We start from the raw sequence: 69,752 nt of genomic DNA on the forward strand, positions 1-69,752 counted from the left end.
TAATTAAGCACTAATCTAGTTGTTACTGTGAAGGTATTTCGTAGATGTGATTAAAGCTCCTAATCAGTTGACTTTAAGTAAGGGTGATGATCCTGAATAATCTGACTGGGCCTGATTTAATCAGGTGAAAGGCCAGAAGAAGAAATTCTACCTGTGGACAGCAGTTCAGCCCATACCCAAGACTTCCAACCTGCCCTTCCAGAAAGGCTGTCCTACAGATTTAGGACTTGCCCAGCTAGCTCCACATTACATAAGCCAATTCCTTGCCATACACCTGTTAACATATATCTTCTGCTGGTTCTATTTATCTGATTGAACTCAAATTAATATACCCTCTAATAAACTTCTTTTGTTTCTCTCTTAATGTAGTTTCTGCTGCTTATTACAAAGTAACAGAACCTCACATATAGTACAATGTTAATAATGTTTCCATAACTCCTCCCATAGAAGCTTCTCAGCATGGAGAAAGTCAGGCATAGACTCTTCCCTCCATCAGATATGGGCTCCACGTTTACCAAGGCCTCCTTCTTCCTGATCTGGAGGCCCCATTAGGATTAGCAAGAGGCTGTATCGTCAGCCGGTTCTGGGGTTCCTGCCTCTGTGCCCTGCTAATCAGGCTCAGGATTTGTCAGCAGCCCTGAAATATTCATGAACAACTGTTTCAATGATTATAACAGCTGCACAAATAGAGAGGAGGCCCACAGGGGAGTCAGGGAGGAAGGAGAGCTGGAGTTTTCATGTCATCTTCTCCTCTGTTCTCAATCCCATCAGACAAAGGAAGACTTTGGGAAATCCCAAAGAACTCAAGCCAGATAGTGCCAGGCTTCAGCACAGAAGCCACAAGAGCCCAAAAGCCAGAGCATCAGCTTCCCCTAGAGGGCTTGGTTAATCTCTGTTAAAACACAGATTGCTGGGCCCCATCACAGAGAATATGATTTAGTAGGTCTGGGGTAGGGCCCAGGATTTTGCATTTTTAATAAGTTCCCAGGCAATGCTGATGCATCAGGTCTGGGAACCATATTGGTCTACAATATTAAGGCAACAACTCAAAAAAAAGAGAAACATATAGACAGTCTGTGCCTTATTTGCCTGAAGAAAGCCCACTTGAGTCTTATGCTTATGAGTTTCTTCTCTGAGCCTCAGGGTTTGCACAGAACTGCTGGAGATACCTGGTTACCCTGGGATGTGGTCAGAGGCTCCCAAGTCATTAGGTTGAGAATGGTTTTGAGCAAGACTCACCTCAATGTCCCCAGATTCCAGTCACTCCTATAAGATCTTATTCCACTACTGTCTAGCTGTGCATCTTAGAGAATGAATGACTAAATCTCCTTGTCCCTCAGTTTCCTTATCTACAAAATGGGGATAACAATAGTAACTGTTTCATGGACTGTTGTAAGAACTCCGTGAGATGGCATGGATAAAGAGGTGCTAGGCCTCCCATTGGCTGAATCCAAGGGCAAGGGAGCCAGAGGTGCAGTCCACAGGAGTTCACTTCCTAGAGCACAGAGCAGGAAGAGTGGGGCAGAGAGTGGATAGATTGGGACAGTGGCAAACGGAGAATCAAGAACATTCGATGCTTGATCAATGTCTACTGTTATTCGTTATTGGTAGGGTGAACATATATCCCAGCTTTCTGGGACAATTCCAATTTATGGCTGTTGTACATTTTCACTCTCAAAGGTATTTCACATCTCAAAGGGGTTTATATAGATATTCTAAAATCCAATCATTTAAAAGATAAAGTCTACAGTCATTGTAGTTATTAGCCATTATCAAAGTATGTGAGAATCTGATCTGCAGTGGAGAGTTCCAAAGAAATAATTTTGGTCCTTTGAACACAACATGCTCAATCCAGTGTTAGGTTTATTGATGCAGGTGGAGCACTCAATTGGCGAACATATACATATAAGGACATAATGTAGAAAAGTGCACATTTATGCTTTATGTGCTTTTATGTATTTATAGGATGCGTTAGTAAGTATGTTTATTGTTTTTAAGTATTCAAGCCATGTCACTTTCTAAAATAATCAGCTTAGCTGGGCCAAGAACACAGAGAAAAGCTGTTTTTTAAGAAAAACTCAGCATCTCTCTGAAATTGTTCTGCAAAAGCCCCTAACCCAGGGAAAAGGGCAGCAGGTGCACCAGGCCCATGTGTGAGAAATTCTCCAAGGAGACTTTGAGGAGCCAAGACAGAGTTAAGTCCTTGTCTCCAAAGAAACTACTGCGCATCTCCTATCCACTTGCTTTATCTGTTTAGCAAACTCACCCTACATCTTACCTCCTCTTTGCACCTGACATCTAGGAGGATCTTTGAAATTTATTTTCTCCTTTTAGGCTGCTGTATTTTTAATGTCTGAGTGAAAGAACAAAGGAAGGCGAACACCAGACAAGATCGTTTCATTCCTCCATGAGCTGTTTGGAGCCTGGCTCAAGCTCAGCTACCATAAATGTTTTAAAATTCTGTCTTTGCAAGGGAACAAGTACTGGTGTAGTCATCCACGCCAAAGTCAGGGCTCTGTTTCTGCCTTTCCTTTGGTGGCATAAAAGGCACCCCCTGCATCAGTCATTAACAATCTATTAACACAAGCAGTCCAGAGAAGATTTCCCTGTCTGGTCAACCATAATGGAAGAAATTCCTGCTGCCCAGCTGGCCATACCATGATCAGCTTATGCAGGCTGTTTTCAGCTTAGAAAAAGGCCTGCTGATTCCTCTTTCATCTCTCTCTGAGTAACAGATACCTGGCCGGCCTGTTTTCCTCCTCCTTCACTGCAAAATTATCCACCTGCTTCCTCGGCTTCTGGTATTAAGAGCTGCTCACACAAGCACTGACAATATTGATTGTGTCCAAGTGGCATGTGGGGCTCTAAGATGTCGACTCGGCATGCAGGCCAGAACTCAGGGCTGTTTCATCCACCCACGTCAGAATAAGGAGGGTCTTGAGGGGTCTTGAGGAAGTAGTGTCTGCCTGGTGTTTCTGACTCTCAAATTTAATTGGTTTTGATTTGAAGCAAAGCCAATCAACATGATGATTTTTAGCTAGTCAATCAGAATCTGGTTTTTTAAAAAGCCCATGTGCCTTCAAAAATACATTTTGGAAGTTTGCAAATCTAGAGAATTGTATTCTAGTCTTTACTTTTTTCCTTTGTGATAAATTATATATAACATAAATGTTATCATTTTAACCATTTTTAAGCAGAAAGCTAGTAGCATTAAGTACATATATAATGCTGTACAACCGTCACCACCATATATCTCCAGAACTTTTTAAATCTTCTCTAACTGAAACTATACTTATTAAATAATAATTCACTATTTTCCCCTCCCCACATTCTCTGGCAATCACTTTCTACTTCTTATTCTTCTTCTTTTTTTTTTTTTTCTTTAAGATGAAGTTTCACTCTGCCGCCCAGGCTGGAGTGCAGTGGCTCAATCTCAGCTCACTGCAGCTTCCGCCTCCTGGGTTCAAGCAATTCTCCTGCTTCAGCTTCCTGAGTAGCTAGAACTACAGTCACCTGCCACCATTCCTGGCTAATTTTTGTGTTTTTAATAGAGACAAGGTTTCACCATGTTGACCAGGCTGGTTTCAAATTCCTGACCTCAAGTGATCTGCCTACCTCAGCCTCCCAAAGTGCTGGAATTACAGGCGTGAGTCACCGCACCCAGCAACTTCTTGTCTCCATGAATTTGACTACTCTACGAAGCTCGTATAAGTGGAATTGTGCAGTATTTCTTCTTTCGCATCTGGTTTATTTCACTTAGCATAATGTCCTCAAGGCTCAAGGCTCATGTTGCAGCATGTAACAGAACTTCATCCTTTTTTAAGGCTGAATAATGTTTCCTTCTATGTAGATATCATACTTTGTTTATCCATTCATTCATCAACAGATATTTGGGTTGTTTCCACCTTTTGGTTATTGTGAATAATGCTGCTATGAACACTGTTGTACAAATATCTGCTTGGGTTTCTGCTTTCAGTTCTTTGAGGTATATGCCCAGAAGTGGAATTGCTGGATTATATGGTAATTCTATGTTTAAATTTTTGAGGAAATGCCATAGTGTTTTCCACAGCAGCTGCATGATTTCACATTCCCACCTGCAGTGCACAAGGGTTCTAACTTCTCCACATCCTTCCCAACACTATCTTTTTTTAATAATAGTCATCCTAATATGTGTGAGGTGATACTGGGATTTTGATTTACGCTTTCCTAATGTCCTCAAGATTCATTCATGTTGCAGCATGTATTAGAATTTCCTTCCTTTTAAGGCCTAAAAGCATCCCATTGTATGTCTATACCTCATGTTGTTTATCTGTTCATCTGTTGATGAACTCTTGGGTTGCTTCCACCTGTTGGCTCCTAAAGGTCTACGTGGGTTCTCCATTTAACATGGATATCATAAGCACTTTCTATGTGCTAAGCACCATGCTGGGATAATGCAGACCTAAGCAAACTGCTCCACACTTTGATCCTTGTAGTTGGGGAGAAAAGACATGCATTAATCAAATAAGCGTGGAGATAGCTATACAATTACACATTGTGATAAGTGCTATGTAAGAAAAGAACAGATTCCTGTAAGTTATGTCAAGGAAACAGAAGAAAATCTCTACCTGTCAATTTACAAGCTCCTGAAAAGCCAATTTTGTCTGTCATTTATTCATTCAACCAACAGACATTTGATGTAAGTCTCCTATGTACAAGGCCCTAGACAGAATAGATGGGAGAGGAAGCCTCTGGCGGGGGGAGAGGTATCAAAAATTGGTAAGACAGAGCTCCTGCCCTCTACAAGTTCATAGTCTTATTAGGGAAGCAGAGAAGTAAATGGGTGAATGCCAGTACAGTGGCTGGTGATATAGCAAAGGTGTGTCAGTCAAATAGTCTGAGTATTTAAAACAGAAGGAATTGAATACAGGGAATTGGCTACCAATGATAGAGGACATAAGCCAAACATGGGGTTGTGAGGCAGCCAAGATGGTAACAATAGCAAGATAAGCTGCACCCCTGAGCTGCAGAGATAAAGGAGGGGTAGACATGGGAGGTGAGGACCAGGGGACAGCAGAAAATAAAGGACTAATGGCAGGTCTATCCTGTGGGAACTGGAGCCACAGAGAAAACAGCTGCTGCTGCGAATTCCATCAGAGGCAGAGAGAAAGTGGGAAACACCCTGGCTTCTCTCTTCCTCTCACCCTTCAGGTCCCAGCAGTACTTCCCCTTGGTTGAATGCAGCTGGAGGCCAGCTGACCCAGCTCTGGGAAATGTAATGTGTAGGTTGCAGCCTCCTCCCTCTCCTGCAGGGGAAGGATGAGAAGTGGATCCTCAGCACAACAGGTCTGAACAAAATTCCGGAAAACCTTGAAGCATGGGAGCGTAGCCCAAGAAGAGGAGGAAGAAGAGCACTGCAGACAAGGAACAATAAGAGGAATGGTTGAGGTGTAGGAAACACACTTCTCCCAGCCACATCACCAGGACATCTAGTTTTGCCAAGCAGGTTATTCTTGGCACACGTCCCCATCACAGCTATGTGCACTCATGCATGCACACACATAACACACACACACCCCACTACCGTCACCACCACCACTATCGCACAGGGCCCCAGTCTCTCTAGAATATGCTCCCCAATCACTGTCTTCCCTCTATGTAACTCTGAAGTCTCTGTAGTCCTCACTGAGCTCACCCATGCTCACTCCTTGTATAGGTCAGAATGCCCAAGTAGACAAGGCACTTGGACCTTCTAGTCCTGCATAGAGGCCTGGGGCTTCGTCCCAGGGCACCCTGAAGTGCCAAGCATTAACACTTTAGTTGCTGGATCTAGAGGAGTTTCAAGGAGTCCCAAGGGAGGTGATAAGAAAGCTAGGGCAGCAGAGGCACTCAGGGGATATGGAGGGTGGAATAGTGTGTCCCCTCCACCCCACAACAGCATTCATATCTACCTACAACCTCAAAAAGGTGCCCATATTTAGAAAAAGAGTCTTTGCAGATGTAAGCAGTTAAGGACTTCAAGATGCAATCATCCTGGATTTCAGGTGGGCCTAAAGAGAAGGTAGAGCGAGAACCACAGACAAGAAGGCTGTAGAAAGACAGAGGCAGAGGTTGGAGTGATGCTGTTGCAAGCCGAGGAACACCAGGGCCACCAGAAGCCTGAAGAGATGAGGAAGGATCCTCCTCCCAAAGCCTGCAGAGGGAGCAAGGTGTCAACTGCTGATACCTTGATTTTGGACTTCTACCCTCCAGAGCAGTGAGAGAATACTGATATGATTTGGCTGTGTCCCCACCCAAATCTCATCTTGAATTGTAGCTCCCATAATCCCCACATGTTGTGGGAGGGACCTGGTGGGAGATAATTGAATCATGGGGCTGGTTTCCCCCTACTGTTCTCGTGGTAGTAAATAAGTCTCATGAGATCTGATGATTTTATAAAGGGTTTCCCCTTTCACTTTGATCTCATTTGCTCTTGTCTGCCACCATGTGAGACATCCCTTTGCTCTTCCTTCATCTTTCTCCATAATTGTGAGGCCTCCCCAGCCACGTGGAACTGTGAATCCATTAAACCTCTTTCCTTTATAAATTACCCAATCTTGGGTATTTTTTATAGCAGCATGAGAACCAACAAATACAAACACATTTCTATTGTTTTAAATCCCCTAGACTGTGGTTGTTATAGGAGCTCTGGCAAATGATATAGGAGGGCTTTTTACCAACCAGGATTTCCATATTTAACAACTCACACAGCAGAATTGCAGCATATCAGTGCAGACCTGGTCCAATCTCTTTGTATTCCAGGTGAGAAACAGAACCTCAGAATTAACTCTGGGTTGCAGATGGAGTTAGATCTAAAAGCCAGGACTTCTGCTACTCCGTTCCACATTCTTTTCCCTTTATTCCCTGCCTAAGGGAAAGGAACTGAGAGGGAGGGAGGGGGCATATGTTCCTGCTCTGTCCCAGCTCTTCTCCCAGCTCCCTTCTCTCCTGCCTACCCCTGTAGGTTGCTTGTTTGTGCTTCTCCAGTCACCTTAGGCCACCCTGCCTTGTCTGGCTGCTAGAACCTTTGTCAAAACCCATATTTAGTTGCTGCAGGCTCCTTGCCTAGTGTCTCTGAAGTTAACGATGGAATCTTTGAAAATGGCATTAGAAGCAAAATATAAGCAGCAGAAGACATGAAACTACCTCAAGCCCATCTGTTCAAGCACGATCCACCTCAGAGCTCCCATTTCCCATGTAAAACAGAAGATATGATTTATAATTTATATCTCACAGGTACAATCCTGATTGAAGCAAACCACTTTGATGAAATGTTGGTTTCATGCTAGTGGAACACCATTCCAAATCAGAGAATATTTAGAACTCTAACTCCTCTGCTGCTGCTTTGAAGTAGAAAGATTTGTATTTTATGTGCTTTTCTGGGAAAAAAAAATATGTACACTTTAACAGGCATGTGGTGAAAATATGAAAGCATTTAAGTGTGAATCAGCACCAAAATGTAATTAGTACACTAAGCACTGAAAATATTTATAGACTCATATCTCGTGTTGAAGACATGATTCCAATAATTCTCAGAAAATTGCAAAATTCGGACTTTGTTTTCTTGGAACTAACTTAATTTATTTGAAATCTACAACACATGAAGAACAAAATCAAAGATTACCAGCTTTCCATCCCTTCAACTAATGATCTAATAAAGTTGTTGTGAGTATGTGCTGTATGTGTATGTATGCATATGCCTTTGATTTGTTGAGAAAGAGACAGAGGGAGAGAGAAATAGAGAGCAAATAAATTGGGTTTTGGAAGACAGTTCCTCCCATTTTTATGGGAATGACAAAATATCTGTTACAATATGATTAAAACACCAATCAAGTTAAATCTCTTGATTATTTCCTTCAGTGACAAAACTAGCCAATTCATTGAAACCATAAACAATAACTGGTGTTCATTGAACCTCTCTGTGGTAGGCACCCATCCAGAGGCTGTGGAGATTGTGATAAGCAAGAGAGACGGCTCTTACTCTTATGAAATATGCTTCCCAGTGAAGGGTTAGAAAATAAACAAATAAATATATAGAAAGCCTTTATAAAAACCATAATAAACAATCTTTTAAAGCAGGCTGAGGAAATAGAGAGAAAGGCTAGGGGTATTACTTCAATAAAGAAGACCTGTCTGAAGAGGTAGCATTTGAGCCTGAATGAGGAGGGGGAGAAAATCATGCCAAGACCTGGAGGAAGAGCATTCCGGGCAGAGGAAACAGCCAGTGCAGATGGCCTGAGGTTGGAATAAGCTTGTGTTGGAAGAGCAAGACTGCTGTCATGAGTAGAGAGGGATAAATAAGGTGGAGATGAAGATGTAGTCAGGGAGATGGGCAGAGCCAGATCCTGCAGGGTACAACAGGGATGCCTTACAAGTGTCATTCTGCATTAAGTCCAGCCACTGCAGGTCAATTTGGCAACCGTGTTTTAAGTTGTACGACAACCAAGGCTCAGCAGGTATTAGGCACTGCAGGAGAAGGAAAGACAGACTTGCAATGACTATGGAATAAGGAAGCATGTGAAAAACATCACAAGAAAGTTACACACAGAGGACTTTGACTTTGACCTGAATTAGCCTAAGTTTAGCTGGATATTTGGGTAGACAGAAGTGGAGGAAGGATTTGAAATTCATTCGTTTGTTCATTCATTCATTCATTCATTCATTTGATCAATCAATATTTACTGAGTGCCAGCATTATGAGATTAGGCTGTGGGAGTACACCGCTGAACAAAAACAAAACAAGGTCTCTGCCCTCCATCAATAATACAAACAAATGCTATACAGTTTTCATTGCAGTGAGAATTATGCAAGAGAGACTCATGTTGGGCTTGCCAAGGGCTATCAGAGAGACTTCTTGAAGAAGGTGTGACTGACTAGGAGCTGAAGGATGATCAGATTTTACCTGGAGGAAGGGTGTTGGGAGTGGGGAGCTTTCCAGGTAGAGAGGATGGCAAGTACAAAGACCCTGTGATTCAAGACTCAGAGGAGACTGATGGGAATCATGGCCTGAGATGTGGCTGACAGAGGGGTACCAGGGTCCAGCCATGGTGAACACTATAGACTGCAGGAAAGACTTGGGTCTGAGTTTGTTTTTTTGTTTCTTGAGATGGAGTTTTGCTCTTGTTGCCTAGGCTGGAGTACAGTGGCACAGTCTCGGCTCACTGCAGCCTCCGCCTTCCCTGGCTCAAGCAATTCTCCTGCCTCAGCCTCCCGAGTAGCTGGGATTACAGGCGCCTGCCACCGTCTCCAGATAATTTTTTGTATTTTTACCGGAGACAGGGTTTCACCATGTTGGCCAGGCTGGTCTCAAACTCCTGGCCTCAGGTGATCCACCCCCCTCAGCCTCCCAAAGTGCTGGGATTACAGGCATGAACCACCGCGCCTAGCCGGGTCTGAGTTTTAAGAGTAACAGAAAGTCAATGAAAGGGGTTGACTTGAGGTGAGTAGGTTTCATTTTGCAATGAAATAAGATTTGCAAACTGAAAAATTCACTCTTCTTGGAGGATGCAGGGCAGATGTGAGAAAGAAACAAGAGTGAGTTTAGGGAAATCAGACGAGAGCTTCTGCAGAAGTCTAGTCAAGGAGAAGAAGCTGCTGGTGGTGGGGGTGAAAATGGAGGGAGAGAAAAGTAGTGGTGGTCTAGAGATATTTAGGAAGACTGTGATGGGTCCCAGGCTGCTGGTAGGTGTGGCCATGTGACTTGTTTCAGCCAATGAAGTGTGAGCAGAAGTGACGTGCAAATTCCAGGCGGAAGCTTTAAGAGTCAGTGAGCGAATGATTCACATCGCTCTCTTATGCCATCTGTCATTGTTCCAAATGGTGGCTACTTATTCAGCCTGGGTCTCCTGTGCAGGGGATACCTGGAACAGAGTCCCAGCTGGCCCACTGGACATGCAGCATGAGTCAGAAATAAACTTCTCACATCGTTAGTTCCTGAGACTGTGGGAGTGTTTGTTTCTGCAGTGTAAGCTAGCCGATCCTGCCCAAACAAGAAATAAAATGAACGTAACTGGGGGGAATTAAAATGGAAATGACAATTATTCTGAGAGCTCTCCAGTGCTTATTTTTAGATTGTTTTCAAGCACAACTCAGCACTCCAAGCAAGCCCCTTGCTCCTTGTCCCCTCCAAATTCAGTCTGATGTGATTCAGTGTGACACAAAGGAAAGTGAATCTATCTTCAGCAAATGTGGCCTTTAATGGTAGCAAAGTGCTTTGAAGATGAAAAGTTCTCTGCAAGTGCTAAGCATTATTATTCTGTATCAGATGTCAGTATGCACTTAAAAAAAGATTAAATTAAAGTGCCTTGCCATTGTTTTACGATACAAGCATCAGACATTTTCAAAAGGGTCAAGTCATGACAGGAATATTTAACTCCTAGGAGTAGAAAGTAATTGGAGTGAGCTGGAGGATGATCCAGGACGGAACGATAGGGTGTTCACTTAGCAATAGGATTTGTGGGCAAGAGTGGCCACAAGGGAACAATGGAGTTAGCATGCTTATTTAAAGAACCCAAGAGTACAGACCCTTTGTAGGGGACTGGTTGAAAGGTGCAGAGGCTCCCGTGTCTGTGTATGAACAGGTGAGGCTGAGACAACCCACTGTGGAAACAAAGAGGCATGGATGAAGGCAGACAGCCTCCCACTCCAACACACACACATATGCATGTGCACACGCACGTGCACACACACACACACACACCCTTGGTTGCTGATGTTTCCTATGCACCAGTATCTCAGATAAAAGAGTCTAGAGCTGGGAAGCTGGGCTGGAAGATAGCAAGCTATCCAAGTCAGCCCCATCACCCCCATTTTATGTTTGTTATCGAACTTTTGTAGTCATTCGGTGCTGGACATGTTTACCACAAAAGAGGAAGAAGATGAGGAGGAAAAGGACAATATGGAGAAGGGAGAGAAGGCATGCTGGATACTATCTGGTGGCTGGGATAGGGACAACAGGCAAATCTCCTGAGGTGTCATGTAAGTAATCCAGCCCTAGGCTTTCACCATTAGAGGGTGTCGGGGGAAAACTTGCAATTTCAGTCATGCTACTACTTAGATGTACAAAGGAAACGTAGCTCTTTTATTTTCTGTAAGTGATCTTACCATCTACACATGCCTCTTGCCAGTGGCAATGTGTGTTGGGTGATGGGTTCAGAAGTGGATATTTTAAGCTTGTTCATTAAAGATGACTCAGTTTCTTCAGTTGGAACCATCTCCTCCCAGTTAAAATTGTCCTTTGCAGTCCTTGTGTTTATGACAGTGAGAGAGAACTCTCATCCACACTGTGCCCTCTAAGTGCTCCCTGGAGCCTGCTGGAGAGTGGTTGCTCCACTTTGCTCCCAAGGTTAATCCCACCTGGGTATTCCAGGTGATGCTCTTGCTCACATGGGGACTGTGGCCTTGGCATGTGCTCCCTAGGTGGGCAGTCAGAACACCTCTGGCACGTTGCCTGCTTCCCCTACAAATTTGTGTCCTTCATTTTCTTCTCCCCTGCTGCCAGGACAGGAAGTGGCTTCCCACCTCCTCTTCTCATTTGGCTTGGGCTTCTCCTACCCCATATCATATTCCTTCTCAAGGTGGCATTCACCCTTCATTCACCCTTCATTGGAGCAATAATGGTGGAATGACTGTAGGGAACATGATTTATAGAATGAAAACCACAAGCATTTAATATCTTTAAAATATTTTCCCCATTACAAGAGGTGCGTTCCTTTAGCCTAAGGTTTATTTTGTCTCATAAAATGCAGATATGCTTAGGAGATGTAAAGCAAAAGCTGTCCTTTCTAAAACACTGTTGGATGATTTAAGTTGCTTGGTGGCTGCATCAACCCCAAGACTGCACAACCCAGGCCCATTCATTCATTCCCTAACCATTCATAAGCAACCATTCATTGCACTCATCTATATGCCAGCATGGTCCTAGGAACCAGAGATCATAAACTACTGAGAGGGAGAGAAAATGATAAGAATAAGTAATTAACGACTGCTGTGAAAAGTGCCACACTGGAAAAGCCAGGATGCTCTGAGAATGAATGACACAAATAAAGGGATCAGGGAAGCTACCTGAGCAGGTGACAAGTGGCAGGCAAAGACAAAAAGGAGTTAACTGAGAGAAGAGCTATGGAGGTGCAGTGTGCTGGAGAGGAGAGGTTTCACAGCCAACAGGGCAGCATGTGCACTGGCCTTGAAGTAGAAAGGAGCTCCGAGGGTCCTTTTCAAGGTGACCTCTAAAAGGGAATGGAGGGAGGATCCTGGAGGAGAGAGGAAGGGAAGGGCACAGGGAAAGGAGGAGTTGAACCAGGCCAGGGCAGTGGCAATCAAAAGTCACCTCAAGAAATTGATGAGTAAAATCATGAGCCACTTTTGCAAAGCTCATTGTAGAAACCCCACAGATGTTTAAGCCTCATGCTCACCATTTCCAAATAGAATTTTTATCTCATGCTGCTTCTACCAATTCCATTTGTTTTCCAGGTTCTCTCCTGACTTTCTGGAGGAGGACTGGCTTGAAGGAACCCTCACCTCTGCAGGGATGTAGCGCCTGCTGTGTGAACCAGCTGCAGGGCGAGGTGCACGACAGGGAACTAGCCATGGTCCTTACCTTCCAGGAGCCCTGTTCTGGCAGATCACAGCAATGGGAACTGTCAAGCTTCAACCCTCCTGCCAACATCCTGGTCACCCTTCTTCTGGGGACACAAATCCCAAACCTCAGAGGCTTTTTTGTGCTCCTTCTTCCTTAATCCCCATAGCTAACCTGCTACCAAGTTCTCCAATCCTACCTGCAAAATATTTCTAGGGTCTATCTACTTCTCTTCAGCCTGTTCCAACTCTTATCAAAGTAACTCTTCAACTTGCAATTCAAAGTAATTCTTCAACTTGGTAACTGTAATAACTTCTTCACTGATGACCTCAAATTCACTCCAATTCCCCCTTCATGAGGGCGGCCAGAGTGATTTCTTCCAATGGCAAATGTGATTATGCCATTCTCTACTCACTTCTGAGATTTCCTTGCTCTTAGGAGAAGGAAAAGAGGGTCTCGGCCCAGCCCACAAGACATTCATTGTAAGATCCAGTCATTCATTGTGAGATCCAGCCATTCATTGCCCACCACTCCAGTCCTCATGCTCCCACCAGGCTTGGCCTCGCTCTCCACCTTCTCACCACACTGGCCTTTCCAGAGCTCCCTGAAGGGGCTGAGCTCCCACCTGCCTAACACCCAGACCTGCACTCCACCGTCCCTTCCTCGGGGCAACTTCCCAGAATGCCAGACCACGTCAATTCTCCCTATCATCCCCCCATCATCCTTCCAAGGAGTGGTCTTATTTTTATGTGTTTATTTGATTAATGGCTAACTAACCCTATTTGATTTAGAGCTCTTTGAGAGCAGAGGTGATTCTCATCTCTGTGCATGTCTATGGCACAGGGATGAGAATGCTGTCTGGCACAGAGTGGTTGCTGCAATGAATATAAGTTGAATAAAAGAACAAATGACTGCAATGGAAATGAGTAAAGAATCTGGCCACCTTCCCAGCTTTCTTGTACAGGAAGACTTTACAATGACCTGAAAGGTCCAACATGGTGTACACCCCTTCCCCAAGTCCCCCTTTCTCTGGCGTCTGATCGACCTTCTCTCTCTAGCACACTTGACTCTGGCTTCACTGGTGTTCTCGCTGTTCTGCAGCAGGCCAAATATGTTCCAGCCTCAGGGCCCTTGCACTTGCTGCTTCTGGTGCCAGGAATTCTCTTCTTCCAAATATCCATCCACATGACTGACTCTCTCCCCTCCTTCAGGACTCTGTTCATATCATTCTTCCCAGTGAGGTCTTCTCTGATCTCCCTACATAAATCCACCATTTTCAAAACCCCTACCCGATTTATTTTTCCTGATAGTCCTTATCACCTTGGGCATATTACCTTATTTATATGTGTATCATCTATCGCCCTCCACCACTATGAGAATATGAGCTCCTTAAATGCAAGAATTTTGCCTGTTTTATACTCTGCTGCATCCTCAATCCTTATTACAGTTCCTGGCATAGTAAACCGTCAATATATGTCTGTGGACAGGTGAATTAATAAATGAATCTTGAGCCTAGAAATGACCTGGGCCTTGTTCTCAGAGATCCCTTCCCTCTTGACCTTGTGGCAAAAAAAAGAAAAAAACCCTTCTATTCCAACCAAGTCCTCATTTATGCAGCCCCCAAATTCCCAGCTATGAATTAATGACAACAACAATAACCACTATTAAATGTTAACTATATGCCAAATATTCTGCTAAGTGTCATATACATGTATAATCCTTATAGTATCACTATGAGAAAGGAAGTTACAATCTCCATTTAACAGATAAAGAAAATTATCATCAGGGAGGTTAAGTGACTTGTCCAATGTCACATAGCTAGTAAGTGACTAAGCTAGCCTTTCAACACAACCACTTTGTCTCTAGAGCAGGAGCGGGCAAACTGGCTTGCAGACCAACTCCAGCTCACTACATGTTTTTGTATAGCCTTCAAAATATGAATGGTTTTTATATTTTTAAATGGTTGGAAAACAATATGCAACATGGACTATATATGGCCCACAAAGCCTAAAATGCTTACTATAATAAATATATCAAATGAAGAAATTCCTGGGCACCCCCTGTGTGTACACAAGAGGTACAGAAAAAGAGATGTATATTTACATGCCATTTTGGGGGCTTCTCTCATACTCTCAGGAGCAGCTAAGCACCTTCATGGATGTTACTCACTAAGTCACCTTACAACCTCCACCATAGAGGCCCAGAGATTAAGTGATGTGGCCAAGGCTATATTTTAAGAGACAGAACTGGGGGTACAATCACAGGCTTACAGGGTTGGAAAGGCTTCTAATGCTTATTTATCCCAAGCTCCTCATTTTATGTATTCGGAAAGGAAAGTAGCTGAGTCAGGGGCATCCGGGGTTAATGCCACATCACCTCTCCAATCCCTTGACCTGGGGTTTACCCTCCACTAGGCTGGCCCTTTCCTCCAGTCATTTCCAAAATCCTTTGGCGTCTCTATGAGCCCCAGCATCCAGCCTGCTTCCTCTCCCCCTCCTGACCTTCCTCTGCACCCATCACTGCTGTGCCTGCGAGGACGACTAGAACTACAAATTAAGTGAAGGGGAAAACTGAATTGATATGATCTGAGCAAGAGAAACACAAAGGCACCAATTTCCTCTCCACATTATACAGGAAGATCTGGGCCGCGTGGGGAGCCGGCGCAGTGCCTTTTGATGTTTGCCTTCTTGCAAGTAACAAGCAGGAGGACATGAGAAGGCTTCACCTCCTCCATGCAAACTCACAACAGCAGGTTTCCAATCACGGTTGAAACAAATCCAGAGATGAAAAACGAAGAAAAGAAACGAAGAAGGAAGAGAAAGAGATGATTGTTGTTTAGAGAGCTTTCAGGACAAGGAGATCCTTTAAAACTAACTACAGGACATGTTAAAGAGCTTACAAACACCCCCAATGCAGCCCTGGGCTGAGCTTCTAAAGGTGTAGCAACGGGAGACTCTGAGCTTGAGTCAGGACACCCCCATGGCTAAAGCTAGACCTATTCAGGAAGGGGACATCAAGGCTTTTCACAGATGCAAAGTCCTCCTGTCCGCATCTGAGCTGGGATTTCTGAAAGCCAGAGCCAGGATACGGCCACCGTGGAGTGGAGATTCCAGCTCAAAAGTCTTTTTCACCAGCAGGAGCAAGAGGTCTGGAAATATCCCCTGCCCAACTCAGGTATTTGTGGTTCAATGTGTGGTATGTGCCAGTGCTGTGTCAACAGCCCAGTAATGGGCATGCAAGAAGTTATGGTGGCATTTAGGCCCTAAGGGAAGAGCTAGTTGATCAGTCTCTCTATATATATCTCTCTCTCAATTCTCCCATTTTTTTTTTTTTTTTTTTTTTTTGTAACAGGGTCTCACTCTGTTGCCCAGGCTGGAGTGCAGTGGCATGATCACAACTCACGACTCACTGCAGCCTTGACCTCCTGGGCTCAAGCTGTCTGCCCAGTTCATCCTCCCGAATAGCTGGGACTACAGGTGCTCACCAACAGACCCGGTTAAATTTTGTTTTTGTTTTTGTTTTTGTTTTATTTAGAGATGGGGTTTCACCATGTTGCTCAGGTTGGCCTCAAACTCCTGAACTCAAGTGATCCACCTGCCTCGGTCTCCCAAAGTGTTGGGATTACAGCTGTGTGCCACCACGTCTGGCCTCCACCTAAACTTTTTATTGCAGTGAACTAGGGGGCTAATATGTAGCATCCTGAGATTTATGTCTAAATCACCTTGGGCTTATTCTGTTGTAGCAGTAGCTCTGGAACATTCAAAGGTAACAACTAAGATCAAAGTTCTTGTGTCTTTGGTGTCTTCGCAATGTCTTTCTGTCTTCACTCACTATATTAGCCATCAAAAAATATTTAAGAACTATCAAAGAAATATATGCAGACAAGAAATAGAAAAAAATAGCTTTTTTTCCTTCATGAGAGGGGAATTAAGTAAGATGCATTAGGTCCTTCTTTTAGTTGAATCCTGTATGACAAGATTTTTAAAAATCTTACCATCCCAATAACTCTATCAGCATTATTTTACAGATGGAGGAACTAAGACTCAGAGAAGTTACTGGACTTGTCCAAGGACGATGTGCTATGAAGTGACAGAGCCAAACATCCAGCCCAGGGCTGACTGATTTTAAAGTCTGAGCTCTTCCAGATAATACCCACTGGTGTCCACCTTAAAATAGCCACCTGGCCCCCTCACCAGCAGTGTGTGCATTTGGGTAAGCAGGGTCCTGTTGAGCCTGGCAGTTCCTTGAAAATATCAGAGTAACTTGGACTTGGTGCCTGCCTGGACTTATACTTGTTGGTGTTGTCTTCTCTGCCAGTAGTGACAGAAAGTCAGAAGGTGCAGGGCTCTACTGTAGACACAGAAAAATACGAGCATGCTCTGTGTTCAGGTTTATTCCCCCCAGCCTGACCATTACTCTCAACTCTCCAGACCTGTATTTCCACGTGCCCACTCAACAGCTTGGCTTGAATGGCCAATAGACATCTCCAACCCAATGTGGCCCATCTGCAGTCTTGACACTTCTTCCTTCTTCCAATAAATGGCACTGCCCCTCTTCTAGCTGATCCAGCCAAAAGCTCTAGCAGTAGCTCTTTGAGGTTGAGTTCTTCCAGAAGCAGACCCTGGGCAAGGCTTTAAGTGTGAATAGTCTGTTTGGAAAGTGCTCTCAGGAAGTAGTGAGAGGAAGTGGGAAAGCGAGATGGAAAAGAAATGCACCCCATGAAGGGTGTGTTGCCAAGCAAGTTATCAATATGAACTACTGGAGCTTCATCCTGCTGGGGACTTTAGGAGCCAGGGCAGAGCACAAGCCTCAGAGTTACGTCCCTCCCCTGTGGGGTGACGGAACTGGGCTGCATATATACCTTCTCCCGTCAGTCATCGGTTGAGGCTGCCCCTGAGGGATCCTCTGGCTTGCTTTGGATACATGGGCAGAGTGGGCTCCAGTGGTCAGAGGAAGCCTTCAGGCAATAAAATGTACAGGGTGGCCATTAGAACTGGGGCCTCTAACATGGTGAAGAGAGGACCTATGGATGTGGCATGACAGTGGCTGCTATAGAATCTCTGATCGCCACCACCCCCTCCCCTACCACACAGCCACTCCATTGGCAAAACCTGTGGGCTCTGCTTGCAAAATAGATTCCATATCTGACCACTTTTAAGCACTAATTGCAGAGAATCTGGTGTAAGTGTCCATCAGTTCTCACCTGGACTATTGCTGGAGCACCCTAACTGGTCTCCCTGCCTTCCTCCGTTTTCCCCTATTATCCTTCTGTACTCAGAAGTCAGAAGGATCCTTTTATCCATGATTGTGTTATTGCCTATTTGAAAGCTGCCATTGCTCCCCTCTTGGTTGGCACCAACCCACCGTCCTGTGCTTGGCCTGCAGGTCCTGCCAACTCAGCTCCTGCTTCATTCTCTGATGTCATCTCCTATCACGCTCTTCCTTGTTTACTCTGCTCCACCTGCACTGGCTAATCTTCAAAAGTGCCAAGCACACCCCCACCCTGAGGCCAGTGCAGGAGCTGCTCCCCTACCTGGCCTGAGCCTCCCCTGACATCCCCATGGCCCCTTTCTCACTGCAGCTTTCTCAGTTCCCCCAAGGGGAAGACCACCAGCCACTCCCACTCTCTTGCCCACGTCATTATTTTTCAGAGTGCTGGTTTCCTAAGGAATCCCCCAGTCACCGCCCTTCCTTCTCTACCCTAGGTCTTTAAAAAGACCAAAATAAGACAAGGAATGAGGACAGGACAGAGCTGCTTGCATCCAGTTTATTCCTCCTAGAATCCTTATCAATCAGCCAAGTCACCTCCCTTGGGGCGGAGTAAGGTAAGGGGAATAGAGACATGGAGATCCTTGAGATGCCCCTGTGCATGGAGGGAGGGGTCAGGAGTGGTGAAATCCTCAATGTTTCTTACACCTGTCATCATATTATGATGAATCTATTGCACGGATGCATCCCTCAGGTCCCTTTTACTTATTCTGTGTGCTCACCATCAGCCTCTACACACATTTTCCCCTTCTCCTCTTTCTCCTTCTCCTTCTCCTTCTTCTTCTCCTTTTTTGAGACAGAGTTTCTCTCTTGTTGCCCAGGCTGGAGTGCAGTGGCATGATCTCAGCTCACTACAACCTCTGCCTTCCGAGTTCAAGTTATTCTCCTGCCTCAGCCTCCCAAGTAGCTGGGATTATAGGTGTGCACCACAACACCTGGCTAATTTTTGTATTTTTAGTAGAAATGGAGTTTCACTATGTTGGCCAGGCTGGTCTTGAATTCCTGACCTCAGGTGATCCACCACCCTTGGCCTCCCAAAATGCTGGGATTACAGGTGTGAGCCACCACACCTGGCCCTACGCATTTTACTTCTAAAAGGTTCACACCTGGAACTTCCTTCCTGTGCTGGCCCATGAACCTCTACAGCTGCTTTGTCCACATGGCATGCAGAGAGGAGGAAAAGTACCCAAAATTTACTCCCCCTCACCCCTCCAGCCTGTAGCCAATGGATGTGGGAGTATAAAAGCCCGACACCCCTGCTTCAAAGACAGACAGACCCTGAGATGTAATTTATACCCCAGAGCTCCCCACAGGATCAGGCAGAGGTTGGCACTTTGTGTGAAGCTGCACCTTTGCTGGGCTTCTTCCCCCTCTCTTGCCCTGTTTCCCTATGCCCTTACAGATGTCTCCTAGGAGCTCTTTCTTAATAAATTACCTGCACTTCAACCCTTGTCTCAGCATCTTCTTCTGGGAACATAAGACCGAAGGCACTCGCTGTTTGTTGTTTGTTTACTTCATTTCCTTACTAGAATATAAGCTCCCAAGGGCAGGAGTTTTTCTGTTTTGTTCAGTTTTGTATTTTCAGCAACAAGAACAGTGCCTCGTATACAGAAGGAGCTCAGTAAATACGTATTGAGTGGATGCGTGAATTTGTGAATATATGTCAATTGACAGATATATACCAGGACCACTTCTAAAGAAGGCTTCCCCTGTTCTGTTTTATGGTCTGCTATGCCCCTCATGACTGAAATCATTCGCAGCACAAAGTAGATGCTCAATGAATATTTATTGATCAACTCCCATAGCCCCTGTATGCTCTATTTTAGCAACTGTTCTAGGAAAACTGCTAATATATCTGGCCCCTGCCTGTCTTCTCTCCACCTCCCTCTCAGGCCTTTGCACAGAGCAGGTCCTCAGCCTGAGATGACTGCATTTCAGTTTCAGGGCCCACTGGGTGGAGGGACTGCTAGGGCTTAAGGAACAGGAGCAATAGACCCTACTAAGATGGGGGAGGCCTTTGGAAGGCTGTGACAGCCTAAGCTGTTAGGGAGAAGCATCTGGGCACAACTGGGTCATTGGTAGCCACTAGGAGAATTTGAGGTCCCCTGGGTGGGACAGGGAGGGGTAAACTTCTGGGACAACATTAGATCCAGAGAATAGGGAGCTTCTGGAGGAGGGCAGAACAGAGGGGGAAAGGCAATGCTACTAGTGAGTGTTAGGGCCCACTGAGCAGGGGGATGTTTGTAGGGGAATAGTTGGGCATCCTGGTAAGCAGAAGCCCATGGGGACTGATGGGCCAATGGGGAGGGAAATCGTGGAGCTTTGTTGACAGTGGAGGCTTCTGGGGGAAGTGCTAAGTTTCAAAGGTATTAAGGTCAGAAAATGTCAGAAAGTAATAGGGGCAAAGAGGAAATCAAACCAAGTCTGCTCTCTCTCTCTCTCTCTCTGTCTTTCTCTCCCTCTGTCTCTGTCTCTTTTTCTCTCTCTATTGTTCTCTCTCTTACCTTTCTCTGATATTTTTTCCTCTTTGGTGTTGACAAATCACTGTCAGTAAGTGACAATCTCCCTTAAGAAACCTCTCTGACACAGAGCACGAGGCATGATGGTTGTTCATGGATCAGCCAGATTGAATTAAGGTTCAATTTCAGGTTAGAATCAACTGGAAGAGATGGGACCCCCAAAGTAGCAGTGGCTTCAGCAAAACAGAGCTTTACTTCTGCCTGGCGGGATCCTCAGGCTGGTGGCCCAGGTTTGGAGCAGCAATCCTCAGGTACAGGGACCCTGTGCCTTCTGCCTTGCCACTCAGCATCATCGCTGCATTTCTCAAGGTGGCTGCTGGGGTGCCGGCCTTTATGGGCAGTTCCAGCCTGCAGGAAGGAGGAAAGTGGAAAGAAAGGTGCATCCCCCAGTAAGGGTGCTCTCCAGAAGTTGCACACACCACTTCCACATATGCCCATTGACCAGAATACGGTTAAGTCACATGATCATATTTAGCTGCCAGAAAACCTGGGGCAATGTAGTGTTTATTCCAGGCAGCCAAGGATCCATTTAAAGCTAAGGGTGTTTCTTATGAAGGAAGAACTGAAAATACATATTAAGGGACAACAAGAACATAGATTGAGGAAGCCAACCAGGAACATCAGGAGCCTCAGGGAGTCCCTCGAGAGATGAGCTCACATGGTGTGCTGGTATTTATTGCTATATAACAGCTTACCCCTAAATTTGGCAGCCTGAAACAGCAAACATGTTATCTCGTGCAATTTCTGAGGTAGGGGTCTAGAAGCAGCAGAGCTGGGTGGTGCTTGCTCTCTAGCAAGGCTGCAGTCAAGCTGTCTGCTGAAGCTGAAGTCATCTTAAGCTCAACTGGGGCTAGAAAATCCACTTCCAAACTGACCTCACAGGGTTGTTGCTGGAGGCTTCAGTTCGTTGTCTTGTGGGCCTCTCCATTGGGCTGCTCACAACATAGTAGTTGGCTTTCCTCAGAGCAAGAGATCCAAGGAAGAGAAGAAGGAAAAGAGGAGAGAGAGAGAGAGAAAGTCATCTAAAATGGAAGCCACAGTATTTTCTAACCCATTCTGAGAAGAGACACATCCTCTCATCTGCTGTTTTCTTTTTGGTCACAGAGCCCAATCCTGGCACAATGTGGAGGAAGATATGAATCCCAGGAGGCAGGGATGACTGTGGGCATCTTGGAGGCTGACTACCAACCATGGGTAGGTAAATGAGTGCCAGGAGTTAGGAGATTGCACCTCAGTAGAGAGAGTTCCTTGAGCCGGGAAGACTATGCATAGGCTCAGGAAAGCTGGCTGGGCCTAAACAGAAGTGGGTCAAAGGTTAAGGAGTATGTCTCAGTCTATTTGGGCTGCCATAGCAAAATGCTATAGACTAGGTAACTCATAAATAGCAGAAACTGATTCCTCACAGTTCTGGAGGCTGGGAAGTCCAAGATCAAGGTACTGGCAGATTGGGTGTCTGGTGAGGGTCCCTTCCTCATAGATGGCATCTTCTTGCTGAGTACTCAACATGGCAGAAGGGGTGAACAAGCTCCCTGAGGTCTATTTTATATGAGTACTAATCCCATCCATAAAGGCTCTGCCTTCAAGAACTGGTCACCTCCCAAAGGCCTCACCTCCTCATTTCATCACACTGGGGATGAGGTTTCAACCACTAATTTTTGGTGGGAGGAGACAAACATTTAGACCTTAGCAAAGTACAACAAAATGTTCCTGTGGTTGCTTTCTGATATTCACCTAATCACCCCGAAGGGACAAACCTTTCTGCCACTTCAAAGAGGGAGACAATCTTACTAGCATGTAATAATCAGCACTGTTACCCACAGCTCAAGCCACACCAGACACAAAGCCAAGACCACTAAGGGGATAGATGTCCTGGCTAAGTGTGGACACAGGGCACAATCAGAGATGTGAACACACAAAGAGCTTCACCAGCTTCTCACAGACCCTGCTTGCCTTTCGAAGTGATGAATACACATGGCCTGGTCATTCCAGAGACTAACAAGACCCCTCTGGCCCATTACCTGAAACTGGGGACCCAATACCATGCAGATGGACTGAGTCATTACAAAGGCAATTAAATGCCCAACTCCATAGCCAGGTGCCAACATGTAGGCCTTTGTGCATGGATACCTTAGTTCTTTCAGGAGGGGAAGAATCTTTAGTCTTGTCTTCTCTCAAGCCTATGGTTAATTGGGAAGCCAGCTTCGGTGACTGGTACACAGAGGCTAATTTGTACAACCATTGCTCACAAGTGGGTGGGGGGAATGACGGAAAAAAAAAAAAGAAAAAACACATACTGGAGACAGTCTGCCATTGAATTGGATCTTAATATTCTAGTCCATGAACCAGCGGTTGCACTAGAGCTTGGTTTAAAAAAAAAAAGCAGGAAAAACCCACACACATTCTTTCAATTTCTAAAGGGAAATTTGACTCGGGCTATAGAACAAAGGACGAAGAAATAGAAGTAAAAGAAAATCAAAGAAAAAGTTATTTGGATTCAAGGGGATCAGATGTTTCATTTATTGCAGGTTGGAGACCTTCAATCAGCCAAATGAAAGGAACATTTGTATTAAAATACCTATGAGGCAGAGAGAAAGCCTTGATCGGGTGCAGCAGAGTTAAGTTACAGCAATCGTGCTGAGAGATATGAACCCACCTTCGAGGTTATCTGTTCCCAATATTGAAGGTTTTCTGTGTTACAAACCTGAGATGAAAGGTAGTTGTTTTGACGTCTGGGTCTGGAAGCCAGACGCTGAAATTAGCAGCATTCTTGATGTGTGTGCGGCAGGAACGTGGAGCCCGGGATGGGGTGAAAATGTAGCTGCTTTATTAAAAGGAAACGATATTAATGCAACACTAAGTGCCCAAGTCACCCATGAGGGTAGGGTGTGGATGGGGATTACAAAAACACCTTCTGAGAAGGGGCAGAGAAGGAGCACTGCACTAGGGGTCGGCGACCAAAGGTATAGCCCCTCCTCTGACCCTGGGTTGGTAGCTCCAAAATAGCTGGGACTTAGCCTGTTTAGTTCACAGTGCCAGGCATATAGGAGGTGTTTGATAGTTGTCAAACAAACGCATGAATGAATAAATGAATATGAACTTGGGCCTCTTTGGACCTAAGTCTTACAAAATAAGGAGCTGGGACTAACTATGGATTTCTCCAGTGGGATGAATACCACTGATGGTTGGGCAGCACATGGATGGGTTTGGGTGATATGCAAAGACATGGTATTAACAGTACTAACTCAGAGAGAGAAAGGTATCACTTCTGAACTCTTTCTAGCCTCTGACTCCCTCTAAGAGAAAGTCTCAATCCAATGCTAATATCTCTTTAACACCTCTGCAATGTTTTCAACCCTCTCTTCATAATGATAGGAGGGGAAGGCCCAGGCTCACATCCTCAGCAGGCATCAGCATCCAACTCCATTTCACAACTTGATTTCTTTCCTTTGTACTTAATTTCACAGTTGCCTTTCTATTTATGGCAAGTGATAGTTTTTCCTTGGCAGAACAGATCTTTTTAGGGTTTCTTTGTCAGACAGATGTTTCTAAGTAAGCACGAATTGATGTAAAGCCACCATTAAGGAAATAACAGCTCAAGTGGGATGCAGACAAGGAAAATATCATGATGATGAGACATGGTTTGGAAAAAAAAAAAAAAAAGAAATTGTCCCAGCTGACCTTGAAGGTCTCTTCTGGAAACATTGAGCATCCGAAGTCTAGGACTCCACTCTTCTGGTTTATGTAGAGCAAATCCAGCAGTCTCTAGCAAAGAGGTGACTGCAATCCGAACCTTTGGAAGATGGGCCTATTCATGTATCCATTTATTCATTCTTTCAATAAGTATTTATCAAGAGCATATTATATGTGCACTGCTGTTCCAGGCACTGGGATAGTAGTGAAAGAAAAATAGGGAAAAAAGTCTCTGCCCTCATGGAGTTTCTGTTTTAGTGGTTTGAGGCAGGACAGGGACCAGGGCAGGTAAATGAGGCACTGAGGGTGTGTAATGTAAGGAGGCACCTGGTCTCAGGACTGTGGATGACCTTGACCTGACTTGAGGAGAGTTTCCCATCCTGACCATAACCTGGCATAGTTGTCATCATTCTGGGGGCCACAAATCCTGTCCCTGGAGGGTCTGGTGTAATTGCTCTTTGGTGGGTCCCCAGACTAGCATCTGGGGAGAGCAACACAGATTATTCCCATCCACTTCCAGGATTGAGAACCACTGACATGGACCAAGAAACCTTCAAATTTTTTGATTTGGCACTTCTCAAAGGCATCAACCTTCTTAGTCACTAAGTCGATCATCACTTACCAAATAAATTAACTAATAAGTGAGTCGGTATGTTGTCACTCACCATAATGACAAAAATACTCCTGTCCTCTGCCTCCTCACCAGGTGTCAGGTGCTATCATTCACTTTTTTTTTTTTTTTTAATGAAGTCTCGTTCTGTCTCCCAGGCTGGAGAGCAGTGGCCCGATCTCGGCTCAATGCAACCTCCGCCTCCCAGGTTCAAGTGATTCTCATGTCTCAGCCTTCCAATAGCTGGGATTACAGGTGTGCACCACCACGCCCGGCTAATTTTTGTATTTTTAATAGAGATGGGGTTTCACTCTGTTGGCCAGGCTGGTCTCAAACTCCTGACCTCAAGTGATCCACCTGCCTCAGCCTCCCAAAGTGCTGGGATTATAGGCATGAGCCACTGTGCCCGGCCTCATTCACTCTTTACACTTCTTGTTTCATTCCATCTTCACAGTCACCTACAAGATAGGTATTATTATCATCATCACCCCCTTTTGAAGATGAGGACACTGAAGGAAAGAGAGGTTAAGGAGCTTAACCCCAGCCCAACAAAACTTGCTAACTTTACCCAAGCTAACTTAGCCAAAGAAAACCCAGAAGGGCCATGCTCCTAACCCCTGTGCCCTACTGCTTCTCTATGGGATGAGTCTCAATGCCTGGGGACTTGGTCACAGGAGTCACAGCAAAGAGAGTGCATGTGAAAATGAGTGAAGTAAGGAGTCCTTTGCACCTTAAAGACAGCACATAGGCATAATTGTCACTTCCACCAAAAAATGTGTTCCTTCTCATTCTTCTCCAAACATGAGTCTCATTCTAGGTTCATTTTGCTTCAATGTCTGTTAAAGCCATAGCCATACAACTGTGGTCCTCTATATAAGAAAAAAGCAACAGTGCAAGCATGGTATTACATAACAACACATCCCCTGGTATTGGGGAAGTCTTGGGGCATGGTGGGGAGTGTGGCGAATTGGGAAGAGGAGCCTGTCCAATGTCTCCAGATTTCCTGACTTATCAAAAGAAATAAGAAATTTAGATTTAGTTGGGCCAGGCGCTGTGGCTCACGTCTGTAATCCCAGCACTTTGGGAGGCCAAGGCGGGCAGATCACAAGGTCAGGAGATCAAGACCATCCTGGTTAACATGGTGAAACCCCATCTCTACTAAAAATACAAAAAATTAGCCAGGTGTGGTGGCGGGCACCTGTAGTCCCAGCTACTCAGGAGGCTGAGGTAGAAGAATGGCATGAACCCAGGAGGCAGAGCTTGCAGTGAGCCGAGATTGCACCGCTGTACTCCAGCCTGGGTGACAGAGCAAGACTCCATCTCAAAAAAAAAAAAAAAAAGAAATGAAATTTAGATTTAGTTGTGAAATCATCGAATTTCCAAGGGAGCTCTAATTTATAAGTAACTGCATGGGGTAAATACAAGTTTTGGAAAACCTGAGTGTGAAGTCTTCTGGAAATGACCAAGCTGGAGAAGAAGTCCTAGGAATCTGCTCTAAGATCATTGTGTGATCTAGGACAAGCTCTTGGGTTTCTCTGTGCCATGAATCTAAAGCTGTAAGAAGGATATGAAAAATATTATTTATTCATTCTTCAACTTTTAGCAACAACTTCTATATATTAAACACTGTGCCAGATGGGGGGTTTAAAGATTAAATCAATATGCTTATCATTGAGTGAGGGATATGCTGGACTGTGAACTCTAGGTCCACAGGGTAAGAACAGCTGTGAAATAAGAACAGGGAGCACACGGGGAAGACTAGTAGTTCTGCCTGGAAGAGATGACATTTCAACCAGGGCTTGGAGGCTGAATGTGACTCTCCAAGGCAGCAAAGGAAGAAAGAAAATGACTTTTCCTTGATTCCAAAGTGCTCTGTAGACCAATACAACATGAATCTTTTATAAGTTTGAAAAATATGCATATAGTCCCATAAATTGAAGAGTGAGCAAACTGATCCTACAATCCCCCAAACCATCTTTGTCTCACATATTAATTACAGGGTGAGCATCCCAAATCCAAACATCCAAAATCAGAAGTTTTTTGAGCACTGACCTGATGCTCAATGGAAATGCTCATCGGAGTATTTCAGGTTTCAAATTTTTGGATTTAGGATGCTCAACTGGTAAGCCTAATGCAAATATTCCAAAATCCAAAAAAGACTGAAATTCAAAGCACTTCTGGTCTCAAGCATTTTAGATAAGGGATACTCAACCTGTACTTATCTAAGTGTAAAACCAGACTCGTTGGACTTTGGACTTTCCCCAGAGCTGTTTTTCCCTCCTCTGTCTTACTGGAGTCACTGTCGTCCAGGAGCCCAGGTTACACATTTTGGTGCTGTCTCTAGCTCTACCCTTTTCCTCTCCCTGCATATGTGACCCAGGGAAGGGTCCCTCTCATGGTGCCGACTTGCTGGCCCCCCGAGCCATGCCTCTGCCAATGCAGACTTTTGTCTCCTGCATGGACTCTTGCTGTTGTTTTCTCTCTGCTCCTCCTGTCTCTTGTCTCTCCTCCAGTCAATCCATTGCTCTTTCCAAAACTCAGATCTGACTATGTTGCTCTCTGGCTTAAATTTACAATGGCTACCACTGACCTCAGATCAAAGCCAGCAGTGTAGCATGGCATTCGGACTCTGGGCCCCGCCTATCCTTCCTCACCATCACCATCCTTTTGCCAACACTCCCCTGAAACCTACACTCACGGGCACACTATATTTCTACTTACCACATGCTCCCTTAACATGCCTGGCACCTTCCTAGCTCTGTGGCCTGCTACAGGCTCTTTTCTCATCTTTGCATGACTTTCCTGCCATTTTTAGCCATAGAACCACAGCCATGCCAAGTATTCCCTCCTCTGGAAACCTTCCCTTTCTGTTGTCCCCTGCTGTCCCCCACCTCCCCCATGCTGACGCACAGCAGGCTAGAGATAGGAGAGGAGAAGGAAAATGAGGCAGGTAGGTAGGGTCTTGAAAGTCAGAGAGGGAAAAGCCTTTTGAAAAAATCACTTTTGCAAAAGCCTCCACCCCAACTCAGCAGAACCCTTTCACCAAACATGGAGATCCACCCGCAGAAAGAAAGAGAAAGCAATTTCACACGTTGGTAAAAGGCCTGTGGCAGAAGAAAAGGAAAAGCCCCCAGTTGGCAGTAGGTGGTACAGAGATCCAGCAGGAAAGCCCAATCAAATGGGAGATTGGGACATTTCTGGGAAGCATATGGGCCCCAGCCCTTGCTGGCTGACACTCCTTTCTGAGGAGCAGGGCAGCCAGTTGTCCAAAAGGCTCAGGCAGCCATGCGTCAGGCCTTGTTCACGGCCAAGAAGAGCAGGAAGGTTGACTGTTCTAGGGCAGAGCAGGCACATGGGTGTTTCTGCATCATTCACCTGGGAGGGCAACATTTCCAACAGGGGCATCTTCTTTTCTGCCTTGAGCAACCATTTTCTGTTAATGCATATTCTCAAACTCAAACACCTGGGCCAGGCAGGTGACGAGAGAGAATAATGTCATCTAGTGGGACTGGGAGGAGAAGACTGTGCCCATGACAAACAGGCACACCCTCTCCTCAGCTCCAGCTGACTGTCATCAGATCTGCAGGCTTTTCTAGAAATGTTGGATATTGAAACTTTCACAGGAAGTCTTCTGTTATTAAAATGTTTGCTCATTCCGCCCCCGCCCCACCGCCACCGGCCGCCCAGGCTGGAGTGCAGTGGCTCACTGCACTCACTGCAGCTCAGCTCACTGCAACCTCTCCCTCCCAGGTTCAAGCGATTCGCCTGCCTCAGCCTCCCATGTAGCTGGAATTACAGGCATCCACCACCATGCCTGGCTAATTTTTGTATTTTTAGTAGAGATGTGGGGTTTCACCATGTTGACCAGGATGGTCTCAAACTCCTAACCTCAGGTGATTTACCTACCTCGGCCTCCCAAAGCACTGGGATTATAGGCATGAGTCACCATGTCTGGCCTGTTTGCTGAATTTCTAATTTCTCATTTCTAAAAACACGGTACAGTGCAAAAGAAACAAGGCCACCAGTGCCTGAACGCTAATATGTAGGTTCAGATTAAGCTCATTAACTCCGAGCAAATAAATATGGCCCTTAAGTCTGCACGACTCCATCTCTTAGGCTGATAATGGGTAATCTGCCATTTAGTTGGATTTTTCTGAATATGTAGGTATTTGGCTCTGCAAAAACTGGGTTTCAGTATGCAAGAATATCCACAAATATTTCTCTGTGTATTCCCTGGTTATCACCCCTGGGGGTGAAAGCACTGCCCCTATTATTATTAATGTTTTAATTTCAAGACAAGAAGAGTTCTTAGACATCAGCTAGCCTTGTCTCCCTGCCACAATTTTGCAGTTCAGGAAACCGAGGCCCAGGGAGGGGACGAGCTTGTTTGGGGACACAGAACAAGTTGGAACTTCCATCAGCACCTTGGGAGTATTTATGGATCATACACACCCACACAAGTCTGGGTTTGTGTTTTCCCTTGTCCTCGAGAAAAAGCCCACTAGGTTGCCAGATGTGCCGAGCTCAAAGGAGTCCAAGGAAGTGGTTTGCCAGCGATGAGAAGCAGGCCCAGTCTGGGGTGTAATCTGGCCTTCCCATCAGCCTCGCCTTTCTGCCCACAGGAGATAAGAGGCTGGTGTGGAGGAAACTGATATACAGCCACATGCCACAGGAATCATGTCCTTCTGCAGGCTTGGGCCACCTCCTCTCCCGCTCTTAGGCTTATGTGAAGCCTCAGAACCCTGGAGCCCACGTGTGGATGAGAAACATCTACCTTGGCTGAGTCCTGTCGTTTCCCTTCTTCCTTCCATTTCTCGTGGTCCCCCCTTTTCCCAAGGCCTCTGTTGAAAGAAAGTGCTTGAAATGTGCATTTCTGCTTTGTGTGCCAGCTCTTGCATTTCTTTACAGAAACTGCAGAAGAGAGAGCAATGCTTACCTCAAAGCGTGAAGTTCCAATGGTGGAATTACCATGAGAGCCTGTTTGGCCGTGAGGGACCTCCCGGTCAACGTCAGATGATAGCTCTTGAGGGACCCCTTTCTCCAGATCCTGGGAAGCTTTCCCTGAAGCTCAAGGGGACTCTGTCTCTCCGGGTTCTCTTGCCTCCCTCATCCTATTTATTGTCATGTCAGAGCAGACCTTGGCTACAAATTCCCTATTTTCACTTTTAAAACTACGTGAATACATATGTGTGTCTGTGAGTTTGTATGATGGGGGTGAGGGAAGGGGAGAAGAGGGGATGAGAGAGGGGAAGAGGGGAAGGGAGGGGAGGAGAAGAGAGGGGAGGCGAGGAGAGGAAAGAAGAGGAGGGGAGAGGAGGGGAGGGGGACAGAGATGGGCCGGAGGAGAGAGGAGGGAGGGGAGAGGGAGAGTGAATCACCTGCTATGTGTTCAAATCCTCCCAACAATCAACCATCCTGTGAAGCAGGTCTTCTTGCCCCATTTTCCAAATGAGGACCCTGAGGCTCCCCTTGTCCTCTCCACCACTTGCTTTCACTTCCTTCCTCTCCTGTGTACTCCTCCTTTCCTGCCTGAACATTATCTTCAGTCCCAAATTTGGAGTTGGTCCTGTGTTCCTGGGGGCACGTTGCCAGCACATGGGTGTGGGGCTGCAAGCCTGCAGTCCATCTCACCATGGGGCTCCATGCAGTGGAGTTTATTCCTGGATGGACATCTGGACCTGCGAGATTTATGGGGACCCACAAGATGCTGCCAAAGGCTCTTTTTATGGGTAGTTGCAACACGGAACAGAATATCACTGTGATCAGGCACCACGGAGACAGAGAGAGCAGGGGTGCATGACTGGCTCTGCATCCAACAAATGGGGCAGCACTAACTAGTCCTAGTACTAGTACTTACCTCATAGGATTATTGCGAGGATGAGCTAAGATAATGGGGTGTTTCCAGAGGTGCAGAGACCACGGGTGGTATTGAAAATGATTTGAAATAATGCACAGACAAGGCATTAAATAGCACTGACTCAAACAGTAAGCGTATTAGGTCCTTTTCTGCTCTCTTTGAATTCTCCTAATTACATCAAGAAAGTCTCCAGTTGATGCTATTGTGTCTTTAACACCTAACAAGTACTAATTATTTTTGTTGTTTTGTTCTCTGTGTTTTAACAAAGGGAGTGAAGACTTCAGGCTCAGAGTCCCACTGCAGGCAACAGTATCTAGGTAGAACTTAATACATATTTTCTTTTTTATTGGAATAATTTTTATGGCTAGTGGTTTTCTATTCACAGAAGTAGTATAAAATTTTCTGTGTGAGTAAATGGATTTAGGTTTTAAAAGCAGATACATTTAAAGGGGAAAACAGCATTAAGTAGATCATAGTATCAATAACATTCAAATATGTCCAAAATTATAAAAGGAGCCCACAGTGATGAAATTTTCAGAATCATTGAGATAATCCACGTCAAGAACACAGTGGTGGTTATTACTCTTCTGGTGTTGACTCAAGAGTTTCCACATCTAAAACAGGTGGGACAAACTAGGTAGTTTGGGCTCTTCCAACTCTGAGGATCCAAAGTCCTTATTTAGTACCTCGTTTTCCTATGTCAGGTTCAAAGATAGATTCTCCAAGGAGAATCAGATTCTCCAATGAGTGATCTTCATCAAATGCAGCTTGGGCTACTCCCAAGGAATCCTGCCACTCTGGAAGATGTTTGATGCAAAATATCTCTGGGGTCAGACAAGTCGACTTATGCTTTCTGAGTCTCAGTTCTTCATCTGCAAAATGCTGTGCCTGATAGCACTAACCTCTGGGTTCTGTAGATTTCATAAGATTATGTAATGTAGCACAAAATGTGAAAAAGTGACCACGAGATATGTATCAATGTCCAGACACGGCATTGAGTAATACTGGCTCATACAGCAAGTTTCCCTATTGCATCAATGAGAAAGTCTCAGTCTGGTAATAATATTGCCTAAATGCTTTTCTGACACCTGCCAAATAACCCTTTAATTAAGTAGAGGGAAAGGCCTCAAGGCCTTAGGCTCTTGGCAGGCAATAAGATCCAACTGGGATATTAGAGATAGGCTTAGAGGAATATGAAGACTATATCCCCACATTAGCCCTGGGAACAGAACAGGAGCCAAGGGATGGTGGTATTTGAGCTGACCCCTGAAGAGACAGAAAGATTCCTCCAGGCAAAACATACTGGAAAGATGTACCAGGCATCAGGAAAAGCAATCCCTTAAAATCAGGAGGCCTTAGCCAGGTTTGTGCTACAGACCCTCCAGGGGAGGTCTATGGACCTCCTTATGGAATAATGTGGGTTTTAAAATGTGAGATGAAGATATTTGCATTGTTCTTGTGGATTTTTAAATTGTGATAAAATATACACGACATAAAATGTATTATTTTAACTATTTTTAAGTGTACAAGTCAGTGACATTAAGTATTCACATTATTGTATAGCCACCACCATACCCATCTGCAGAACTGTATCTTCCCAACCTGGAAGTCTACAACCATTAACAATACCACTCACTATTTCCTCCTTTCCCATCTTGGGTCAACCATCACTCTACTTCCTGTGAATGAATTTGACTGCTCTACATTCCCCATGTGAGTGGAATCATATAGTATTTGTCCTTTTTTAATTATCCTATTTATCCCGAGTCAGGCTTACTTCACTTAGCATAGTCTTCAAGGCTCATTTCAGAATAATGTCATTGCATGCATAAAATTTACAAAACAGCATTACAAAGAAAAGTTATATTAAATAACAGTTATCTAAATAATTATTTAAATTGATATAGTAATATGTGGGCTTTTATTAACCAAGATATAATAAGATATAGAGGTGGGTCTACTCATCACTATAATTTCCAGAGAGTAATGAGTCTGTTTCAAGATACTCTGTAGCAACTATAATGTGATATGAAAATATCTGTGATATCTATTAATGACGAAGTCACAAAAGTCCCATGTAGTGCTGATACAATTTTAGTTGTTGCCTACATTCAGAATTGAAGGAAATGCTAATTTTCAGTTAGAAGTTAGCAAAAATAAAAAAATACATTTTTTTTTCCCATCCAAGCTAAGAATTCCATGGAATTCTTAGAGGGCTTCTGTTTCATGGAACCCAGGTTAAGAATCTTCACCCCCTGAAAGGAATATTTTTATTCTTCATCAGTTTATTTCATTCTTGGTCTAGAGGTGAGGCAAAGATCAGATGCTCTCAGCTTCTACTTGGCTCCAGAAACCAACCCTTTGGCACAGACAGTGAGGCTGGGTTTTGGACACCAAACGTTTTTCATTAACCCCCACCCACCCCGCCCAGGTATTATGTTTGAAAAGCAGTCTGTGACAGGGAGTGGTTAAAACAGAAGACAAGCTTGTTTCACTCCAAAAGCTCTTCTATTTGATCTCATGGTTCATTTGTATTTGTTGTGCAACACCAAAAAAAAAAAAATGCACTCAGATGTAGATGCAGGGATGGCCCAAAACACAAGAGACACTCCACATGTCTAGACAGCAATGTTCTAACCAACAGAGGAGACACACTGCCCTGTTCATAGTAGTTGCTTAATTTTTCTCATCTGCAAACAGGCTATGGATTGCCAACCTTTAATTAAGACGCAGTTTTCTTTTCAAAAGGAATGTGTTCTAATAAATACCAGCTGAGCTGGGATGGAGGAGCTATAGAAATTAAAACTGCAGCTGAAAAACCATGAGACTTGCAGCAGGCTAACCATGAAGACCTTCAGGAAAGGAATAGTTTCCATGTGCTTTGGAGATGAGGACATGCCTCGTGGGCTATGCTCCTTGGCTTCAAAGCCAAGCCACAGCGCCGGTGCTGTGTGTTCTGCCTTCTTGGGCAGAGAGAGGACAGAAAGAGGCAGAAAGACTGTGAGGCAAGGTATTGGCTTAAATAACTTCTGCCTTGACATTCTATGACTTTAAAATCAAGGAGGTACTCAGGGTAAGGTTAGAAGTGTTCTTACTACAACTGATATCATTGACTTTGCAAAAGGGAGTTCCTAGTAAAGAAAATATTTCTTCAGATTGAAGTGTCTTGGTATTTGAAATGTCTTAGCATCCCTGTGGCCCTCCCTCCACACTTAGTGTTGCCAGATAAAATGCAAGATGTCCAGTTAAATTTGAATATCAGATAAAAAATGAATAATTTTTAGTGTACATATATCCCATGCAATAAGCTAAAAATATACAAAAGCATTATTTGTTGTTTATCTGAAATTCAAACTTAACTGTGTGTCCTGTATTTTTACTTACTAAATCGGCCAACTCTACTCCCACTCAAACCAGATCTTTCCTCCAGATCCACTTTCCTCCAGTTCTTTGTAGAGAAATGCCAGGCCAGCCTGGCACAGACTGAGGTCAACTTACAGACATGTGTACAGTCAGCATAATGGTTAAGAAAACCAACTTTGGAGTCTCAAAGACTTAAAGTAGCCTTCAACTCAAGCCTGTCGCTTTTTGATGGGTTTATCTTGAGAAGCTTTCATGACCTCCCAGGGCCTCAGCTTTGTCCTTTGCAGAATGGGGAGATTGAAAATCAGGGCTGATGTTCAGCCATATCCAATAGTACAAAATCCATACCAGCAGTTTAAAAATTAGAGCATTTCCCAGGCCAGTTGGCAAATAGCTTCCCAATCTCCCCTTTATTGTGCCAGGCACCCTGGCTCCTCCCCACCTCTTTCCTCATCTAGCAACAAATACCTGGCACAGTCAGGGGTCTCCAGGACCCTGTTCTCGTGTTTAACTCAGTGTTCTTTCTGATTGGCAAGTATCTGTGGCTTATTGATAGTTAAATAAATTGACAACTACTCCTGTTAGGAATACCCACCTCAAAGGTTGTTGTAAGGGGTAGGTGAAATGATGTGAAAGAACTGTGATATAGAGTTTGGCCCAGAGATCTCTCTCACACACACACACAGAATGAATGAATGAATGAATGAATGAATCCCTGTGCTACTTATAAAGAAGAGCCTTGCCTTTTTTTGCACCTGGCAAACCATTCTCTCTCTCTTTCTCTCTTTAACAAATCTTAAAGATCATTCTACTTCTAGTTCAATTTCTTCCTCTTTACATGGAGGAAAACTGAGATCAGGCATAATTTACTGACTTATCTAAACAAGTCCACTTTTATACATTGTAGGTTTGAGGGATCGTTGGAAAGATCTTTTGCTCAAAAACATTCCTTTCATCCAACTGCCACAAAGTCTGAAATTTCACCATTAGCATTTTAGCCATCTTTAAAAATTGAACTCACACTTATCAAGGTATTTCTCAAAGCCCACTCTCTTTAAGCTAGAAATGACCCAGGGTCAACCTGAGAACCTCAAGCGCTGGGCTGGAGGGTGGTAAAAAAGAAATTCTGAAAGAAGTTGAAAGGAGACCTGGGACGTGCCAAAGACACATGCGTCCAACTTTAAAACTGTGACAGGCTGGCTATGCATTTGATTGTCCCACTGGAGTAGTTGTGCATTTGTGCTGTTGCATAATACAGAAGGACAAAAAGCATAAATACTAACTGATCACTTCATTTAAAAGAACTTCCAAAAAGGAAGCCAGACCCCTTTGATGCTGCCTTATGCTTAGGCAAAGCTAAAAGTCATTTTTATACTGTTGGTCAAGGGTTTTTCAACTGGATGCCTGGAAATGTTTTTCACAGATCTACAAAGCATGAATCATACAACAAAGCCTCAAAATATACAGGGGCAAAAATGTAGCTGGGATTGTATCTATCCATATATACAAATTGGTTCCACCACTGGGTTAATGCTAACTGCTGGAGTCCAACATCCCCTGTATTAGATATATCTTTATCCGCTGACAGTTGAATTCGATCCACCTGCACATTATTTTGAGGACAGGTGTTGAGAGCTAACCAGTTGCTGGTATAGGCTAGTCTGTTTCCCCCAGAACACAATATTGTCACGTGCTGTGTAATGACGTTTCGGTCAACGACAGGCTGCATATATGACAGTGGTCCCATAAGATTATAATGGAGATGAAAAATTCATATCACCTAGTGACACAGCAGCCATTGTAACATTGTAGTGCAATTACTTTATTTTTTATAAATTTAGCATGGCCCAAGTGTACAGTGTTTATAAAGTCTCTAGGAGTATACAGTAATGTCCTAGGTCTTCACATTCACTCACCACTCACTCACTGACTCACCCAGAACAAATTCCAGTGCTGCAAGCTCCATTCACAGTAAGTGCCCTATTACAGGTGTACCATTTTCTACTTTTTATACTATAATTTTACTGTACCTTTTCTATATTTACATATGCTAGTGCTTACCATGGTGTTACGATTGCCTACAGTATTCAATGTGGTACATGCTATACACGTTTGTAGCCTAGAAGCAAAAGGCTATTCCATATAGCTTATACCATCTACGTGTGTGTAAGTACACTCTGTGAGGTTGGCACAATGATGAAATAGCCTCATGATGCATTTCTCAGAACACATCCCCATCCGTCACCAACACATGACTGTAAAATACAACATCCAATAATTTGACTGATTTAGTTTAGAAGATCAGAAGCTAAAGAAATTTTTTTAAAACTTCTGGAAAAACAGGGGTTAAAATTCTGGCACTTTTCTTCAAACATCAATATTTGTGACTTATTAATTACCAATGGATGATCACCAAACGAGGAAGGATCTTCCCATCAGAGTCTAATTAGTTTCATTGTCTTTTTTTTTTTCTGGATTCCATTGTATTTCACTCTACCCTTCGGCTGCCTGTTTTAATTAATTTTGCACTACATTCAAAGGTTTTGCTTTTGTGCCTCTCTGATTTAAATTCCTTTTTGCAAATAAATAAATAAATAACTATCAAAGCTAATGAGGCTCTGAAGATTTGAGATGTAAATATCATATGCAGATTCTTTTTTGGTCCCAGCTCAGCGGAAGACCAAAAATAACACTTGAAAGTTTGATTAAGAAATCTCAGGCTCCCCATCTCATGCCTCCCTCCAGACAATCTTTCTGCTGGCATTTTCAGTTATTTGACAAAAAAAAAAAAATCAAGCCCCCCAAACCCAAAACCTCAAGAGCAAGCTCCTTTCAAGACTGGCTCAGATGGGCACAGTATTGTGCTGAGCTGCTATTTAAGATCCATCCCAGACTGACTGATTCCTGTCTGTCCTGAGAGGTCTGTGCATGCCAATGCATCCACTCACCACCCCCCGCCCCCACACTTACACCCCTTCATATGCATCCACAGACACACAAAATTATTTTCACACACAAGCTCACCCATATTCATACACACTTACCCTCATGCCCACTCACCAATGAAAACTCAAAACACACATATTTTCACACATGCAAACTCATCCATGTTCATACACACATACCTTCATACACACTCACCAACACAAACCCACAACACACATTTTCACACATGCAAACTCATCTATATTCATACACACAGACCTTCATACACACTCACCAACACAAACCCACAACACACATTTTCACACATGCAAACTCATCCATGTTCATACACACATACCTTCATATACACTCACCAACACAAACCCACAACACACATTTTCACACATGCAAACTCATCCATATTCATACACACATACCTTCATACACACTCACCAATAAAAACTCGCAACACAGACATTTTCACACATGCAAACTCATCCATATTCATACACACACCCTCATACACAGTCACCAACACAAACTCATAACACACATTTTCACACTCATATGTTCGCAAACTCACACACTGATATACACATACCCACATGTAAGTAGACTCATACACATTCCTGCATGCGTTCACACACAGATTCCCTATGCAATCACAGTCTCCCACACATCTGACACATACATCATGCTTTCGCAGATCAAGGTTCCAGTTTCACATCTGTGTCACCTCCAGTACATTTTCGTACACACCCTCAAAAGACATCTCTGCAAGAAATTCCAAGACTCCCCACCCCCTTCCCGGCCCACCATCATCTTTTTGGGTGTATTCAGGGGCAGCCTGGGGCACAGTTATTAAACTGTATCCCAAAGAGCTCTTCCGCTATGCAATCCGCTTTTGCCTGAGATCTCTGTATCCTTTACTGAGAAAGTCTGATTCATTTCCCAGAAATTTTTATCTGCTATTAATCTTTCAGGATATAGTTAGTGTTGTGATATATTCAGATATTGTTTTCGGGTGGCAGGGGGAGGGCAGATTTCAAGTGGCGGTCCCCTGGCAGTTTCAGAGATTACTCAGTGCTTATAAGCAGCTCAGAACTGTGTGACAGCATTTCCAAGCAAGGGACTTACAATCATGTTTCATTAATTCGACGTGAATGAAGCCTCATTTCTGGCCTTGAGGAGCTTAAGATGTATGTGAAATTAATAACAGAACAGATGTCTTCACAATTTGGTTCCTCTGGAAAAAAAAAAAAAGGAACCTGATTACTTTGAAAACTTCAATGCTTTAAAATGCAGACCCAGGGAGTTTTTACTCCAGGGTAAAGAGTTATGCCTTGATATCGTCCACGTCTCAGAACTAAGTGGAATTTAAATGTCAGGTTTGTATTAAATAGTCATATTCCCCATCATGACATATAATAAACAACAGCTTATTACTTTCATTAATAAGATGTGTTGGACATTTAAACTAAAGCTTTGGAGATAAAGCCTGTACCTCCTGAGCAGGAGGTGCTGGGGAGACACAGGGGACACATGGGGGAATATTCAGGCAGCCTGGTTTTTAGCTTTCTGATAATTTAATCATTGATTCCTCATAGGAAAATAAAATGCATCTGTGCTCACACAAAACTCACCACTTTATAAAGAAGTTGAGCCGCCTCCCGCAGATGTGTGTGCCGGAGGCCGAATGCTGTGTTTCACAGGACACTTGAAGTCCTGCCTCTTTATTTTATTATTTCTTCCTGCCTGAAGTCTTGTTTCTTTATCTAGGCTTCTGTGACACTAAGTGCCTCTCAAGCTGAATTTTAACACTCCTCAGGGTGCAAGTGTGACTGCACACCATGGGGGCTGGGATTTTATTTCTGAAAGTCCAAAGAGGAACAGTGTAATGGAAAAATTACCCAAGGGGAAGTTATTCTAGAGGAGCAGGAAGAGAGAACAAAGGCCCCCAGGCACATGGCCAGGAGTTCCCTTTGCCCTGGGTAGACAAGTGAATGAAGCTTTCAGGGGAAAGCGGTGTTAAATGGGGAAGCCCAGGGTTCACGTTAGGTCTCAGAATCTGGTCTACTGTAATGACCGTTACAACTACTGTAATGACCCTTCTCTCTTTCCAGTGCCACTGTGTGTCCTCGAAACTGTCATCTTTCCCACTTTCCCTCATGGAGAAAACAAGAGCATTGGACCAAATGACCTGCCAGCTTCTCACTTTGACATTTTCCATGTCCTCTAAATTTGGCTTCCATGACATTTATTTTACTATGTCTACCTACTCCTCTCCACCTCCTTCCTCTCAAAACTGGACTGGGTGTGGGGTGCCATGGTACAGTCACCTCTGCTGATTGCCCCAGATACAAAGGTCAAAAGAAGCTCGCAGGGCAGGGGGTCTTCTCTGGTCCCAGCTCTCCCTAGGGATGTGGCCTTGGGTAAGATGCATGCTGTGGGTGCCAGGCGTGGCGGCTCAAGGTGCATGGTGTGGGCACCGGGAGTGGTGGCTCGTAATCCCAGCACTTGGAGGCCAAGGTGGGAGGATTGCATGGAGTTTGAGACCAGCCTGGGCAACATAGTGAGACTCTGTCTCCACAAACAAAAAGAAGGCAGGCATAGTGGCACATAGCTGTAGTCCCAGTTACCTGGGAGACTGATCTGGGAGAATTGCTTGAGCCCAGGAGGTCGAGCTTGCAGTGAGCTGTGATCATGCCGAGGGTGCAGTGAGCTGTGATTGTGCCACTGCACTCTAGTCTAGGTGACAAAGCAAGAGCCTATTTCAAAAAAAGAAAAAAAAAAAAGATACACAGTGTGTTTGACCCTTGAACTTTTTATGTGAAAAGGGGTGGAATGACCCTCACCCAGGACTGTCATGAGAATGATACGAGCTGGTGCACACTGCGTTTGGTACAGAGCATAGAAGCATAAAAGCTCCTGTTAGTGTTCACAGCTGGGGATCACAAGCAATGTGCAGGAGAGAGGTATCCCGGGTTGACTGCACTTTTGGAAACTCCCTGGGCACTGGTGTTGAAGGAAGATTGTCTAAGTCTTCCTTATTCTTGACTGATATGGGGGCTGTGCATGCACAGCAGTGGAGACCCTGGTCAGGATGCGGAAGGCGGGCCCCATCCAAGGGAGTGGGGGCAGCTCAGTGTCAGGCACTTATCACCCCCGGTGTGTATCCCAGTGGCGCTACGTAGCAATGCCAGGCCTTCTCCCTCTTTAGGGAAACCAGGAATGTGGAATTTTATGTGAAAGCTTCTAAGTTTTGAGTAGAGATCACTGTAAGTCTGCAAGCCATTACTTGAAACCATTGGGGCCAGTGGTATTTCAGTATTTAAATTTTCAGATTTAAAAATATTATACAATGAGATCACCATTTATAACGTGACATCTCCAAGGGGGGTCTGGGAAAACATGTCACAGCCAAGGCTATTAATAATTTGGCATCAAAATAATTATACTCATGAAGAGTGGTGAGACATGGGACTTAACACTTTCTCTCCTTGTGGGGACCAGGCCAAGCCCCCACCATACTAGCAGAGTCAAGGTGACTGTGGCTGAGGCCTTGTGACCCAGTTTCCTGCAGCCAGCCCCACTCACTCCCAGGAGAATCATAGAAGCCATAAAGCTTTGGGATTCCTGAACTGAAAAGGCCATGACAACCACTGTGTAAACCCCATAAACACTGCATAAGGTCACCACACAGCTCCAAGTGACAGAATCCCAAACCAAATAGGGTTAAATGAAGAACAGCAATAGCAATCAAGTTTATTAGGTTATAGGAGAGAAAAGTACAGAGGTGTCTGTTCAGGATCACCTGGATCCAGGTGCTCCAACAATGGCCCCTGGACTCAGTTTTTATCTCTCTGCTCCATGTTTGGCTGTGTTGGTTCCTTACTCACACAGATACTTACCTCGTGGTAGCAAAAAGGCTGACAGAAGCTCCAGCTCCACATATTTCTGGGATTGGTCCCCTGGGAAACAGCATCTGTTCTGTCCCTAGAACAAAAGCCATGGGTTATCTCTAGGGCTCTGAAGGGGTCCTTTGCCCATCCTGGAGCCAATCACAACGGTCAAGGTTCCCCGCCTGCCTGGAACCAAGGATAGGCCCATTCTACCCAGAGTTCAGAGCCAGAGAAACTGAATGGAGGCCTGGGTGGGGGCAAAACCGTAGGTGTCTATTACCAAGGTGACTCAGGAAACCCTTTCATTTCAGCAGAGCAGACAATGAAACTAAGAGAGGAGGTGAGATTTGGCCAAAGTCACACAGCAGGGTCACTGGCAAAGCCAAGGTTGTGACCCTGATCTCTCACTGTTTGGAAATCCCTGCATTGTACCACATGTGATTAGTGGAGCCTGCTTGGAAGCCTTCCCCCGTTTCCTATGTCTCCTCTCCCCCGAGAGGTAAGAGATGAGGAAAACCAATATGCTAACAAGCACACGCCCCCATGAGCGTACACACACACACACACACACACGCACATAACCCTCATGAGCAAAAAGATCACAGCACTCTATTAGCAAGCTTGTGCCAGAGTAACCTCAATTTATCTTTTCTTCTCTTATACATCCCTCATCTCTGGAGAGGTCTCTACTGAGTTCAGCGCAGAGTTAGCACCCAATAAATGTCGCCATTATTATTGTTGTAATTATTATTTCTCGTACTATGAATTACTCTCTTCCACACTCTCCTTGGCCTAATCTGTTAATTTACCTTGAGGTGCAAATGATTAAGCAGAGTGAGTATGAATGGCCAAGCAGAAGGACCAAGGGAGTTGGCATTTTTAATAACAGCCAGAGCCTGAATTCAGCAAAAGGCATAAAACCCTCATAATTATTAATGTACATAGCTCTTTCCAGCTTGCAGACTGGTTCCTCATTCACCTCATTTGATTTTTAAAAAACAAAAAACAAAACAAAAAACAACCCTGTGAGTAAGACTAGAAGGGAATCATCTCCAACCACAGATAAGAAACCCAAGCACTCCCCAGAAAACATTTAGCTAAGGTTTTCCAGGTTTTCCTGGGAGATCTGGGATAGAACTGGAGTCCTAGTTTAGAAGTGTTTTACTAAATGTACATGTGTATGCATGCGTGCACATGAGCATCCACACACACTCATACTGTTAGAAATACAGGCCTGGAGTGGCGACTCATGCCTGTAATCCCAGCACTTTGGGAGGCCAAGGTAGGAGGATCATTTGAGGCTAGGAGTTCAAAACCAGCCTGGGAAGCATAGCAAGACCTTGTCTCTATTAAAAATAAAAATAATTAGCTGGGCGTGGTGGCGCACATCTATAGTCCCAGCTACTTGGGAGGCTGAGATGGGAGGATCACTTGAGCCCAGGAGCTGAAGCTGCAATGAGCCGTGATTGCACCATTGCACCCCAACCTGGGCAACAGGGCATCCATGTCTCAAAAAAAATGAAAGAAAAGAAAAGAAAAAAGAAAAGAAGGAAAGAAAAGAAAGAAAGAAAAAGAGAAAGAAAGGAAAGAAAGGAAGGAAGGAAGGAAGAAAGAAAGAGAAAGAAAGAAGGAAGGAAGGAAGGAGGGAGGGAAAGAAGGAAACAAAGAAAGAAAAGAGGGAGGGAGGGAAGGAAGGAAAAGAAAGAAAGAAAGAAAAAGGAAGGAAGGAAGGAGGTAAGGAGGGAGAAAGGAGGGAAGGAAGGAAGGGAGGAAAGAAGGAAGGAAGGAAAGAAGGAGAGATATTGCAATACAAATAAACAATGTATTTAAAAGCTCACCAAGTCATGAACACCCATAGGGCCTTACTTATATTACTCATGCCCTGATTTAACTTTGCATAACAGCATTAAAAGCTCCTTGGGCCACAAATCTTTAAGTCAAGTACGAAATAAGCTCCATTCCCTACCTCCCCCGATCATTACCCTCTGCAAGGCCCCAACATTGATCTCTTTTCCTACCTCCCACTTTCATTTATCTCAATTATGATGAAGACTTTTTTCCCTTTGCTAACAAGAACTCTATTCAATTCAATGAACATTTACTGATCTCCTAGAAGGTAATTAGTATCTCCATTTTGCTGACCAGGAAACAGAGATTCAGAAAGGGTTTCAGTAACATGTCTAAAGTTGTACAGCTAGACCTAACCATTTCCTCTTGTCATCCTCTGGCCCAGGTGACCTGTCATTTGATTCTACCCAATTTCTCTCTTTCTGAAACCAGGAAGCATGGGTGTTCAGGTCCTAACCATGAAAAAAGTGGGAAGAAAGTGCTTTTTCCTGGCCCCCACTTCAGGCCAAGTCAGGTGCGTTCATTCACTTGACAACATTTACTGAGTTCCTACTATGTGTTAGTTCTCTTAGCCTTGAAGGGTTTGCAGGGTAGAAGGGAAAGGAGAGAGAACAGTCCTTTTTAATTAAAGTATAATTGATTCCATAAATCTTTGTTCTTGGGCTAAAGCCTATATTGGCAAACACCAATGGAAAAATAAGTTCAAGAATCAAGCCAGCAATATTGTATACATATCTCATCTACATCTATATCTATATATATATATTTATGCATAATATTCTATTTTAGTAGGTAATACATACATGCAATGGAAAATTTTAAGTTGCAAAGTCTCTTTCACATACCAGCCACCCAGTTTCACCCCTTAGAGACAATGACTTGTTTCTCATGAGTCTATCTAGAGAAAGTGAAGCATGTACTATTGAGTCTGCTTATTTCTCCAGAACCTTTTCAAAAGAATATACTGTCAAACTTTGTGGTATTTGCCAATCTGGCCAATGAAAAATAGTGCAATTGACCCATGAACAACATGGGGGTTGGTTTGCCAACTCCCATCACAGTCCAAAATCTATGTGTAACTTTGGTCTCCCCCAAAACTTAACTACAAATAGCCTACTGTGGACCTTACCGATAACATTAACAGCTGACACATATTTTGTATGTTATATGTATCATATAGTACAATCTTCCTATAATGTAAGCTAGAGAAAAGAAAATCATTAAGAAAAGAAAATATATTTACTATTCATTAAGTGGAAGTGTCTGCCTTTTAGGCAGGCACACTTCATGTAACATTATTTTTTTTTTAATTTTGAGATGGAGTCTTGCTCTGTCACCCAGGCTGAAGTGCAGTGGTGTGATCTCAGTTCACTGCAACTTCTACCTCCAGGGTTCAAGCGATTCTCCTGCCTCAGCCTCCCAAGTAGCTGGAATTACAGGCACCAGCCATCATGCCCGGCTAATTTTTATATTTTTAGTAGATAAGGGGTTTCATCATGTTGGCCAGGCTGGTCTCGAACTCCTAACCTCAGGTGATCTGCCCACGTCGGCCTCTGAAAGTGCTGGGATTACAGGCATGAGCCACCCGCGCCTGGCCTTTATGTAAATTTTTCAAAAAAAATCTTTGTGTAAGTGGACCTGTGCAGTTCAAATCCGTGTTGTTCAAGGGTCAACTGAATTTCATTTTCCTTGAGTGGCTTGCTCATATTCTCAGCACATTTTTCTGTTCAGTCATTTGACTTTTTCTTATTGATTTATAGAAATTCTTTATGCATTCAGAAAATTTGTTACTGTAAGATGGGAGCTGCAAATACTTTTCCACATTTATTTTGCTTTACTTTAATGTTTGCTTTTTTATTATGCAGCCTTATAAAGATTTTCTTGTAGGCAAATTGATCAATGTTTTCTTTTATGGTTTCTGATGGTTCAGTCATATCTTGAAAAATCTTACCAATTCTGAGATTATTTTAAAGTTTATCTATATTTTCTTCAATTCTTTTATGCTTTTTATTGTATGTATAAAAACATTGATTCATCTGGAATTTATTTTTGTATAAGTTGTGAGGTAGGGATCCAACTTCATATTTTTTCCAGATGAGTACCCACTTATTCCAAATATTTATTAAAAGATGTATTAAATGAGCCTTCTTTACCCTAGTTTTTAAAGTTCCCAAACCTTAATAGCAGCTGTTATTTCAGTATTCTTCACTTATTTCATTGCTGGAAGGTTATATAATGATTTTGAACTGATAATACCACTCACAATGCTTGTGGGAACCATTTTGCACAAAGTTTAGATGATATAGATAAAACTACTTTGATGAAGAACAAGGGCAGTAAGTACACACCAACAAAAGAGCTACATCCAATTGATGTTATAAATAAAAAACATGGTGGGAATACTTCACATTATGCACCTCTGATTGTGTTTAGGTTTTAGCCACCAACAGAAAAAAAAATTTAAATACCAAAACGGGATATGAAAGTGCATTGCTCTGTAAGCAAAAATTTGTCACATGAAAGTTGAGGAGGGTCTTATGTGAAATGCAATTCCTAGTACACGTCAACTCATCCCCAGCTAGGACAGCTTCCAGAACGTGCTGCTAAACTTGAGGTTGTGACCCTGCAGCCATGACACTCAACCACCCCTCAACCAGAGCTCACCTCATTGCTCTACAGCAACAGTTTTAACTACTGGGGCCTGCCTGGAGCTTGAGGTGATCCTGGGACCTGCTTCCCACCAGGGAAGGCCTGAGTGCTCTTTAATCTTCTTAGAGCAAAATCCACTGAGCAAAATTATGATTTGATATGGCTGCACTTAACCAATAGAAACTCATAAACCATCTTAACATCATAATGCATTGTGAAAAAGAATTGCTAAGTACCACGAAACATATGAGAACCCCAGGCTTCCATTCATCTCTAGCTTTATGCTAGGGCAGCATATTAAAGTGATTTCAACTTCAGAACAGAGCTCCCCAAAGAGTGCTCCAGTCTTAATTAAAATGTCAATGAAATACAAAAGTGCATAAGGGACACTTTCCGAAATCATTCCTTTTTAGCTTCTGGATGGCTGGCTCACCCTTTCCTCAAGTCTGCCTGCATGCCCACTCAACACAGGCACCCAAACTACCTTTCTTTTCTGCCATGAGGGAGCCCTTACCTAGACTTTGTGGTTTTGTTGTTGTTGTCGTTGTTTGTTGTTGTTGTTGTTTCTGTTGTTGTTGTTGTTTCTGTTGTTGTTGTTGTTTTTGAGACAGAGTCCCACTCTATTGCCCAGGCTGGAGTGCAGTGGTGTAGTCTTGGCTCACTGCAACCTCTGACTCCCAGGTTCAAGCGATTCTCTTGCCTCAGCCTCCCGAGAAGCTGGGATTACAGGTGCCTGCCACCATGCCCGGCTAATTTTTTTATTATTTATTTATTTTTTTGTATATTTAGTCAAGATGGGGTTTCGCCATGTTGGCCAGGCTGGTCTCAAACTCCTGACCTCAGGTGATCCGCCCACCTTGGCCTCCCAAAGTGCTGGGATTATAGGTGTGAGCCACCGCACCCAGCTGCTTAGACCTTTTACCATTCCCATGGGAGACTGGAGTGAGGTGGGCTGCAGAGTCTTCTCTGCATCTTAAGTTAAGGCATTGGTTAACATTGCCTGGGTGCGCAACCCAGAACTGCAGAATGCTGGATGAAGGGAAAGATTAGGGTAAAGTAAGAAAACACCAGCCTCAGACTGGCTGGTGCAGCATCAGCAAACTGAGAGGAACAAGAGTGACAAAAGATTTTCTTTAAGTTAAGAGTTGATAAAGCAGATACCTATGGGGCTGACCAAGTGATGTAGCTGAGGATATTGGGGAGGTGTGGGGATAGTAGGGAATGGTAGGGACTGTGGTGAACCAGAAATCATTCTCCTTTCAAAAGGAGCAGCTGCTATTCAGCTTCAAGATTGTTTTCATGTGGAGTGCAAACCTGGTGTTACAATGTCTTTTGATTTCTTTTTTTTTCAAGAAAAGCCAAAGCCAGCTGTGGTAGCGCTTACCTGTAATTCTAGCTACTTGGGAAGTTGAGGCAGGAAGATTGAGCCCAGGAGGTTGAGGTCAGTCTAAGCAACGTAGCATAACCCTTTCTCTTAAAAAAAAAAAAAGAATAAAAGCCATAAATCTGCATTTTTAAGATGTGAAATCTCCTGATTTCGCACTGGCTACTAATTATTTGAAACCCTTGTGAGGGTCAACTCTATTATACACACACGAAATGTATGTGGACAAACTCTGGCCTTCAATCCTGGGAGGGGGCTGTTAGGCCTCTGCTTTGTCCCTTTTCTTAATTTTAATATCCATTCATCCATCCCTCCATCCATCCCTTTATCCATCCATCCATCCATTCATGTATCCATCCATTCATCCATCCTTTTATTTATTCATCCATCCTTTTATTTATTCATCCATCCATTCATCCACCCTTTCATTCATTTATCCATCCATCCATTCACTCATCGATCCATCCATCCATTCATTCATCCATCCATGCATTCATCCATCCATCTATTCATTTGTTCATTCACCTATTCATCTATTTATATATCCATCTCTACCGAATATTTATTAGTGCCTTCAGGTGTAAGATAATGAGATAGAAATGGGAATGAGTCCAACCCCAAATCCAATCTCATCTCCAGCCTTATCCTGGTCCTATTCTTGACTTTGGAGAGGGAGACAGCCACGTATAGGTTTTAAATAATATTGTGTGCATACTTTTACAGGCCAGGGATTAAAAGTCAATGCTGGCTGGGCCCCATGGCTCATGCCTGTAATCCCAGCACTTTGGGAGGCTGAGGTGGGAAGATTGCTTGAGGCCAGGAGTTTGAGACCAACCTGAGCAACATAGCAAGACCCTGTCTCAAAAAAATAAATAAATAAATAAAAAAGTCAGCTGTGTATGGTGGTGCATGTCTGTAGCCCCAGTTACATGGGAGGCTGAGGAGGGTGGATTGCTTGAACCAAGGAGGTCAAGGCTGCAGTGAGCTATGATGGTGCCACTGCACTCCAGCCTAGGTGACAGATGAGATGTCTCTAAAAATAATAGAAAACTAAAAATTTTAAATGTCAGTGTCCTTAGACCTGTCTTGGCCTCTCAGTTGTGTGTGACCTTGAGCGAATGCCTTTCCATCTTTAGGCTTCTCCTTTTCCACAGCACAAACCAGAGAAACATTTATGAGACTTTAAGTTGGCACAGTGGTGATTTCTGCTCAGTCCTTGATCTCATCTCAGACCCAAGGCCAATGCTGATCTTTGTGCTGACATCAACTCTGTTTAGAGAGCTTGTCTTAATAGGCTCTCCTGCTTGAATCCGCCCATGACTTCCTCCTTGTGCCCTGCCTGGACCATAGCCACAAGAAATGCCTCCATAATTGCTGATTGCAGCATTTCGAGTCTTTAACAATGGAGAGCCTACAAAAGTGGCATCCATCACCACCTCAGAGAGTAGTGACTGCCTGGGCGATAGCCAGAGAGCTATTGCCAAATGAGGGATTTCCTCCTCTGTCTCCTGGCAGTCCTAACCCTGTCCTTATGCATTGTGGGGGCAGATACTTTTTTTTTTTTTTTTTTTGAGATGGAGTCTCGCTCTGTTGCCCAGGCTGAAGTGCAGTGGCGCGATCTTGGCTCACAGCAAGCTCCACCTCCCAGGTTCACACCATTCTCCTGCCTCAGCCTCCCAAGTAGCTGGGACTACAGGCACCCGCCACCATGCCTGGCTAATTTTTTGTATTTTTTGAGTAGAGACGGGGTTTCACCGTGTTAGCCAGGATGGTCTTGATCTCCTGACCTTGTGATCCGCCTGCCTTGGCCTCCCAAAGTGCTGGGATTACAGGGGGGTCACGTACTTTTAATAACGCGGGGAAGGCAGGCCCTGCCTCACAGATGGTGGCCCTTCTTGCTGTTGATGTGAGATCCCTGGGAAGATGCCAGCCATAATCATCCACCACCTGATGCCACAGATAGCTTGTGAGGGCAATGCCCCTTGACTCCCACTTCTGCTTCCCCGGTACCTTGCACAGAGATGCCACATAGCAGGGCAACGTTGGTAGATTAACTGACTCACTGGGGAAAGAATCGTTTCACTGATGGAGAATTCAGGAGCCAGAAAGGAGAAGAAACTTGCCTAAGGCCTGTTCCTCTCTTCTCCCTCTCACGTCTTCATACACACCACGCACGCACACACACACACACACATACACACACACATCCAGATATCAGACAGGCACACACAGTCACACATAGACACTCACACAGAGATACTCAGTTCCCAGACAGACACAGTCACATGCAGACACTCACACTTACACATAAACACTCAGATACCAGACAGACACACACACTCACACTCAGATGCTCACATTCACACATAAACACTCAGATACCAGACAGACACACACACTCATACAGGGACACTCACACACTCACACATTCAGAATGGAAACATACACACATGCACGGACTGCTATAGTCTAAATGTCTGTATTCCCCAACATTCCCATGTTGAAATCTTAACTCCCAAGGTGATGGTGTTAGGAGGTAAGGCCTTTGGGCAGTGACTGGGTCATGAGGTAGGAGCTCTTGTGAATGGAATCAGTGCCCTCATAAAAGAGGCCAGAGAGAGACCTCTTGTCTCATCAACTACATAAGGACATAGCTGGAAGTTACTGTCTTTTAACCAGAAAGGGATCCCCCACCAGACACTGAATCTGCTGGTGCCATGATCTTGGACTTCCCAGCCTCCAGAACTGTGAGCAATAAATTCTGTTATTTTAAGTCACTCAGTATGTGAAATGTTGTTATGGCAGCCCAAATGGACTAAGACACAGGCACACATGCACAGACAGACATACACAGACAGACACATAGACACACCCCTAGAGATACATGCTTACACACTGAGACACACAAATGTACAGACCACATACACATAGATACATGTATACATAAACACATGCACACAAACACATGTATACACAGGCCCATAAAGACACACATATAGACACACGCTGTCACACACACATACACATATAGACCCTTCTCTAACCTTTTCCCTGCCTTTTGCTCCTGGAAGCCACTCCTGTATCAACAGCAATTCACCCAGTCCTCTTGCTCAAACTCATTGTCCCAAGTGCAGAGGAGCCCTCTCTCTTACACCTCTGTCAAAGTTACACACGTTGTCAGGTTCACGCTAAATATTTGACTTCTCATTCAAGTTGCCCCTCTCAGAAAAACCTTATCCTTGAAACAGAGATCTTCTTCCTGGGCCTTAGGAAAAAGAATCAACCTGGAAGGACATTTCCACTGGTGGGAGGAGATTTCCTCATCATTCTTCAAATCCAGTCTTCAGGAAGCATTTACTTCTCTTGAGACATGAGTAGGGAACACACCAATTCATGGCTTTGGCCAGCCTTGACCTTGAACTGGATAAAACATTTTTGTCCAGAGTTGTAAAAATGCAATGTAGCTTTTTTGATAAAAAGCTTAAGATGGGCCAGGCACGGTGGCTCACGCCTGTTATCCCAGCACTTTTGGAGGCCGAGGGGGGTGGATCACCTGAGGTCAGGAGTTCGAACCAGCCTGGACAACATTGTGAAACCCTGTCTCTACCAAAAATACAAAAATTAGCCAGGCATGGTGGCGCCCGCCTGTAATCCAGCTACTTGGGAGGCTGAGTCAGGAGAATCACTTGAACCCGGGAGGCAGAGGTTGCAGTGAGCCAAGATCGCACCACTGCACTCCAGCCTGGATGACAGTACTAGACTCAGCCTCAAAAAAAAGCTTAAGATGATGGTGTTAGACCATGAATGCCCACTTTCTCTGTGCCTATTTCTCAGGGTTTTCATTTTCCTTATCTGCTTATTTTTTCCTTTGTGTCTTAGCTCATGAATCCGTATATGTGTCCTGCACATGGTCGCTGGTTTGGAGCCTTTTGGGGTCTGTTTTCTGATCATCCATCCAGCAAGAGACCTTTACTCAACTGCTGTTCAAAATTTATGACACTGTGTCATCTCCAGCAGACAATTTAGCCATAATTTAACATTTGTGTCCTTTCAAATAACTCAAACGCTTTTTTTCCCATTGTCCTAGTTGCCCTATTCAGGAGGCAGGGATGGGAAAGACATGCCTGGGTTTGCTTTGGCTTTGTTTGAGCCAGTTGCTGAGAAGTAGTATATATTTTGTTCAGCTCATCTGTCTTTCCAGCTTTTGATCAATAGCAGAGTGTGTGTTTTTTATCCAAAAACTAACCAAATGTATTCAACAGATTATATATTAATTTTACCATCATGACATCGTATGAACAGATAATCCACAAAAAAGCTCCATATTTCCTAAAAGTGAATTTAATTATAAGTAGTAATATGTGCTGGAGAATTATAATTATGAAAAGTCATGTTCTGTAAGTCTGAAATGACAGATTATATTTCAAAGGCTTATTGCAGAGGAATTAAAGGACCCAATTTATTAGTTGTAAATGTATGATTATTGCAGCTTTGCTTTACACACACACACACATATACAATCACAGTATATTCTGGCTGGATTTAATACTTATAATCCTTTCAACAAGAACCGTATTTTGCACCAAATCTGCCACTCCATTAATTTGTTTGTGAGACAGAGACAGGCAACTAATCTTTGTCTTTTGATTCCTGAATAGCAATACTTTCAAGTACTTTGTGGGCATGTTTTGTGCCCCTTACTCCCATCCCCACAGAGCGATTAAGAAGTTGACATGGATTGAAGAACAGAAATATTATTGCCCAAAAAGAAACAGAGAGGGTCTCATGAAGGCTGGGAGGTGCTGAGGCTGCAAAGGACTTGGGCCTGGGCTATTTGTTCATACAACGAATATTGAATGTCTGCTATGTTCTAGGCACCATACTAAGTATATTCTACCTGCTACCTCAATTGAGCCTCTCAGAACAACACTCAAAGGTAGATATATTGTAAACTTATTTCACAGATGGGGAAACTGAGGCTCAAAGAAATCATCAACTAACTTGCCCAGGGTAACCAAGTTTACGAGTGGTGGAAGCAAGACGTGAATGCAGGTGTGTTGGTGAAAACATACACTTCGGGGCAGCCTGGCACATCTACAGCCGCATCAAGTAGAGTGAGAGGGCTATGTTTATAACACTCTCAAAGACAGAACTGGGGAAGAAGGAGTCAATTGTGCTGGGTCAAAGTATGGAGGATGGCATCAAGGGAAGCCCAAAAGGATAGAGTGAGACTTTGTAGGCACAACATCGAGCCACACCCTGAAGGAGAAGAAAGTTTCTCCAGGCACAGAAAGAGTATTCCTGGCAGAAGGAACAGGTTGTAAAGTAGACAGGTTCAGAAGAACATAAAGAAAAAGGACCCTGTGTTTGCAAAGGTGTGACAAGGACTTAGAGTGTAAGATAGAGCTGAGGAGAGGGACAAAAGGCAGAGGCAGGAGGTAAGCCTGGAATAGTCCATGGCAAAAAGCCTTTACTGCCAAGCTAAGGAGTTTAGTTTTCTCCTGTAGACAATGGGGAGCCAGTTCATGAGCATGAGTTAGTTGTGTTGGAGGACGAGATGGTCAACTCACTTGCCTACAGGGCCAGATAGGTAAGAGATATGAATGACAGACCCAGTGAGATTGGGTTCAGGCCTGTAATCCCAGTACTTTGGGAGGCCGAGGCAGGCAGATCACCTGAGGTCGGGAGCTCGAGACCAGCCTGACCAACATGGAGAAACCACGCCTCTACTAAAAATATAAAATTAGCCAGTTGTGGTGGCGCGTGCCTATAATCCTAGCTACTCAGGAGGCTGAGGCAGGAGAATCGCTTGAACCCGGGAGGCGGAAGTTGCGGTGAGCCAAGATCCCGTCATTATACTCCAGCCTAGGCAAAAAAAGTGAAACTCCATCTAAAAAAAAAAAAAAACAATAATAAAAATCAGAAACAGCACATCCTAACAGCAACCATCCTAAAAGGGTGGTTCCTATTTTGTTCCAGTTTACTGTGGATACTGGGAATTTGCTAAGAAAAGCTAGAAATATTAGCGACTTGGTAGACTGATTGCAAAAATAACCCCAATCTTCCACCTCTTTAAACTTTTTATAAGTGACTTTGTACCCTCTCCCATTGCAAGTTAGAGTCTATTTTCCCACCCACTGAATCTCCTTTGACTCACTGAGTGTGTCAGAAGCAAAGTTGTGTCTGTTCCGAGCCTAGGCTTCAAGTGGCCTTGCACATTTCCATCCTCTGCCTTGGAAGCTGCCTCCACCATGAAGACAAGCCCAGGATGCACTGCTGGGGACCAGAGCCCACATGGAACAGAGCCACGCCATCCCATGGGCTGCCTAGACCCACCCAGCTCAGCTGACCCATCAGCTCTGCAGACGAAAGAGAGCCCAGCCCAGATCAGCTAAGCCTGGATCAGCAGAACCACCCAGCCAGCCTGTAGACTAATTTTTTAAAAATGTTATATGAAACCATTATGCTGATACAGCAACTAATTCATGTTTTAAAAAGCAGCTCAGGCCAGGCACCGTGGCTCACACCTGCAATCCCAGCACTTTGGGAGGCCAAGGCAGATGGATCACTTGAGGCCAGGAGTTTGAGACCAGTCTGGTCAACATGGTGAACCCCTGTCTCTACTAAAACAACAAAAATTAGCTGAGTGTGGTGGCATGCACCTGCAATCCCAGCTACTCAAGAGGCTGAGGCAGGAGAATCGCTTGAACCCAGGAAGCAGAGGTTGCAGTGAGCCGAGATCACGCCACTGCACTCCAGCCTGGCAATACAGCGAGACTCTGTCTCAAAAAAAAAAAAAAAAAAAAAGCAGCTCTATGTGACTCCCTCCCTCCCCCTACAAAAAAATAGAGGGTTCAGAGACAGTCAACAGCATTTCTGGTTCAACAAGCATCAAAACCAGCTGAGTTCTAGGTCACTGGAGTGGGGCAGAGGAGAGGTCTAAGAACATTTCACACCCTGACACCAGTCTGTCCTTTTCTTGGGGGTTATTTCCAACCACGGACTCCCTTGCAGCCTCAGAATCCCCGAAAGCAGCTCGTCCAGGCCCCACCCAGCTTCCCTCCTGCAGTGCCTATGCCCAGTTCATGCACCAGTCTCCAATCCAGCCATCTCCTCTCACCCCTGGCCCTCAGCTTCATTTGTCTGGGCCTGTGTCACCCAAGGTCTTGGAACCCTATTAGGTTGGTGCAAAGGTAATTGCGGTTTTACCATTGAGAGTAATGCAAAACCACATTTACTTTTGCACCAATGTAATAGATGCTGAAAAAACGGCCTTGTTTGGGAGCTCGGGACAGCAGCTGGCAGAATTCAGAGAGACAGGACTGACTGGGATCCCCACAATCCTCACTCCCCTGGGGAATGTCCCCTCCGAAAAGCACCCTGCAGCCCCCGAGCTGATTTCATTGGGATATGCAGGAAGCCAACCGCTCCTGCTCACAACAACTACTCAGCACTGACTGTGTTTCAGACACCATCCTCAGCATCAGATGAGCAAAATCTAATACTCTCAGACGCCATCTGAGGTGGGCTTACTGAATATCACCCTTGGAAAGATGTGGAATTGTAAAAGAAGAAAAAAGGACCTCCCTTTGCTAGAGTGGGGTCTTATTCCCGGCAGCCAAAGAGGCCAGGGCTGAAAAATGCCCAACTGGCCTCTGAAGCAGAATCTCACGATGAAACAAGCCTCAAACAGCATTTACTAGCATTTCTGGTCATGGCTGTTATGGATGAAATGGTGCCTCACCTTCTGCACCCGCTCTGGCCCCCACACCTTCTATGTTCCTATCTCAGGGATTCTCCACAGGGACCTGGAAGGACAGCTGAGTGGACTGAGAGACCACGTGGGGCCACTGTGAGGGGTCAGGGGACAGGGAGAGTGAGCTGCCCAGGGTGACTGCAGAGAGGGGAGCTTGGGGAACAGAGAGAGACCACAGGGAGAAAGAGCTGAGTGTAGCCTGAGCCTGTGATTTTCAAGCCCCCCAGCTGGCCTCCCAGGGTTCTTGTAATCATACTCCAACTCCCTTCTCCTTAGTTAGTCTAAGGGGGCTTCTGTTTCTTGCTCCCAACTGCTGCCTCACTAAGATAGACTCATTTTCAGATCTCTCTACGAATTGCAGCCTTTCCTGCAATTCCTGCCCGGGGATGGCTGCTCCTCCAGGCCTGGCCTGGATGGAAGGTTCCAAGGGAGAACCTGCAGCATTGCTGCTTCTGCAGCATCATCCACCTCTGAGAACCACTCCAGAGGACAAGCTGAGGAGCCTTCCAAGAGCTCCACGTGTCTGTCAATGCCTTCAAAACCTGGTCTCAGTGCATCCTTTTTGCACCCACAGCCAGATAGCTGACCACACAACACCAGGATAGAGGGGCCCCACCCTTTTTCTGTCATGGGAAAGGAAATTGCCCAGGGAAGGCCTTGCCCAGTACAGACATGGCAGGCAATGCTGAGAGCTACAAAATCCTTCTAGAAGCTGTTGTCTTTCAGTTATTAAGACTATAAGGGCTAGGCATGGTGGCTCACACCTGTAATCCCACCATTTTGGGAGGCTGAGGTGGGTGGATCACAAGGTCAGGAGTTTGAGACCAGCCTGGCCAACATGGCAAAACCCTGTCCCTGCTAAAAATACAAAAAAAAAAAAAAAAAAAAAAAAAAAGCACATGCCTGTAATCCCAGTTACTTGGGAGGCTGAGGCAGGAAAATTGCTTGAACCTCGGAGGTGGAGGTTGCAGTGAGCCGAGATCACACCACTGCACTCCAGACTGGACAACAAAGCAAGACTCCATCACGGAAAAAAAAAAAAAAAGAAGGCAGGCTGCCTAGCTTAGCTTTGCCATGACTAATCTACTTACCAGCTAAGCAACATTTGTGCAAGCTATTTCACCTCTGTGTGCCTCAGTTTCTTCATCTATAAAATAGAGATAATCATTTTACACCCCTCAATAAATGTCTTTTGAATCAATTAATGAATACTTGTAAAACACCTGGCATATTGTAAGCCCTTGTTAAATGTAAACTTTAAATGTTAAATGGTTGCTTTCTTTCTCTCTTTCTTTCTTTCTGTTCTTTCTCTTCTTTCTTTCTTTTTCTTTCTTTCTTTCCCTGTTTCTGTTCTCTCTCTCTTTCCCTCTTTCTCTCTTTCTCTCGGAAGGTCTCACTCTGTTGCCCAGGCTGGAGAGCAGTAGTGCAATCATGGCTCACTTCCTACAACCCCACCGTAAGTCCCTCTGGGATTCCATGATGGAAGTACTTATTCCAATTAGGGTCAAGCTGGAGGAAGAGGCGGCTGTGGCCTAGCTGTCAATTTCTCAGGGCTGGTCATTAGGGAGGAAGGGCAGGAACCAGCTGAGTTCACTGAGAGTGGGAACAGGAGATGCAGAAAGGTACAGATTTGGAAACTGACTTGGGTATCACAGTTAGGGCTCCAGAGGACTCCAGCCTGCGGTGGGAGTTTGTGGGTGTCTGAGCTGTGACTGGGAGGGCAGTGGAAGAAAGTCAAGCTGTGCCAATTTTCGTATTTGAAGAGAAAAGGGAGCAGGAGAACCAGAGTTCTAGGTGACACCATCGAGAAGACAAGCTGTGTTCTCAGCCCAGCCTGGGGGGAGGACTGGGTTGCAACTTACAGGAAAGAGGATTGACTGGATTTTTAGAAAAACAAGAGCCAGGGCTTGTTGCTGTGCAGAGGGATTGGGGTCACCAGCTGGCTGTTGTTACCGTGACTGATTCCTGTTGCTTCGGAATTCAAGGGCAGGAGGCACTTGGGCCACTGGCTGAACCTTGGCTCCCTGACCCCTCCTCAAACCCCGTCCTGGGCTCCACAACATATAAGATGTTCTGATTGTCTATTTCTCCTCTTTTCTTATTTTACTCTTCATTTGGTGGAGTGTGTGGTAGGGATAAAATCTTAGAGATGTTTATCTGAGCCATAGACAGACCTTATAGGGGGTGCATGGGAAATAGACAAGTAATCCCAAGCTCACCTTGCCTGGGTGCCTGCGGAGGGCAATTGCGCACTGGTGGTAGAGTGTGGTGGAGACCTGGGCCTGGGTGAGCAGGGGAGACCTTCCGGACAGGGGCTGGTGGATTAAGGTCATGCCCATAGGTGGGAAGCCACCCACACAGAATCACAGCATCTCAGAAGGGCAGTGCCGGAAAAATCCCCAGGGACCTTATTTTCCTTGGAACACAACACAATTCCTTGGCTTGGCCAACCAGGCCTAGCACATCTGGGCCCAACTTCATCTCCCTTCATTCCTCCACTGCATCAGTAGGGTTATTTGGGTGTAGGCCACAGACGTAAACTCTGGCCAACATAAGCAAAGGGGGATTTGTTAGAATAGGATAAGGGAACCAGACAACTGGAGCAGACATCAAGGTGAGAACACCAGGCCTCAGGGTCCCGCAGCTGCTGTGCCTGGGCTGACATTGTTCCATCTAAATCTATGTCACGCAAGGTCATATGAGTGGGCTGGGCATGGTGGCTCACGCCTGTCATCCCAGCACTTTCGGGTGGATCACCTGAGGTCAGGAGTTCGAGACCAGCCTGGCCAACATGGTGAAACCCCGTCTCCACCAAAAATATAACAATTAGCCAAGCCTGGTGGTGGGCATCTGTAATCCCAGCTACTCGGGAAGCTGAGGCAGAAGAATTGCTTGAACCCGGGAGGCAGATGTTGCAGTGAGTCGAGGTCATGCCATTGCATTCCAGCCTGGGTGACAAGAGTGAAACTCTGTCTCAGAAAAAAAAAAAAAAAAAAAAAATCATATGAGTGTCCCATTGGCTCAGCCTAGATCACAGCCCCACCCTGGCAGGGCAGTAGGAGGAAGGCTTAGAACTGTCTTGACTTCTGAAGAGGGCAGGACAGTAACCCAATCCACCTTCCCAGCAACACTGTCCTCAGTGGGGAGGAGGGACAATTCCCAAGGAGGTGGGGACACATGTTCTCCAACCAAACCCACAAAAGCTCATTGTGTCTGTCACTCTGCTCCAGCCACAGTGGCCTTGTTTCTGTTCCTCAAACACAATAAGCTTGTTCCCACCCCAGGGCCTTTGCACTTGCCATCTGCTCTACCTGGAACACTATTCCCCTTGTTCTGCATGTGACTGCTTCATTTTCCTCCTTCAGGATGCAGACCTAACAAGGGCCTCCAAGAGGCCCTCCCTGACCACCCATTCTCAAGTTGCCCCCATCAGATAATCTTGACCTCATCCCTCCCAGGTCTCCCAGCCATCTAAAATTACCTTGTTTATGAGTCTGTTTGCTCTGTATTGCCTGTCCCCCCACTGGAATGCAAAACACCACAAGAGCAATGACTGTGGTTAATTGCTGCTATATATCCAGCACTCAGCACAGGGCTTAATAAACATTTACCAGGCAAATAAACATATAAAGACAGAGAGCCCCAGAGGGAGGGTGCTTTGGCCAAGGATGCCCAGAGAAAATGCTGATGTCATTGAGGGTGCAGAAGCCAAATCTTGCCTGCTCCAGGGGCACTGGATGGTACCAGCCTAAGAGTGTGGGCACCAGAGCAGATTGCCTGGGTCAACACTCACTCTCTGTGTAACCTTGAGTGAGTTTCTTAACTTCTCTGTGCCTTGGTATCCTCATGCATAAAGAGATGACCATAATAATAATGCATTCTCAGGGGCTGTGGCAAGGATCACATGAACTAATACATGTAAAGTACTTAGAACAGGGCCTAACAGTATTGTAACACTGTCAACAAGTGCAAGCTATTATGATTGGAAGCCTTCCATGTCCTTATTTCTGATTGACAGGTCAGTGCCCAGCCCCACCCTCGACCCAACCAGGATGAAGAATGGGCAAGCCAGATAGCTACAGTAATCGACAGACAGACAAACAGGAGCATCGTATGACCCAGGGGCCAACAAGTCCCACCCCAGTGACACCATCTCACTTTTGCAGAGCTCTTGCTCGCAAAGTGCAGCTAGGAGAACCCAGGCCTCCTGATGGCAAATGCTCCTTCTTTCTGCCCCCCACGTGCCAAGAGCGAGGAGGGAAGATATCTGCTGGCTCACTGTGTGGTCGTGGGTGAGTACATGTGACTCTCTGTGTCCCCATTTCCTCATCTTTAAATTGCAAACAAGAACGTCAGCCTGTCCTGTCTCCCTCTTAAGAGGATAAGTAGTGCCAACAAATAGTAAATGAGCTTTCTGAAACGTAAAAGTGGATGCTGATTTTATTACCAAACAGGTGAGGAGCAGGTGCAACTAATTCAGCAGAAGTATTTGTAAGGTCATGATTCTCAAAATTTTCCAGAGTTAAGAATCGCACGGGAATCTTGTTTAAAATATAAATTCTATGGATGCATTCCCCCAAATTCTGATTATGTAGCTCTAAATGGAGTCCCAGAATTTTTTAAAGAACCTCATCCTCAGGTGATGCTGAGGCTGAAGCTAATGGACAGTGATTGTGCATTAAAGCCACTAGATGGTGCCATGAGCCCAGAGAATGGGCTGATCTAGGACGCTCTGAGCCCTGAGGCTGCGTCTCCAAAAGTGGCCACCAGATGGCGCAGCCTATCTGCAGAAGGAAGCGCGCCTTAGAAATGTGGGATCGGGGCTGGAGTCACCCCGCCTTAGCGAACCTGTGGTCTGAGAGATGCACAGATCCTTCCCTGCCCAGGTACTTCTAAGCGCAAGGAGGAGCTCGGCGGCCAAGGAGGACCAGTTCTATTTTAGGGTAATGAGCATCCAACCCCATCCTCATCAGAGCCTCATTGGCCAATGGTCTGGGAGCCTCCTCCCAGCATAAAAACCTTGCACTCAGTAGGTACTCACCAAAGACTTTTGATCTTTTGATTTGGACAGATACACACACACACACGCATATATAAACATACATGCACACACACGTATACACATACACACGTATATACCACACACACATATACATACACATATAAACATACACACATACACACACACATACACATACACATATCTACACATACACACAAACACACACGTGCATATATACACACATATCTACATACACACATATATACACACGTACACATACACATACACACACATCCACGCACACATATATACACATACATACACACATATATACAACACACACATATACACACATATATACACATACATATATCTACACATATACACATATATCCACACACACACACACACACCTGTACACACACATGCATACACATACACACAGGCCTGCTTGGTGAACACTGTAGGGAACACATTATTATAAAGATAATGATCAATTATTAGATATCTACTGCATGCATTCCAGGCACTGTAAGCACCAACAAATTCTTGCCACAGCCCTGAGAGAGAGTTGCTACAATTATTGGACAAATAAAGGGAGTGAGGCTCTATGAGGTTGTCACCTGGGGTCACATGATCTGGAAGCCATATTCAGTACCCAAACATGGCTGCAGATGAAGGGCTCGGAATCAAGGAGGACTTCCTGGAGGCAAGGAGTTTTGAGCTGCCTTTGAAAGTAGGGTAGAGTTGTGGATGGGTCAAAGGGAGGGCATTTGGAGAACATCCCTAAACTAGGGGGAACCAGTGAGCTGAGGGCAGTGGAGGGGCAGAGGGATGTTGGCTGCAGGGATGCCATAAAGGGGCACGAGACTGTAGAGTGGGGAGCTGGGAAGACAGAGGACCCAACAGCGGGAGAGATAGCAGCAGCCGCAGAGGAAAGAATCAATGATTCCGGCTCCAGCACTGTGCTTACTTGCTGCGTGTCCTTGGTCAAATTCCTTAACTTCTCTGGGCTCACTTTTCCCATCATATTCATAGCCTAGTCACCTCTAAATTCATTGGGAGGACTGAGTACAACAACCTGTGTGAAAATGCCTGGCACAATTCCTGGCTCAAAGTGAGCCCAGGGGATTGCTGTTTGTCCTCCCTTTGTTGTGTGGCCCAGGCAAATCCTTTCCTGTGCCTCAATTTCCCCATCTCTCCAGGAAGTCTATGTAATGTAGTGGTTAAGTGGAAACGCTATGGCATTAGAGAACCCCAAGGCATATCCTGATGCTGATATTAAGTGTGTGGCCACGAGTAAGTCATCCTCTCTGTGCCTCAGCTTCCTCAATTATAAAACAGGTTGCTGACCATGCCACCCGTTTCAAAGAAATACCCTGGAAATTAACATCCATAAAAGACCTACCACAGTGCCTGACGTGCAGTCAGTGCTCAGTCTCTCTGCCAGCATTGGCTGTCATTAAACAGGGAAATACAATTGGATCATCTCTGGGAATTGTGCAGATCTGACATGCTGGTCTTCAGTTAGCAGCCCCTAACTGCCCAAGGACCCCACTTCTGGCTATGCCCCAACCTGGGCCTCTCCTTTCTCCTACCATTTGTGGTCTTCCATTCTACAGGAAGGCAGGCCTGGAAAGGCTACCAGTAACAAATGTGTGGCTACCATGTTCCCTCTCCTCTGGAAAAGTATTGTCCCCAACCCCACCCCACCTAAGGGACAGTGCCTTAACCCAAAGGAACAAGTGTCCATGAGGAACCCATGGTGCTATGGGGGATTTTCACAGGATGGACTGCCTAGGAAGCCCAGACTTTGAGACAAAGAGTAAGCAGGAGATTTATCAGTGAGTGCTCTCTGGGTCACCGCCCTCAGAAGGGGAAGGAAGGAAGTGGAACAGGGCAGGTAGAGAAGGTGGGCTGCTGTGCAGTCTCCACAAAGGCATCATCCCACCTCACAGGGAAGCTCTAGAACTGAACGGCACTTCAGAAGTGTTCTAAATTGGGCTGGGCGCAGTGGTTCACACCTGTAATCCCAGCATTTTGAGAGACCAACGCAGGCGGATTGCTTGAGGTCAGGAGTTCGAGACTCCCCCGGCCAACATGGTGAAACCCCCGTCTCTACTAAAAATACAAAAATTAGCCAGGCATGGTAGCAAACACCTGTAATCCAGCTACTCGGGAGCCTGAGACAGGAGAATCACTTAAACCTAGGAGGCAGAGGTTGTAGTGAGCTGAGATCACCACTGCACTCCAGCCTGGGTGACAGAATGAGACTCTGTCTTTAAAAAAAAAAAAAAAAAAAAAAGAAAAGAAAAAAGAAAAAAAAAAAAAGTGTTCCAAATTGGGAAAAGGAGGGAGTGGAGCCTTTCTAATTGGGCACCAACCAGCCTTGGATGCTTTGCTCCAGGAAAAGACGTGACCTTCAGGGAGGCTGGTCTCTTCTGCCAGGGCAGCATCATACTAGCCGCTGGACATAGGTCCTCCAATCAGAGGCAGATGTGAGTGGGTAGCGTCCTCTCTGCAGCCTCCCCCCAATAGAGGGGCCCAAGCTGGTCTGAGCACATTCCCTTACAGCACAGGGAGCTCACTGCTTGCTTTCCAACTAACTCCCCATAACCTGGGCTTCCCCGGGGTTGCTCAAACAGCGGCAGGAATGTGACCCCTTCCTCACTGATATCCTGGTGCTCCATGGGGGCCAGATCTCTACTCTGATCTCTTCCACCTGACAAAAGAGGAAAATCCAACCCCCAGGAGCACAGGAAACGGCAAGGTCTCTGCCTGGCTTAGTGACCTGCAGACAGACAGACTCACACCAGGACCTATGGCAATTCACTAGCCTTATCCGCTTAAGACTCCTTCTCTGGGGGATGAGTCCTGCCCGGGAAGAAACTTAGTGGTGGCCTTTCCAAGGTAACACTTCTATTGCCCAGGAGCTTTTAGGTACAAATAATAAAAACATTACTCAAATTGGACTAAGTATAAAAAGGGCTCACTACACTAAAAAATCCAAGACTAGATTGGTTTCAGGTATAGCTGGATCCAGGATCTCAAACAGCATCACAAGGCCATGTCTTCTGCTCCCCTGCTTCTCTCTGAGGAGCCCCTTGCCTCAGACAGACACGTTCAACAGTCTTCTATGCCCATTCCTGAAGTTAGCATCATGTCCCTGAGGGATCAAGTCTCCCACTGGCCAGGAGCACATGGCTGGTAGGGACACCTGCTTTCTCGAGGACAGCCTAGTATGCTGTGAGCAGAAGAACAGAGAGTGGGGGTGAGCAGGCACAAACAACAGCTGCCCCAGCACCACATCCTAACCTGTCCTGACCATCCCAGCGAGAGGCCACACATTTGGACAAAACCAAAGTCAGAGGCTGTGGCTAAGAACACAGCAGGGAGAGATGGGGAAGTGGGCCGGAGCAGAGTCTTGGAGGACACAGTGACTCAGGGACTCAGAGACCCCAAGTGGGGGTGGTGGAGAGAAAATTGGATGGGGGAAGCAATGAGCAAGGTGGGGGTGGCAAGGAAGGAAGCCAACTGCCCACTTGTCCTTCCCAGCCCAGCCAGAATCTTTAAGCTGTTTTAAGGTCCTGGAGTCCACCCATGAGTCCAGGCTAGGCCAAAGAGGGTCTCACCAGTCCTCTGTCTTGCTAAGGTCCCTCAGGGAAGTGGGCCTACCTTATGAACCCTTTAAATCCTCATTCTTTTTATTTGCTGTTGGGAAGTCCCACCTAGAGCCTACCCTAAATTTCTCCTGCTGTTGGTTACAAATAAACAATTCTACCTTCAGACTCCCAAGTCTAAAGTGGTCTATCTTTACCTTACCTCCACATGGCAGAAAGGGAAGCTCTAGGATGGAACTTGTGCCTTTATAAGACAAGAAAATCCCTAGAGTTTTGAGTCAGCTAGAAGACTCCTGAGCAGCCCAGGGCAGAGCCCCCAGTTCTCTGTTTAGCCTTTCCTTCTACCCTGGGCACCACCCCCACCATCCCCAACTCCAGTTACCGGGCCTGCCTTTCCATCTCCCCATATCTAGGGAAGTATCATTCATTTCTTCAACCATGTATTTATTCAACAGATGTTTATTGAGCACCCACTATGTGCAAAACCCTGTTCTAAGTACTGGAGATGCAGCTGACATTCAAGTGCAGGAGTCAATTTTAAAAAGTCAGAAATTAAAGTAACAAGATTGTTTCAAGACAGCAGTAGCTGCCAGAAATGAAATAACACGGGAGTGACTGATTTTAGGGGATGGTCAGTCAAGGAAGGCTTTGCTGAGGAGATGGCACTGGGGCTGAGACCATAAAGATGAGAAGTTTTGCAGTTCAAGGGAACATTGAATGCAAAATCCAGTGGGGACAGATGTGTCAGTTGGGTCCTCCAGGAATCAGAGTCTGAGATGAAGCTATAAGTTTGGTGGACTAAGAAAAAAAAAGGGGGATGAAGCATATTTGAAAAGAGAATCTCAGACCTCCAGACAGCTCTGAAAAGTATCAACCCACCCAATGGGGAGCTCTGGAGAAAGGATAGCAGTCCCACATTTAGGCAGATACACCAGGCTCTAGCCCCCTGCCGTGCTTAACCATTAGCTGGGGCTTGACTGAAAGGAGGACGGCTTAGGCTTAAAGGCTGAGGCTGTCATTTCACTGCATTCTGCTGCTGAATGGCAAGTTCTTTCTTTTTCTTTTCTTTTTTTTTCTTTTTTCTTTTTTTTCTTTTTGGAGACAGGATCTTGTTCTGTCTCCCAGGCTGGAGTTCAGTGGCACAATCTTGACTCACTGCAACCTCCACCTCTAGGGTTCAAGCAATCCTCCCACCTCAGCCTCCTGAGTAGCAGGGACTACAGGCATGCGCCACCACTCCTGGCTAATTTTTGTATTTTTAATGGAGATAGGGTTTCACCATGTTGGTCAGGCTGGTCTCGAACTCCTGACCTCAAGTGATCCACCTGCCTCGGCCTCCCAAAGTGTTGGGATTACAGGCGTGAGCCACTGAGCCCGGCCTGCAAGTTCTTTCTTTAAAGAGGACCCCAGCAGCCACCTTTATGGCCCTCACCACAGGGTTGCTATCTTTCAGGAATAGAGAGAAGGCAAGTGTGGCCCAGGCTGAAAGATCAAGGGAAAGAATTCGAAGATAGAAGCCAGAGCTGGGCCCTCCTCTTTGCCTCCCCAGGTGGCTCTGCACCTCCCACCCTCAGACTGCATTGCCTAGCTCCTGTGCTCCCTGGGCTGGACTGGGGAGCATGGCAAAAGATCAGAAGGAGAGAGGAGAATAAAGTCAGTGTGTTTATTTCCGGATTCCTCCTGGGAGGTTGCCTGGGGCTGGCTGCTTCATTCATGGCCTCTGCTGTGTGCAATTTTCCCTCCTTTTGGGTTCCAGGAACTGCTCCCTCTGGTCAGCCCTCTGGGCCTGGTGCTTCTGGCCCAGGTCCCTGTGTGCCACCCCTTGGCTTCCCTTATACCCTACCCCTGTGCTTTGGAATTAATCCGTTGTCAGTAAGCTCTCCTCAAATTATCCTTATCCGGGAGGGCCATCTGCTCCCTCCTGGGGTCCCGATTTCTGCAGAGAGGTCATGGCAGAGTGTGGAGGGTTCTGCAGGCTGTGGCAAGGAGTTGTGGTTTTATTTTAAGAGTGAGTCAAAGTTGGCAAAGGGTTTTAAGAACAGTAACCAGGACTTCTGAGCCTCTGGAGCTTGGAATCCATGAGCCTGGGGTTGAGGAGCCCAGCAGAGAACCTAAATCTTCTGGGATGTCTTGGCCCTGGGGAACGCCCTGCCTCTGCTCCTTAAGGGCTCTGTGTCCCAGCCCACTTTTGGGCCCTTGAATGCTTCTCAGATGTACCTGGGACCTGTGACAAAACCAAGGAGGGCAGGGACCTCGGGCAGAGGGTCTCTGTAGCCTTCTTGCTCTTTCTGGCCTTCCCTTTTACCCTGGGGACCACCCCACCAGCCCTAACTCTGTTTACTGAGACTGCCCTTCCATCTGCCCATATGTATGGAAGAATCATTCATTTCTTCAACCATTTATTTGTTCAACAGATATTTATTGAGTACCTACTATGTGCAAAACCCCGTTCTAAGTACTGGAAACACAACTGACATTCCAGTTCAGAAGTCAATAAAGAAGTCAGAAATTAAAGTTATAAGATTGTTTCAAGACAGCAGTAGCTTCCAGAAATGAAATAACACAGAGGTGACTCATTTTAGGGGATGATTAGTCAAGCAAGGCTTCACTGAGGAGGCAGCACTGGAGCAGAGACCTTAAAGATGAGAAGCTTTGCAGTTTCTTATCTTTAAGACGGGAGGTTTCTCGGCTAAGAGGTTTCTCAGCTAAGAGGTTTCTCAGCTAAAGTCTTTCACTGTTTCAGTCAAGACTTTCAGGTTGCAAGTGACAGAAACTCAACCCAGGCAGCTTTAAGCAAAAAACAAAACAAAACTCAAAGTTGAGAGGAGGAGATTTATTGGCTCACAAACTAAAAAGTGAAGGATACTTCTGGCTACAGGCAGAGCTGGGTCCAGGGTTTCCACTGATTTTTTGGCTCTGTTCCTGAGGTGAAGCTTCAACTTCGGGAAGCCTCTAGCTAACCTTAAAGGTAGCTCCACCCTTAGGTCAGACCAACTTCATTTACAGGTGAAAGTGTAGGTGCATCCCAAATATAGGCATAACTCCTAGAGGTTGCAAATTCAATTCCAGGCAGCCACCATGAAGCAAATACTGCAATAAAGCAAGTCATACACAGTTTTTGGTTTCCCAATACATATAAAAGTTATGGGCAGGGCATAGTGGCTCACACTTGCAATCCCAGCAATTTGGAAAGCTGAGGGGGGAGCATTGCTTAAGCCCAGGAATTTGAGACCAGCCTGGGCAACATAGTGAGACCCTGTCTCCACAAAAAAATCAAAAAAATTAGCTGGGCTTGGTAGTGCATACCTGTGGTCCCAGCTACTCGGGAGGTGGATGTGGGAGTATCACTTGAGCCCAGGAGGTAGAAGCTGCAGTGAGCCATGATTGTATCACTGCACCCCAGCCTGGGTGACACAGTAAGTCCCTGATTAAAAAAAAAACAGTTATGTTTACATTACATTATAGTCTATTAAGTGTGTAATAGCATTATGTTTAAAAAAAAGTACATACTCTAATTTAAAAACACTTGATTGCTAAATAAAAAAAAAAAAAAAGAGAACAATCATCTGAGCCTTCAGTGAGTCATAGTCTTTTTGCTGGCAAAGAATGTTGCCTCATTGTTGATGGCTGTTGACTGATCAGGGTGGTGGTTGCTGAAGGCTGGGGTGGCTGAGGCAATTGCCTAAAATAAGACAACAATAAAGTTTGCTGCATTGATTGACCCTTCTTTTCACAAAAGATTTCTCTGCAGCATGCAATGCTGTTTGATAGCATTTTATCTGTACTAGAACTTCTTTGAAAATTCGAGTAAATCCTCCCAAACCCTGCCACCACTCCTTTATCAACTAAGTTTATGGAATATTCTAAATCCTTTGTTGTCATTTCAACAATGTTCACAGCATCTTCACCAAGAGTAGGTTTTTGTCTCAAGAAACCACTTTCTTTGCTCATCCATAAGCAGCTCCTTATCCATTCAAGTTTGATCATGGGATTACAGCAATTCAGTCACATTTTTAGGCTCCACTTCTAATTCTAATTCTCTTGTTATTTCTGTCACATCTGCAGTTACTTCCTCCACTGAAGTCTTGAACCTCTGAAAGTCATCCATGAGAGTTGCAATTGACTTCTTCCAAACTCCTGCTAATGTTGATATTTTGACCTCCTCCCACGAAATCATGAATGTTTTTAAGGGCATCTGAAATGGTGAATCCTTTTCACAAGATTTTCAATTTACTTTGCCCAGATCCATCAGAGGAATCACTATGTATGACAGCTATAGCCTTATGAAATACATTTCTTAAATAATAAGACTTGAAAGTCAGAATTACTCCTTGATCCACGGGCTGCAGAATGGGTGTTGTGTTAGCAGGCATGAAAACATTAATCTCATACATCTCAATCAGAACTCTTGGGTGGCCAGGTGCCTTCTCAATAAGCAGTAGTAGTTTGAAAGAAATTTTTGTAAGGGCCCAATATTTTTGAATTAGCAGGCAAGCATTGGCTTCAACTTAAAGCTACTAGCTGCATTAACCCCTGACAAGAGAGTCAGCCTGTCGTTTGAAGCAGGCATTGACTTCTCATCTCTAGATATAAAAGTCCTAGATGGGATCTTCTTTCAATAGAAGGCTGTTTCATCTGCATTGAAAATCTGTTGTTTAGTGTAGCCACCTTCATCAATGGTCCTAGCTAGACCTTCTGGATAACTTGCCGCAGATTCTCCATCAGCACTTACTGCATACCTTGCACTTTTATCTTATGGAGACGGCTTCTTTTCTTAAACCTCATGAACCAACCTCTGCTAGCTTTAAACTTTTCTTCTGCAGCTTCCTCACCTCTCTCAGCCTTCATAGAATTGAAGAGAGTTAGAGCCTTGCTCTGGACTAAGCTTTATCTTAAGGGAATGTTATGGCTGTTTTGTTCTTCTATCCAGACCACTCAAACTTTGTCAGTATCAACAATAAGGCTGTTTCACTTTCTTATAATTTGTGTGTTCACTGGGATAGCACTTTGAATTTTCTTTAAGAGCTTTCCTTTGCATTCACAACTTGGCTACCTGGTGCAAGAGGCCTAGTTTTTGGTCTCTCTGGGCTTTTGCCATGCCTTTCTCACTAAGCTTAAACATTTCTAGCTTTTGATGTAAAGTGAGAAACGTGCAACCATCCCTTTCACCTGAACACTTAGAGGCCATTGTAGAGTTATTAACTGGCCTCATTTTGATATTGTTGATTGTAGGGTCCAGGGAGGCCCACAGAAACGGAGAGAAATGAGGAATGGCCAGTCAGTTGGTAAAGCAGTCAGAACACACACACTTCACCCTTGTATATGGGCACAGTTTGTTTTCACTCGTGTCCATCTGAAGAGACCACCAAACAGGCTTTCTGTGAGCAACAAGGCTGTTTACTTCACCTGGGTGCAGGCGGGTTGAGTCCAAAAGGAGAGTCAGTGAAGGGAGATAGGGGTGGGGCCATTTTATAGGATTTGGGTAGGTAAAGGAAAATTACAGTCAAAGGGGAGTTGTTCTCTGGCGGGCAGGGGTGGGGGGGGGTCACAAGGTGCTCAGCGGGGGAGCTTTTGAGCCAGGATGAGCCAAGAGAAGGAATTCCACAAGGTAATGTCATCAGTTAAGGTAGGGACCGGCCATTTTCACTTCTTTTGTGGTGGAACGTCATCAGTTAAGGCAGGAACCGGCCATCTGGATGTATACGTGCAGGTCACAGGGGATATGATGGCTTAGCTTGGGCTCAGAGGCCTGACATTTGTGGCACTTCAAAACAATTAAATAGTAAGATCAGAGATCACTGATCACAGATCACTATAGCAGATATAATAACAATGAAAAATTTGGAAATATGGCAAGAATTACCAAAATGTGACACAGAGACAGGAAGTGAGCACATGCTATTGGAAAAATGACATCAATAAACTTGCTTGACGCAGGGTAGCCACAAGCCTTCAATTTGCAAAATTGCTATCTCTGCACAGCACAGTAGGGCAAAGTGTGAATAAAATGAGGTAACCTGTACCTCCAGCTAAAGCCCCAGAATTAACTTTCCTTGGCTCCAATGGATTCACAAGCCGGTATCTGAATCATCAACTCACCAAGATGCCTGGATCTGCCTTTTAGCCCAACTTGGGTCACATCGTCACTGGGGAGCCAGGAGGTGTGTCACATCTGCTGAACTCAGACCTAGAGTTGGGGAGAAGTGGCTTCCCAATGGGAAGCTAAGGGGCAGGTACTAAAAGTAGGAGGACAGGGTCTTGGGAAGGCTTACCTGGCAGATGGCCACTACCTCCCTCAATGCTCTGTCCCCTACTTAGCGTCCCGCACTGTAATTTCTGCCTCTTCATCAATAAAACACCACCTTAATGCCATTGTACCCCAGCACCAAAAACAGTGTTCATCAAAAACTTCCCGAATAAATGACAGAATTCATGTCATATCGCAATGTCTTCTAATCACAGCCTGCGTAGTTTTCTGGGGCTGCTGTAAAAAAGCACTACAGAGTGGGTGGCTTACAACAGAAATTTATTCTCTCAGAGCTCTGGAGACTAGAAGTCCAAAACCAACATGTCAGCAGGGCCACACTCCCTCTGAAGCCTCTGGGGGAGGAATTCCTTCTTGTCTCTTCTAGCTTCTGGGTCACAGGCAATTCCTTGTCTTGCAGGCATTCCCTGTCTTGCAGGCATTGCTCCAATTTCTGCCTCCATGGTCACATGAAGTTCTTCTTGCTGTGTGTCTCTGTGTCCAAATTTTTGTCTTCTTA

At 45.0% G+C, this 69,752-nt stretch overlaps 1 long non-coding RNA gene across 1 annotated transcript; it reads right to left on the bottom strand.

Moving 5' to 3' along the window:
• Positions 1 to 20,556: 20,556 nt before the first annotated feature.
• LOC129014989 (uncharacterized) lies at positions 20,557 to 56,131 on the bottom strand. Its single transcript, XR_008494486.2, has 7 exons — positions 56,009 to 56,131; positions 46,611 to 46,699; positions 40,739 to 40,823; positions 37,965 to 38,073; positions 23,084 to 23,203; positions 21,258 to 21,341; positions 20,557 to 20,730 (listed from the first exon to the last, which is right to left on the bottom strand). It is a non-coding gene; the product is annotated as an uncharacterized LOC129014989 (long non-coding RNA).
• Positions 56,132 to 69,752: the final 13,621 nt, after the last annotated feature.

This window comes from Pongo pygmaeus, chromosome 18 (genome assembly GCF_028885625.2).
Source record: "Pongo pygmaeus isolate AG05252 chromosome 18, NHGRI_mPonPyg2-v2.0_pri, whole genome shotgun sequence".
In the NCBI taxonomy this organism is placed as follows: domain Eukaryota; kingdom Metazoa; phylum Chordata; class Mammalia; order Primates; family Hominidae; genus Pongo; species Pongo pygmaeus.